The 72,089-nt window shown below is 36.6% G+C and overlaps 1 protein-coding gene across 4 annotated transcripts; it reads left to right on the forward strand.

The window, feature by feature from the left end:
* The first annotated feature begins 11,592 nt into the window (after positions 1-11,592).
* Positions 11,593-36,814, forward strand: Pwwp3b (PWWP domain containing 3B). Of its 4 annotated transcripts, none has more exons than XM_052736556.1 (5): positions 11,593-11,773; positions 16,656-16,736; positions 29,672-29,800; positions 32,192-32,279; positions 32,935-36,814. In XM_052736556.1, exon 5 carries the CDS (start codon positions 33,137-33,139, stop codon positions 35,180-35,182), a length of 2,046 nt encoding a protein of 681 aa, XP_052592516.1. In that variant the 5' UTR covers positions 11,593-11,773; positions 16,656-16,736; positions 29,672-29,800; positions 32,192-32,279; positions 32,935-33,136; the 3' UTR covers positions 35,183-36,814. The 4 variants fall into 4 exon arrangements, with proteins under 4 accessions (XP_052592516.1, XP_052592510.1, XP_052592521.1 ...); XM_052736550.1 differs by lacking the exon at positions 11,593-11,773 and adding an exon at positions 15,791-15,920; XM_052736561.1 differs by lacking the exon at positions 11,593-11,773 and adding an exon at positions 15,834-15,888.
* The last annotated feature ends 35,275 nt before the right edge of the window (positions 36,815-72,089 follow it).

Raw genomic sequence — 72,089 nt, forward strand, 5'->3', positions numbered from 1 at the left:
CCTTTTATTGAAAAGAGATTCTTATCTCATATACTATATCCTGATTATGATTTCTCCTCTCTCTACTCCTTCCAGTTCCTCCCCACTCCCCTCCCATCAGGATCTACCCTCTTTGTATCTTTTGTTAGAAAACAAACAGGCTTCTAAGGGATTATAATATATAATATAATATAATATAATATAATATAATATAATATAATATAATATAATATAATATAATAATATAATAATATATCCTGATTAAGGTTTATCCTCCCTCTACTCCTCCCAGTTTTGCCCCACCTCTCCTCCCACTTTGATCCATCCCCTTTCTGTCCCTCAATAGAAAACAAATAGGCATGACTGGTCCAGCCTGAGACCCATGCCACAAGAGGGAGCCCACCCCTGACATTGCCTGGTGTGCCAGGACCCAGAGAGGATGGATGGCCCAGAGACCTAGGATAGAACCAAACATGATTATAGAAAACAAAAGTCAATGTAATGATGCCTAACGACATTCTGCTATACTTATAGACTGATGCCTACCTCAATTGTCATCAGAGAGGATTCATCCAGCAACTGATGGAAACAGATACAGAGAGCCACAGCCAAACATTAGTTGGAGCTCGGGGAATCGTGCTGAAGAGAGGGAGGAAGGATTGTAGGAGCCAGAGGGATCAAGGACATCACAAGAAAACCCACAGAATCAACTAACCTGGGCTCTTAGGGGTTCACAGAGACTGAACTGACAACCAGGGAGCCTTCATGGGAGTGACCTAGACCCTCTGCATATATGTGACAGTTGTATAGCTTGGTCTACTTGCAGGACTCCTAATAATGGGAGCAGGGGCTGTCATTAATGCTTTGGCGGGTTTTTGGGAACCTTCTCCTCATACTGGGTCGCCTTGCCCAGTCTTAATCCAAGGGGGAGGTGCTTAGTCTTACTGCAACTTGATATACCATGTTTATTGATATACATGGGAGGCCTGTCCCTTTCTGAACAGAAATGGAAGAGAAGTAGATTGGGGGGTGGGCAAAGAGGAGGTGGAGGGAGGGAATGGGAGGAGAGGAGGGAGGGGAAACTGTGGTCAGGAAGTAAAATAAATAAATAAATTTAATTAATAAAAAAGAAAGAAAACAAACAGGTTTTTAAGAAATAATAATAAAATATATAATACAATAATATAAAGCAAGAAAGTAACACATCAGAATAGGATAATACAAACATACAAAAGGAAAAGAGACCAAGGAAAGGCATAAGAAACAGATATAGATGTAGAGACCCACATATGTAGTCTTTCTAAGCCAGGTTATTGGTTTGTATCGGTAATCTCAGCATTTGAGAAGCTGAGTTAGGAGGATGGCTGTGACTTCTAATCTAGCCTGTGATTCATAGTATGTTCCAGGACAGCCTGTGTTACAAAGAGAGAAATATATAGGTATTGATATGGTTACAGAAAATAATTCTGATTTCAGGTATTGTTTTAAATGTTTTTAACGCTTAAGGTAGGTATTACATCTGCACATATTTTATTTTTTTTTCCGGTTTTTCGAGACAGGGTTTCTCTGTGTAGCTTTACGCCTCTCCTGGAACTCACTTGGTAGCCCAGGCTGGCCTCGAACTCACAGAGATCCGCCTGGCTCTGCCTCCCGAGTGCTGGGAGTAAAGGCGTGCGCCACCACCGCCCGGCCTGCACATATTTTATTAATGAATGAACTAAGGTACATGACAGTTAACTAAATCACTTAAAACTGTACAATTAAGTGGCAGAGCTGAGAAACAAATCTGTATTGGTTAGAATGTCTGTCATATTTAAAATAATAAAATAAAATATGTAAACTTCCTCTCATGTGAATCACTGGTAACATAAAAGCAAAGTCAAGCAATGGGCCTAATGGATAGGCTCCTGTGTACCTAGTCATCATTATTAAGTTTTCTATTCTCCTGAAAATTTAAATTTAAAATTATTTCTTACATTAAAAGTTATTAATGTAAGAAAATTTTGGTTCTGGATTCTGATGGGCTGATGATAGCATAATATCTGAGGGTTTTAATCTGGTATATCTTGATATTTGCTAACATGAGACATACAGTATTTTTTCCATAGATTTTTGGGTAATGACTTGAATTTCGGACAACTTAAGGAGTGAGATGTTTCTGTTCTCTATGATTATTGAGAGCTAGCATAAAAAGAAAAATGGGAGAGGGGACGTTTTTAAGATAAGAACTTGTACATGAACATCAGAATAAGATATCAAGTACAAAATGTAAAACATCCCAGGATGACTGATCAGAATTACAATTTTATCATTCCTTTCATTCGACTCTCCCTTAGTCTCAAGTAACTAATTCTTGTTCTATTTGTCTTGAATTTAACAACTGACTCCTTTGCAATAGTCTGGGAAAATCTGGACCACAGATACTTTGTTTAGTCTCTTTCATTGCAATTCTAAGACTTTTTTATGTCTTTTTTTTCCATGATGCCAGCCCTTGTCTTACAGATTGTGACAGGTAGCCCAAAACTATATAGGTAGATGCAAGACAGACAGGCACAGATTCACTTATTAAAGTGATTAAGTATGTGAAAATAGAGAATTGCCTTTCTTGTTAGATATAAGACATAAACATATGGGCCTAGCTATGACGTTTTATTAAGGAACTAGGCAATAATTGTCATAATTAAACATCAGAATGTTTTATAGATTCAGGTAACAAATCGCTAAGAAGTTTTTCAATCTTCCTATAAGGTATAATCATAATTATAATTGACAATCAAAGAATAATGTTCCTTTGAAATGAAACTGAATATATTTGCAAAACATTACTGTACCTTTCTGTGTACATGAATAAGAACATGTTTTTGGTTTTGGGTTTTTTTTTTTTTGATCTTCACAAATACAGGCACCGAAGCTTTTGTATACCAATAACCCTTCAGCTATACAAAATTAATCTAGGACAAATTGATTTTCTCCTTTTGATTTGATATTTTTCCACAACATATAAAAAAGAGATAATACTATTTTTATACTTTCAATGTAATTACAAATGTGGAAGACACAAAGTATGCTGAAGTATATTTTTCATCTTTCTTTTTATAAGGTAAGAAAGAGACTTTTGTATTAATTTCTAGCCATCTGGAAACTGAAAAAGATGATTCGGATGTAAGAAACACCTTGACAGTTTTATTATCTAAATTTAGGATCAGATGCAGAGGAAGAAAATAGAGGAGACTATTAGGGGAATGGCTGCTCAAATAAAATTGGAACATAGACACCATAGAGAACGTGCCTGACCCTGGAGCTAAGCAGTGTTGGCCCTGGTTAATAATTAGATGGAAGAAAGAACAGTTTTAGCCATGAACTGCAGTGACAATATGATATTTTAGTTAAACTGGGCAGAATGAAGTGCAAAAAAAATTTATCTTTTTGTGAAATGAAGAATCTATTTACATGAGTCAGCATTAAAGGATATAAATTAATTTGGTACACTGAAAATTTTTTCTTTTATTTTTGTGATTTTTTGAGACAAGGTTTCTCTCTGTAACAGCCCTGCTTGTACTGGAACTTGCTTTGTAGACTAGGATGGCCTCAAACTCACAGAGATCAGCCAACTTCTGCCCCCCAAGTGCTGGGACTAAAGGTATTCACTACCACAACCTGCAAGGCACACTGAAAATTTAAACACATGTAAGATGTCTAATATTTCACTATTATGATGAAAAAAATAAAAAATAAATTTATTTTCATTATGAGAATAAATAGTATATTCTAAGATTATTTTTCACTTTAATTTTATCCCCTTTATTCCATTGTTTTTGAAACATATTGTACATTAATACATTATATGCATGTATTAAAACATAGATACATATAAGAAAAAGTTTAAGTATAATTTTTTAATTAAGTTATTTTTATGTGTATGGGCGTTTTGCCTGCATGTATGTCTGTTCATTACATGTACATCTGGTACCTGTGGAGGCCAGAAGAGAGTATTGGATCTCCTGTGACTGGAGTTACAGATGGTTGTGCGCCACCATGTCGGTGTTGGGAACTGAACCCAGGTCCTCTGGAGGAACAAGTGCTCTCAACTGCCAAACCATCTCTCTAGCCCCTAAATATAAAATTTAAGCTATTATTTTAGAAGATGATTCATATACAATATTGATTTTATCATTGTAACTTCAGCTTCCAAAAAGAAATGCTGTTAATAAGAATGTAGAGACGATTGCTTTTATGAAACTTGATATGCTTGATGTTATGTGTTTTTAACGGTTTCTACACTCTTTAGAATTTTCTAGATAAAAAACTATCACTTTACATTCAAAGCCTCAAATTTGTTTGAAGAAGTCAGAAATTAAATTTAGTTTGTCATGAAAGAAAAACAGAATCAGCAATAAAACCTGGACTTTATATTACAGTACAAACAGAATAACTTTATAGCTATATACCTTCATGTATTGTTTGAAATTTTTAAGAAACAATCTTTGTCAAGACTTAGCATATTGTGGTTCAATTTATCCTTACCTTGAATAATGGGATATGTTAGCCTTTCTGAGAAGTGGGCTCAGTATATAGGAAATTTAGATTATTCTTTTTGTGATAATAATTCTTGAAAATCTAGGAGAAGACAATTTCACAAGACTATGTGGACTGTAAGGCCTCTGTTTCCACAGATTTACTTTGCACCACTCTAAAGAATTTGACACTCATCCTCAAATAATTTGACTTCTATCAAATATATAATTTTATAAAAATAGTAGTAATATTTTATTATATACATTTAAACATTTATACATTGAAGTTTATAAAACAAATAAAAATTAAAAGAAAATAAACTCAAAATGTTTACTTCCTATGCTCTATGGAATGGTCTTATGTTCTCTCTACAACCATAAGAGCTTTAATGGAGGCCATTTCTTCACTATCATGTACAAATGTCCTTTTTCAGCCGGGCGGCGGTGGCGCACACCTTTAATCCCAGGACTCGGGAGGCAGAGCCAGGCGGGTCTCTGTGAGTTCGAGGCCAGCCTGGGCTACCAAGTGAGTTCCAGGAGAGGCACAAAGCTACACAGAGAAACCCTGTCTCGAAAAACAAAACAAAAAAAAATGTCCTTTTTCTTTTTCTTTTTTTGGTTTTTCGAGACAGGGTTTCTCTGTGTAGCTTTGGTGCCTGTCCTGGATCTCGCTCTGTAGACCAGGCTGGCCTCGAACTCACAGAGATCCACCTGCCTCTGCCTCCCGAGTGCTGGGATTAAAGGCGTGCGCCACCGCTGCATGTTGTTTTAAAAGAAAATATTTTCTTCCTTTTTTAAAAAGTGAGTTCCAGGACAGGCGCAAAGCTACACAGGGAAACCCTGTCTCGAAAAACCAAAAAAAAAAAAAAAAAGATGAACTGCCTTGCCAAATGTCCTTTTTCTTCTGAAAGCTTTAACCTATTTTAGTTTACCTCTCTGTTGTTTTGTTTTTGGCAATGATGTCCAAACATTTTTCAGAAATGTTGGTCACAACTTAGGTGACTTCTGTGTGAACCTGACCTTTTTTTTTTCCTTACCAATATTTGTATTTACATTATTATATATTTTGTCATATTTATATTCACTTACTTTTAAAAACACTTTTAATTTAAAAGAAAAAAAGTAATTTCAACAAAAGCTTTAAAACAAGGCAACTCTTTAGAAAATAACCTTTTTGTTCTAAATAGCAGCACTCTTCAAGGTCTTGTGATTTTCAAAAACAAAGTTTATCAGGTTTGTCTTCGTTCTTAGTCAACAATGTTTCTTAGCATTATGTCCTTGATACGCATTAGGAAAAGTGCTTTGACAATTTTTCAAATTCCCAAGCACAGAAACTATTTCTTAAACTTGGTTTATTATACTTTCATTTACTTATTTGGGGCTTGGGGAAGGATGCCACTTTCTGCACATGGAGGTCAGAGGATAACTCACAAGACTCAGTGCTCTTCTTCTACCCTGTGGGTCTTGGGACTAGAACTCAGGAGGACAGGCCTGGTGGACAGGCCTGGTGTACAGGCCGTTAGCCACTGAGCCACCTTACCAGCCCGAATGTCAGCTACCTTATTGAACTGAAGTACTAGGAAGCTTACATTATATGAGTGTTCTTTAGAGAACTCTCCATTGGAAATCATATGAATGCACAAGAAGAACTCAATTTAAAAAGTTCAATGGATGTAGATATACATTTTCCCTCAAGGAATGAATGTAAATGACCAATGGATAGACGAACAGGCACTTAACAGCACTAATAATCAATAAGAAAATGTAAGGTTAAAAACACTGATCCATCACCCTTTACCTGTTGAGATGTTCATTACCTAAAATTCAAAATTTAACAAATGTTGATGACTCAGGAAAGGGGGGTAATTGCTATAAATGATTGCTAGAAATGTAAATTAGTATATTCAATTTAGAAAAAAAAGTTCCTCAAAAAAATTAAATAGTAATACCATATGATCTAGCAAACTCACTTCTGAGTATATATTCAAAGGAAACAATATCGTTTCAAAGAAATTTATGTATGCATAACTATTCAACAATATACAGGATACAGAAGTAACTTGTGCTCATGGATGGATAAATATATATATATACACAATATTAAGTCTTTTAAAACAGATATCACACTATCTGTAAAAGCATAAATAAATGTGAAGAACATGTTAACAGAAATAAGCCAGACACAGACATGATCTCACATACGGAATCTTAAAAGGTCAAATTTGTGGGCTAGAGAGTTGGTTCACTAGTTAACCCTACTTACTGTACCAAGTGGGTTTGATTCCCAACACCCACAAAGACATCTCACAATTTTTCGTAACTCCAGTTCTGGGGAATCTGTTGCCCTCTTTTGATTTCTGCAGGCACCAGACACACATATGGTGCAAATATATATATATATATATATATATATATATATATATATATATATATATATATATATATGCAGGAGAAACACTCATACTCATAAAATAATTTTAAAAAGTCTAAAAAATTAAAATGTCAGAACTATAAAAGAAAGGGATAGAAGGATGGTTACCAGGGATGGGGCTTACTCCATGGAGAAACTGGAAGATGTTAGTCAACAGTGCACATTTTCACTTATAAGATGAAAACACTCTAGTGACTTAATATACAGTATACTTACTGTAGTGTAATGTATATTTGAAACTTACTATGCTAATGGATCTTAAGTGTCTCACCATACACAAAATGTTAGTTTGTGGTTGGCAAGATATCTGATAAAGGTGCTTGCTTAAAAATTAAATCTGAGAATTGAAATGGATTTACTCGTGATAAAGGGCATCTATGGAAAATCCATAGCTAACATTATACACACTGGTAGAAGACTGAAATCTTCCCAAGGTCACAAATCAGACAAGAGCCAACAGAGGTCCAGTGGGTAAAAGTGCTTCCTGCTGGAGCCTGTTGACCTGAGTTCAATCTCTAGATCCGACGGTGGGGGGAGAAAACTCCCTAAAGTTGTCTGCATGTGAGCCAGGAAAAGGACAAACACACACACACGCACACACACACACACACACACACACACACACACACACACACTAATGTTAAAAATAATTGAAAACATTTATTATTTGTGTGTGTGTCACTAGTGCCACAGCCTATGTATGGGATCAGATGACAGCTTTGTGAAGCCAGTTCTCTTCTGCCTTTATGTGGCTTCTTATGGTCTTACTACATTTGTCTGCTCTTTTAAAAGTGTTTCACTGTGTAGCCCTGGTGGGCTTCCCTAGTGAAATGACTGATTACAAAATATATATGCCTCAGCGAGTCTTATTATTAATTTTATATTTTATTGAAAATGAATTTTTCATACAATATAGTCTGATCATGGTTTCTTCTCCCTCAACTCCTCCCAGATCCTCCCCATCTCCCCACCCACCCAACTTCATGGCCTTTCTTTCACTCTCTTATTGTTGATACGCATATTTCTTTCTAATTTCAGTATAATCAGATATGGAGTTTTTTTCTAGAAATTACCTAATTAGCTGATGCAATTGAGTCACCTATAGCCACACTGGCGAGACTGAGGCAGGGAGATAATGGGTTTAAGATCGGCGTGTGCAGCACTGAGAGTTGCAAACTCTTACAAGAGAAAAATAGGAAGGAAGGAACGAACGAGAGGGAGAGAGGAAGAGGGAGAAGGTGAAGAGAAGCAAGTACAAGAAATGGCCACCAAAAAAGAAAAAAAATCCCAAACAAAACAAACAAGCAAAAACACCCTGAGGACTATTTTAACCACCCTCTGTATTATCTGAAAAAGAACAGCTGCTTCTTAATCTTTTCTTTTCCTTCAGGAGTCACTCATGTGTTTGAATAGAAATTGAAGGGATGTCCCTGGCCCACACACTTCAAAGTTCTGTTAAAGATTTTCTTCTCTTGAGCTGTGCCTTGGTTTTACTTGTGTACTTTTTCCTTCCAGAGCTCGGAGAGACCTCGCGGGTTGTTTTTTTTTTCCCAACCCCTCCATCACGGTAGGGGGCGGAGCATCCTTGGGCGGAGGGGAAGGCGGGTAAGCCCCGAGTCGGGGGGAGGAGCTGCTCTTATACGGGCTTGCGAGGCTTGGGCCCACCACTCGCTGGCTGCCTGCAGGGGAGAGACTGCAGAGTGCCTGAGTGGCGGCGGCGGCGGCGGCGGCGGCAGCGGCGGCGGCGGCGGCGGCAGCGGCGGCGGCGGCGGCGGCGGCTGAGCATTCAGGCCCTGGCCTCAGCGGTCCGGGAAGTAGATGTTTTCCAAGATCTGTGGAAGATTTGAGTGTTAAAGGTGAGAAAAGTCGGGGCCGCCGGTTCAAGGTATTAGAAAAGGAATGGCGCTGTGTGCTAGTCATTTCTATGAGAGAAATGATAACTGAGCTTTGTATTCCAGATTTTTTTAAAAGTCCAACGGGAGAGAGGTGGCGATCATATTACACCTGTGGAAAAGAATTCTTCATGAGGTTGCAAACAATAACTTTTGAATGGATCATTTGGTATTTCAGGCAAAAAGCTGTGGTGGCTGTGGTAAATGTTTAGAAAACTCCTGGCAAATTAATCTTCTATTTTGAAAAAAGTTTTGATGTCGTAAATGAGAATTTAAAGTGTTCAGGATGCTGGCTTTCATTTTACTTTCTCTGTGTCGATTGTATTTCCCACAGATACTAATATTTTGGTGAATTTTGTATAATAGTATACAGCAAAATATAATTTGCAGATTCAAGTGCCTCCGTGAGCTGGAAATTTGGTCATTTGTCAACTCAGTGCTTTTTTAAAAAATCAGTTTTTAAATAATTGCAAATAAATACAAATATGATCTTTTTCTACATCTCTACTTACATATGAAGAGATGAGTCTTGAATGGTATTAAAATATAAACAGTAAGCATGAGAGGCTGGCTTGGGGGTGGTAAAAGCCTGGAATCTCAGTGCTTGGGAGGAGGGGGCAGGATGATCAGGAGTTAAAAGCCAGCTTCCAATAGTTAGTCTAGGCTACACTAGGCCTTGTCTCAAAATCAAAACCTGAGAGATCATAAAAACAATGAACATATATCATTATACTAAACAGAATAAACAATTCCACTAATAACAAAGGACATCTCATATTAAAGAACATCGGAGGGATTGTTCAATGTTTTGCCATGTTTCACTGAGCATGTAGTACCTACATTGGCATAAATTAACTGAGATGTGAACTATATATGAGGATTGAATAAATGTCATTTCAAGAAGTGCATTCAAGTGTACATGTGATGGACTAATAAAATCAAAGCAGTAATAAAGAGCTCAGGCAACGCGCACTGGGGATGTGTGGTTTTTGCTTTAGACTTTTTGGACTTTTACACTCAGAAATAAAAATGGAGCTGAAAAAGGAATAATTTGTTTTGTTACAGGTGCTTGAGCAGATGCCCACACACATTCCATTGTCTTAAGCTGCAGCTGGATTTTCCTGTGGATCTGAGAAGGCTGGTTATCCAATTACTTGTGTTTGCTTAAAATTCAGATAGTTAGGCTATAGTCCAGACTCTGGTTCAAACAGACGATATTTATATACTCTTGAGAAAGAATGTAGAAAATGTTCAAACACATATTGTGGAGCAGTATGTAGGAGATAATGTGCAGGCTAGCAAAACTGTATCATTGAACACTATTTAGTTGTAAAAAGAATGCTATGGGTTGGCCTGGTGGCTCAGAAATGTGCTTGTTATGCAAGGCTGGAGATCTGAGTTCCAGCTCCAGAAACCATGTAAAGGTGAAAGGAGAGAACTGATTTTACAGAATTCCTTTGACCTCCATATACATGCCACGGCATGCATATCCAGCCACCTCCCCACACACACACTCACACACACTCAATTAATAAAAGAAATTAAAGAATTAAATAACTCTAAATGCTACAATAAGAGAATAGGCTTAAGGTGTATTCTAAAATTAAGCAACTTCCAGAAACTTCTGCATAATATAATATCAAATTTTTTACAAAAATGAGTGTTGTACATTAATAGAATGAGTGTAAGAGAAAAATGAATACATAAATGGAAATTTGAAAATGGGAATGTAAGTAAAGTTGGAGAGAAAAAATATTTCAACTTACATTGCATCTCTTCAGTTTAAAAATAGCATATTTGAGTTGTTTTCATTAGAAGAAAATTTAAAATTTAGAGATATAGAAAAAATCTTTAAAATGATTCACAAAATAATAATGTGGAAATTGTTGATATAAAAATACCAAATATATCATTGAGGAGATAAACCATCTAATTTCAGATCATTCAGATTATAAGCACACAAATGTACAGCAATATATGAAGAAAACTCATATTTTGATCACCATTGTATTTGGAATCCAAACCTGAATAGAAGATAAACATAAGATATTTTATAGTCCAAACCCTAAAATGAGTTTACTATCCTGTTTTTTTCATAAGAGAGAGAGAGAGAGACAGACAGACAGACAGACAGACAGGAGAAACTGTTAAGCTGAGAATGAACAACTCTGGAAACTTGAGAAAAGTACTCTTTACATGGTTATTGCTCCCACTACCCCCTCCCAACTGATTGTCTGCAGTTCTGGTTTTGGTCAAAAGATGGCGCTTACCAGGTTTACTAAATGTTTTCCAGGCAATTATTTTTTTAAAGTAAAGAAACAAATAATATATTCTGTTTTAGCAAGCTGTGAGCATTCACATGGGGTGTAATTGAAAATATCTGTTGTATATAACTGGAAAAGTCCACACAAAGAGAGTGAGTGATATGAGAATTTATAAACAAAGTACAAAAAAAAAAAAACAAACAAAAAAACAAGGTAGTTTGCCAGAATTTGGCTGATAGAGCATACAAGGCAATTATCAGTTCCCTTCTCTTATGGCTCTACCTCTTAATTTTCTGAATGGAGATTATTTCAGAATGAAACAAATAGAGTTGTCCTAAAAAGCATTTCAACGTATATGAATAAGAAGGAAAATCAGCATATCATGAGATTATCAGGGATGTGATTTCCCCTCATTTCTGTGCCTCCCAACAGCTAGAGTTTGGGTAGGCAGTTTTTCCACATTTCTTTTCATTTTATTGATTTGATTTTCTGTCTTCCTTTTACCCAGCATCAGTTGATATCAGACTTGCAAGTGACGTGGGCAAATCAGCCTGTGACACCACTTGTGCCCAGAAAGGCAGTGCAGCCATAAAAGTACCCAGGAGAGTGAACGCTCTGCTGGGCAAACAGCTGGAGTGTGAATCGAAACAGCTGGATCATAGTGTCAGACTACCACAGTCCATGTGACAGAGGGTAAGGCTCTTCCGATTTCATCAAATTTCTTACATTTAAAAACATTTTGAGATGGCAAAAGTTACTTTATTTTGCATCTGTGGCATTTTAAATTTAAAACTACCTTTTGTAGTAAAGCTGTTTTCAGTTGAAAATTTGGAGGTATGGATTATTTAGCTCCCTGTTCTGAAACCAGAAGTGCAATTAAATGTCATAGTTTTGAGAAAGACTGCCTTGTTTTAAACAGAAGTTATGCTAGTGGCTATCCAGAGCTGGCCTGTGAACCGGACTGTCAAGTCCTTGAGAATTGCTCTGGGTTGTCATCACATAGCACAGTCACTAAGGTTTCTCAAGATCTGCTTAAAGGCCCCAAGGCTTTCCTTAGAAGGAAATCTGCATGCTTTCTTGAATAGTATTCATAGTTGTTTAACCCATTTACCTCTTCTCTGGCAACCATCACAAATCTCTGACTCCAAAGTCTGTGCTGCGTTGTTGAAGTTGAGCCCTCTGTCTTTTGTCCATGAGATTTTCTTCAATTTTAGTGGATAAACAGGGCAGCAGTAGCAGCTCAGAAAACATTAAAACCCAGCACTCCCCAGTATAACCAGAGAAGCCCAAAAGTCTCCAGTCATTCAGGAACACAAATAATGTCCCTGATACTGCCAAAGACCCTCCTACATAAATACGTTCCTTGCTTCTTTTACAACAGGAAAAAAAAAAAAAGATAAGGTATCCGGTTTGTGTTATCTTAGTTATCTGGTTTTGTCCACCCTGCCTTTGTTTTTCTGACCTGGACTTTGTCTCCACTCTCATTGTCCCGCTACCTTTCCACTTGGCAAAGTAAACTCTTTATCTAGTCCCTTTTCTTTGGGGGCTATGTTTTAATCTACCCCAGTTATCACTCATTGAAAATACATTTTTTTCAAGCTACCCTGTGAATTTTCAGGGGAATGAAAAGAGGCTAATGGGAAGTAAGAACCATTTAGTATCTCACCTAGCATAAGGCTTCTTGGAAAACACTGCAGGGGTCTGCATTTTTTTATTATCACACCATGAAATGTAGTTACTATTTGATATTGAACACCTCAGTTAACATTAGAGGTTCGTGTGACTCATTAATCTTTAGTAAATAAGCTTTCTGGGATGTGGAGATGACAACCTAAATTTGTGTGAAGAATTGGAAATTTTGTTTCCATAAAGGTAATAAAGGTTTCAAACCCACAACAGTCTGACTTTCTATTTGAAAAATAGAAGCATAATGCCTCTACTGCTGCACTGTAAATTCTGACGTTGGATCCTATCAATAGAGACCCACATCTCACCAATAAACCCTGGATGCTCCTTCCAGAATGGGTACAGAACCATTTTGACCTTGTCTGACCCTTCTGCTTAGGATCACCGGAAGAACTCTTCTTTCTGTAGAGTTCCCAGTGCAAGCAGGTTTCTTCCCGCCCCCCCCTTCCTATTTATTACAGGAAGAGCTTTGTTAACAGTCCATCTCTGTTTCTCTATTCTTGGTTGTTAAAATGAGCAAGAGATTCATGTTACTTGTTCACTGTGTTAATTGATGGGGTTGTTTAATGTTTTAGAATTTTTTTTTGGTTTTAAACTTAGCATAACATTATCTCAAGAGATGTAAACCTCAGAATTGTTATCCACAGGTGGTGTGTAAGATATAGCTCCCCCTAGGAAGCAACAAGTCAGGCTTAAAGGAAAAGAAAATTCTAAATTTTAGTCTTAATTTCTTGGGTGCTTTTGAATTTAAAAAAAAAAAGTGTAATGAAGGATGCCAGCAACACTGTCATGACAGTTTTCCCATATGGGTCTAGCTGTTAAAAACAAAGCACAGGAACAAAGAATGGCTAATCATTAATAAACTGGAGTGAAATGAGCACTTCACTGCAGAAGATCACGACATTCAGTGCCATTACCGAAGCAGGCGGATCTGAAAGGGAACCGACCACTAGGCTTCAGCAGCAGGGAAAGATGTGCCATAATGACTCTAAGGTCAAGGGGATTTAACCATGCTGATTATGGTCAGCCCAAAGGCATAGCGCACCAAAACCTGTACGAGGGAGAGAGTATGTGGAGAAGTATAGGGATTACTGAGCATGACAGCAGCTTACCATGTCTTCACCAGCAGGAATGTGAATGGTGAACTGCACTCAGGTTTGTATTACAGCCACTGATTTCCTCCTAGTCCCAGAGTAAATGACATCATCCTGCATTCTAGCAAACAGGCAGAATTCTAAGCCCCGGAGGTAATGAATGCACTGGGGAGAGGCTCTAAAGGAGTCAGACTGAATGACTTTGGCTTTTTTCTTGTCGTCCCTTACCTGGCTTTGTAGCAGGCATGAGTTTCTGCTTCCTTGTAATCCTGCCAATTATTGCTTTCATAATCTCTTTGCTGTGTTTTAGTCAAACTGGGCTTTAAAAAATGGGAAGTCTTAGTGTTAGTTACATTCGCATTATTTTGATTATTAAAGTGGGTGGATATCTTTCATGTGTTGCTCAGTTTTCATTTTGAATATCTGGGTTTTAAGGAGCTCCAATAAAAATGATCTGCCTTTCTCCACTGAATAAGTTGATATAAAATGGAGTTTTCACAGGAAGGCGAAAGTGTAAGCTTTAGTACAATGGTAAGTTGCAGAACACTGATAATTGTAAAAGTCAAGCGGGCCTTAATTAAGATGGAGCACCAAATTTAAGTAAACACTGCCAAACAGGTTTGAGGCTTGTAGCAGTACAGAAACAGAGATATTTAGATTTGCTCTGCATGAGGCTGCTTACAAGGAAGCAGAGTGTTCCCTTAGAATTTCATGAACTATTCATGTCCTCTTGTCCTTTGTCCATTTATTTTTATTTTGCTGTTTATTTCTAGTTAACATGTAAGAGCTACTTTAGGCTGCCCTCAACATTTTATTGGGTATTTTTGGTGTGTGTGTGGGGGGCATTAGTTTAGTTTTTGAGATAGGTTCTCACCCTTTAGCCCAAGCTCCTTTCAACACCCCCAGCTTCCTGCCTCAGTTTCCCCAGTGCTTGGATTACAGGTGTAAGGCCCCACATCCACTTAAGAGCTACTTTAGAACACAGATGGTTTTGCACTGAAAACAAGTTGTGCCAAGTTTGTTGAGTTTTCCACTTTAGCTTACAGTATTTTTTTTAACGAGGCTTCCCTTGCTAATTTCAGTATTAATACACATTTCTTTAAAGAATTTTAATTCATGTTACATATTTAGAAATGACTAAAATGTGTGAAAGTTCCTGAAGGATGAATAAGAAGACCTGATTAAAACACACACACACACACACACACACACACACACACACACACACACACACACACACACACAGAGAGGGGGAGGGGAGGAGTAGGGGAGGAGAGAGAAGGCAAGTAGGGGTAAGCACATATCTCAGGACGAGGAAAATTAAGCTTGCAAAGACTTAATTCTCCCCCAAATAAGGTATTATTAATTCACCTCAATTACAAACAAGGATCTGGCAGATTTATTTTAAATATTTTAAGCAGCTGGACCTTAATATAGTTTGCAGAAATAATATGGCAGGATAGGCGAGAGAGAGAGAGAGAGAGAGAGAGAGAGAGAGAGAGAGAGAGAGAGAGAGAGAGAGAGAGAGAGAGAGAACAAAACAACTATGTATGTTGCTTGTCTAGGTCTTTAACATACAGAGAGAGAGAGAGAGAGAGAGAGAGAGAGAGAGAGAGAGAGAGAGAGAGAGAGAGAGAGAGAGAACGAGAGAGAACGAGAGAGAACAAAACAACTATGTATGTTGCTTGTCTAGGTCTTTAACATATGATAAAGGCATTTCTGCATTTTTTTTCGGGGGAGACCATCCACCCTGGTGCTTTGAATGCAAAGTAAAGGACACATGTTGCCTTTCTGCTTTCGAGTTTTTGGGTTTTTTTTTTTTTTTTAAACGGCTTTTTTTCTCCAGCCTGAAACCAGTCTGGGTTGGAGTTGGAGGCTCTGGTCCCTCCCAGAGGGGCGCTCCCCCTGCAGCCCCCAGCACGAGAAGGGGCGGAGCTTCAGCCAGCTCGTGGGAAGCGCGCAGCGGCGCCTGTCCTGGGGGAGGGGCCGCACTTCTCCCAGCGGCGGCAGCAGACTAGGAGGCTCGCGGTAATGGCTGTCTTTTAGCCCGTTATTTTCTGGTAATTTCTTCGCGCTTTGGGGGAAAGGTGGAAAAAGAAGAGAGAAATTAGTGCCTGGGAGAGGTGGGGATGGAATAATGTTTTCATAGATTTGTCGTTTCTCTGGTGGAATCAATCCTCTGGCATTTGGGGTTTTCGGATAATTTGAAAGTCCGTAGTGTGGGGAGAGGTGATCAGATTGCAGCTTCTAAATTAAGACTTCAGTGAGGCATGCCGTTCATGTTCATTTTCATACGTGGCATTCCATGTTTTTGTCTCTGGTACAGTTTTGTTTTGGGTTTTTTTTTTTAAAATGAGATTTTGTTTTAAATGTTTGTAGTCTGCCAAAAAATAACTGGCAGAAAATGAATGACACAGAAAGGTGCCTGGGCTTGGAACGAGATTTAGATACGCTGTTGAGTGATATCACTTCTAAAAAAAAAAAAAAATGCGCGTTTTCCTGACTGGGGGCGGGGGCGGGAAACTAGACTCCTTGTGTCTCTGAGTGTTTTGGGTATGTTGGTGGCGAGGTGAGGCGTGATCTATTTTTTTAAAAAACTGCTTTCAGCATTTTCAGATTTGCTTTATTCCCAGATAATTTTCATAATTAGAAAAAGCAAAATGATGCTGAGACAGCATACCTATTTTGTTTCAAACACGCATGCACGCACGCGAACACACACAAGTACAGAGGTAAATGCTCTCATAACCTATTTCTTTTGCTGAGAGAGATTTTTTTTTTTCTTTTCTTTCTAGACGCAGTCAAGCAAGGAACCAAGTTGTGTACGCTAGAGTCCTGTGTGTATCCTGCTTGTGAGCGCTCCTGTCAGGCCACAGGTATAGCAGTGATCAGCAAGAACCATTTTTTTTTTTCTGTATTATCTCAGTTTAAACGTGAGATAGGGGACTGGGTTTATTTCTCTAAGCAGTTTTAAAAGTATTATGTGGCATGATACTTCAATCCCATGGAGTGTTATATATAGCTGGCAAATAAAAGTATGAAGCGCAAGTGATTTGAAAAGCAGTTTGCAAAGTAGAAGTTGGTGAAAAAGAAAGTGTTTAGAATGGCAGGCAGCGTTTTTAAGTTGTTGAAGGAGAAAAATACGATTAACAAAACATGTGCCATCAAATAAGGAAAAGGGGATCAGCCTACTAATGGAATTGTTATGTGGTCTTACTATCTCTGTTTTAAAATAGCCTCTTTGCTGCTGCTGCTGCTGCTGCTGCTGCTGCTGTTGTTGTTTGAGACAGACTTTATAGACCAGGCTCACCTGGAACTATGTAGTCCCAGGCTGACTTTGCGGCCATCCTCGTGCCTCAGCCCATTGAATGATGGGGATATAGGCATAAGGAAACATGCTGGGTTTCAAATCATCTTTAATCTATAGTCATTTTCTAATGACTTCAGAAAATAAACCTTAAAATAAAATGCTTCTGAGTTCGGGGAAAATAGAATTTGAAGCAATGCATTAATGAACTGAACTGGCTACAAGGCATGGTGTTTTATGTCTGTAATCTGAGCATTCAAGAGTCTGAGGCAGGAGAATGGCCTTGAGTTTCCAAGTTAGCTTGAGACTGCATAGTGATTTCCATGTCAGCCTGGGTTGCAGAGCACTCCCTTGATTCAAAGAACCAAAACCAAATTAAAACAAACAAAAAAGATGATTTGTAATAGTATGAATTCATGTGTATATGTAAAAATATATAAGTTATACAGGTAATTATTAGTAGAGTTTTCTTTCCAAAATTATAATTTTTGTAGCTTCCTCATATTTTATATTTTCAGTAAACATGAAGTTTATTTTACAGTCAAGAACTTTGGAGGTGAGGACATTTGGATTCCACCTTTTGTGCAGTGCGTAACAAAGCTCTGATTTTCAGTCTGGCATATTCTAGAAGCCTGAGAAAGCTACTGGCTGGCAAGATATAGTTCCCACCTTTCCCCAAGGACGTGGTAGTGACAGTTCTGCTTCTGGACACAAGATGGCGCTTGCCAGATAGTCTAATTTTTCTCCAGACAAGTGTTTTTATAAAGTGAGCAAACAAAACAGTGAAACATATTTTGTATTAGGAAAGTGTAAGACAGCATGTAGCATATAATTGAAATTTATTTGAAAAACTGTTGTGTAAGGAAGACAAAGAAGCCCCATTCAAGACTGATGTGAGGACTCTAAACATTTAAAACATACAGTTTGGCCCATAGTAAAAAGCTACTGTTACTTCCATTCTCTTCCGTCTCTGTTACCAAAATGGCATGCCTACGAGAGTTTTGTTAGGGAAATTTATTTACACTTTTAAAAAACCCATTTTATTGCTTTGATTCTCTGTTCCTTTTTTGCACAGCTTCAGTTAATATCACATTTGCAAGTGACATGGGCACTGTGACTGGGATCCATTTGCATCCTAGAAAGGCAATGCAACTGTAGAAGTGTCCAGCCCAGTAAAGGCTTTGCTGGGAACATAGCTGGAGTGAGAGTCAAGGCAGCTTTTAGTCAGTCATGTGGTAACACCAGGAAACAAATAAAACCATGTGGCTGCTCAGTTTCAAGCTCATATCCTCTGAAAGACAAGCCAGTGCTCTTAACACTAAGCCATCCCTTCAGCCCCCTGTGGTTTGTTTTCTTGAGATAAGGTCTCACTCTACAGTATAGGCTGGCCTGATACTGGCTATGTAGACCAGATTGGCCTAGAATTTGCAGCTATCTTCTTGTCTCTGCCTCCATAGTGCTGGAATTATAGGTATTAACTAGCATAGCCATCTCTACCAGTGATTCTGGAATGTGTGTCTGTGTGTCTGTGTCTGTCTGTGTATCTCAGTGTGTCCACAGAACACCACAAACACAGTTTAATATTTTCAAGCTATGATGAGTTTATTTGAGTATGACTCTATTATGATTTGAGGAAAACGTGTATGTTAAAGCTCTATAATGAAATAAGGCAAATGGTCACAATGATAGCTACTTTTGGAAGACTGCCACGTCCAAGCCAACTATATGACTTGCAAAAGACCCTTGGAAAGAATCCTGACAATAAATGACCATGTCAGGCATTCCAAACCTCTGACTGACGTCCTCTTAATGATAGGTTATTACATTTTCTGGGCCAGCATAGAAGACGCAGATTCTGAATTCTGTCTAGCTGATATGGGTAGGTAAAACAGCACTGACAACTTAGGTAAGTTAAAAGAAGAGTCTTTAGAATAAACTTTGAAAGATCACAGAGGACACAGATGGAAACGGTACCCCTGGTATTCTTCGTGCTGTCCTTGCTCAGCTCTCATTTGTCACCAGCACACATACTAATTCCTTTTCTACAGTGGCTACAATAAGGACTGTGTACTGGAACATTATAAAAGTACCAATTTAAAGTAATTTAAATAATTTCCTAACCACAGTCTTATGTCTTGACCTGGTACCAAGTAATTTTGTCTTTTTTTTTTCAGTTCTCTCTCTCTCTCTCTCTCTCTCTCTCTCTCTCTCTCTCTCTCTCTCTCTCTCTCTGTGTGTGTGTGTGTGTGTGTGTGTGTGTGTGTGTGTGTGTGTGCGCACCTCTCTGTGCAGGTACCTGTGGAGGCCCAAAAAAGGGTGTTGGATCTCCTGGAGCTGGAATTACAGGCAGTTTAGAGCCACCTGGTATGTGTGCTAGGAACTGAACTCAAGTCTTCTTGAAAGAGCAGCAAACACTATAAACTACTGGACCATTCCACCAGCCCTCATCCATCTTTTTTTAAATGAATTATCTGCCGGGCGGTGGTGGTGCACGCCTTTAATCCCAGCACTTGGGAGGCAGAGCCAGGCGGATCTCTGTGAGTTCGAGGCCAGCCTGGACTACCAAGTGAGTTCCAGGAAAGGCGCAAAGCTACACAGAGAAACCCTGCCTCGAAAAACCAAAAAAAAAAAAAAAAAAAAAAAAAAAGAATTATCTTCTAGTGTCATGCATTTAAATTATTTGTTCAAGCTTTTTTTCTCTTATTGAATTGTGTATATGTTCATGGTGGGGATGGCACATGCTTGTGTGTGCATTTATGTATGTGGAGGCCAGAGGTCTTCACTGGGTGTCTTCCTCAATCACTTCACATTTTTTTGAGACAAAATATCTACTGAGCCTGCAGTTCCCTTGACTTGGCTAGACTGACTGGCCAGCAAGCGCTAGGGATCCTCTTGTCTGTCCCCCCCAGACAGGGATGGTAGGCACAAGCCATTGTATCTGGCTTTTACATAGGTACTTGGGATAAACTCAGGTCTTCACAAGTGTGGCAAGCACATTACTGAGATAGTTCCCCAGCACTTTATTCAACTTCATTTATAAATTTTCAGAAACACTTGAATTGAGTAAGCTTCAGGAGAAAAAAAAACTGTTAAGTAGCCCTAAATAGAGGCCTCTAAAATGACTGTTTTTCTAGTTAAGCCAGATAGTCAAACATAAAGCACTGTGACCTAAGGACTTTTCTGGATGACTAAAAGCTCACTGATTGATTTCTTGCCCAAATCTAGATGTACTAATGAATCCTTTCCATATTTAGACCATCTCCAGTTGATACTGAGCTTCTACTTTACCATCTTCCCTGTCAATGTCTACCTGGTGTCACTCACTTAGTCTGCTACTGATGCTCAAAAGACATTTACCCTTTGGAATATGTTTTGATAGCGGGTGGTACAAGTTGCCCATTCAGTATTCCAGTACAGTTAGAACTGGGTTCCAAAACCCATGTCTGTATACATTATATCAGAGGACCTTGACTTAACACCTGCCTGAGAAAATTGATATTTAAGTATTTGATCTTTGACAGTCTCTCTTATGGCCTCACTAAAAAAATACTAGGTAAGTACAATGGACTTGGGTGATAAGAATAAGTTTGGTCATGCCTAGATCTTTTCCTATGGATATCCCAGAGAATGGCAGGCATTGTGAGGAATGTTTCTTTTTCTTTAAATTTCCAGAAGTGGGTCCTAGACAGATCTTTCTGTCCTTTACTTCAGTGAAGAACAGCACAGCTTAATTGTCTGGGCATATAATAGAGGTTTATGTATGTGTTGTGATAATGTGTTGTGAGGCCCTAGTTTCCTTTTCTTTGATTTTGTTCTTTAGAAAATGTTTCCCATTACACAATCTGCAGCCTTAACTCTCAGTAGTCATATCTATTGGCATTCTATAGATTTTAATAGCAATGGAAAAATACAGAACTGTTGTTTTCTTTTTTGCTGTTCTCTTTTGTAAAGCTTTTGTGTCATGAAACATACTTATATTTGGCCAAAGATTATGAAAGTTTTTTCTCCTTGCCAGTGACATACTGCAACTTGCCTTTTACTCCATTTGAAATATTCTTGTTTACTGTCAAGTTCCTTTGTTATTTATGTGTACCTCTGTCTTAAGGATAACTGAATAGTTTGCATGTCCATAAAATGTCTAAGATTACTTTTTTTTCTATTTATTTATTACTTTTTTCCCAATCCAATCACAGTTTCTCCTCCCTCCCTCCTCTCCTCTCAGTCCTTCCCCCCAACCTTCCCTTTTCCTTCCCTCATCCATCCTAACAGTGGGAGCAGGGGCTGTCTCTGACTCTGTTATCTGCTTTTGGGACCATTTCCTCCTACTGGGTTGCCTCTTCCAGCCTCAGGAGAGGAGTGCCTAGTCTTACTGCAACTTGATATGCCATGGCTAGCTGATATACATAGGAGGCCTGTCCTTTTCTAAAATTAATTTTTAATCATGTCTATGGACACCCCCAATGATCTTTGGGAAGATTTTTACTAGATAACTCTGATTCTCCTTTAACCTAATGCACAAAAATATTGCTATTCATTCTGTAGCCAATCTATATCTTCTGTGTTATTAAGGTTCTACTTTTCAGTGGAAGCACACTAGTAACCAGCTCTCCCATCTTGGGATTTAGAAACTATTTTTTTCAAAAGCTGTATGTCTTAGAAGCCTCCCAAGTGCTTTAAAAGAAATTAACAAGTTAATAAATATATTACAGAGGATTAAAATAATTTAATTTCTAATAGATTTTTTTTGGTATTTAAAATGATATTTTATATGTACTTCTGGTACACACAACCTTCTTTGGTAGTCAGTTAATCCAAAGAAAAACTCAAATTCTGTGTATTCCCATTATTCTCAGAGTAAAATACAAATGTCTTTTATGGGTTATATTCTGGGAGATTGATGCTCTCTTTTTTTGAAGGCTCACATTTATTGAGAAATAATTTGCATAGAGTTAAATTCACTCTTTTTTAAACTTTTATTCTTCTCTCATACATTACATCCCGACCATAGTTTCCCCTCCCTCCACTCCTCCCAAACTTTCCCCCCACCTCCCATCTCTCACAGATCAACTCCTCTTCTGTTTTCCTTTAAAAAAAAAAAAGAGCAGACCTCTCAAGATTATTCACCAAATATGGTCTAACAAGATGCAATAAGACTGAGCACATCCCCTCACATTAAGGTGGGACAAGAAACACAGTAGGAGAAAAGGGGTCCCAAGAGCAGGCAAAAGAGTCAGAGACACCCCTCACTCCCTCTTTTGGGAGTCCCACAAGAACACCAAGCTACACAACCATAATGTATATGCAGAGGACCTAGCACAGACCTATACAGTGTCCAGAATTTTTGCTTCAGTCTCTATGAGCCCCTATGAGCCTTGCTTAGTTCAAGTTTGTGAGCTGTGCTCCCTTGATGTCCTCATCCCCTCTGGTTCCTGCAATCCTTTCCCTTCTATGGCGTTCCCTGGCTCTGCCTAGTATTTGGATGAATTCATTCTTTTTTTAACTGTACATCATGATGAGTTTTGACAAACTTAGTCACAAAACAACACAGTTGGACTATGGAATGTTTTCTTATCTCCAAAATATGGCATTCAGACCTCACTGTATTTAGTACAATGTCTCAATTTCACTTCCTGACAAACAGCAAGCTTATTTCTGTCCCTATGGATTTTCTTTACCCAGGATGCCACTTACGTGGAATCAAAAAGTAGCCCTTTAAATCCAGCAATTTCACTAAATTGATCATTAGACAGGTATTCACAAATATTGTTGCATGTATAAGTAGTTTATTCCTTAACATAGCTGAGGAGTATTATATGATATGACTGTTCTATGATTTGTGTAACCACTCCTCAGTAGATTTATAGGTTTTGATGATTGTGGTTAAAGTAGCTAAACACACACACACACACACACACACACACACACACACACACAACACACACACACACATATATGTATTATATAAGTTTTTACTTCTCTTGAGTAAATATCTCAGAGTACAATTTCTGGCTTTGAATGATTAAGAATGCTTAACTACATTAACAACCACTAGGCTGTTTTTAAAGTGTGTTTGATATTTTTGCAATATATGATAGTTATTCTGCATCATTTTCTGAAGTTTATCTTGTCACTGTTTTTTTCTTTAATGCCAGCCATATTATAAAGGTGTTAATGATGCCTCATTCTGCTTTTACTTGCATACACTTAATTACTAATGGTGTTGAACATATTTTTATGCCTTCAACTGTAATTTGTGTATCTATTTTAATTAAGATGTTGATATTACTAAATTTTAAGAGTTCCTTATATATTCTGGATACAAACTCTATAAGAGGTATGTATATATTTTGTACATATTTTCTCCAACTCTGATTTTTTTTTATTTTAGTTTTGAGAAAAATTTCAGGCCCAATTTTACGATTCATGGCTTGTTTTTCTGGATTTGTATTTTAAAAAACATTTGGCTCATCCTCAGTCTCAAAGACATTCTACTAATATTTTATAGATTTTTCACTTTACATATAAGCTCATGGCCCATTTTTAATGATTTTTCTTCATAGTCTTAGCTAAGGTGTCACAATGAATAATCATTCTTAAAATGTTCCAGTATGATTTATCAAAAAGAACTTTTCAGAAACCAGTAGGCATTATTTGCTAGTTTATTTGTGATCTATTGGCCTATGTCAGTCTTATGTCAGTATACATAATGTGAGTCTTCTACCTTTTATATTTCCTTTTCACTATCATTCTGGCTCCTCTACTTCGTGTGCTTTTCCAACATATTTTAGAGTTCTTATTTCAACTTCCACAAAAAGCCTGCTGGGATTTTATTGAAATTACAGTGATTATAGATATCTATGGAGAGTTGTTTTACCCTAAAATCAGTGTTTCCGTCAATTCACATAGTATATATCCCTATTTATTTAGATCTTTAATTATTTGCATCTGCATATTAAAGTTTCCAAAATATTAATCTTGCATTTAGTTTAGTTTTGTTTTTGTTTTTGTTTTGTTTTGTTTGAAATGGAGTCTCTCCTTGACCCAAAACTTGCCAAGTAGGTAAACTTGGCTGGCCAGCAAGCCCTGGGGAGTCTATCTGTCTCTACCATCCAAGAACTGGATTACAAGCACAAACCACAACACCTGGCTTTATAAATATAGGTCATAGGGATCCAATTCAGATCTTTGTACTTGCAATGCAAACACGTCACCAATTGAGCTGTCTCCCAGCCATGTTTCTTGTATTTTTAAAAAATAAAATTATACATGGAGTTTAAAAACTTTTACCTTAAATTTTTCTTGTATAGAAACACAGTCAACTGTAGACTGGTTGATTCATTAAGGTTATCTTTATAGATCATTCATGTTATCTACAAATGCAGTTTTCCTTTTCCTTTCCAGGGCATACATGCGTACATAATTAATCTATTTTTCAGTACTCATTTTATTCACTGGGGCTCCAACCCAATGTTGACTAGAAATGTTCAAAGCAGATTTCTGCTTTTAGCAGAAAGACATTCCATGTATTACCACTACGTATAATGGTAACTGTAGGGTTTTTATAGATACTGGTGATCTGATTGAGGAAGATTCATTTGTTTTATAATGTGCTCAGTGTTGTTATCCTAAATGTTTGTGGAATGTTGTTAGATGCTTTGTCTGCCTCAGTTACTATGATTTTTTCATCATTTTTAGTCTTCTAGTATGGTAAGTTGAATTGATAGATTTGGGAATGTTGAACAATTCTTATATTACCAAGTATGAATTTCAATTGGTCATGATATGTCTTTTATCTATGCCATTGCTTTGAGCAATAGCATTTGGTGAGGATTTCTACTTTTATGTTTATAAGAGATATTCGTCTGTAGTTTTCTGTACTTTTTATTGTGTTGTTGGTATCCGGCAAATGTTGGTGTCATAAAACTGTGTTTGATGTTGTTTCTTATGTTTTATCATCTTATCCTTACTGGCTTGCATTATCAGTTTTTCAAGTAGAGACTGGTGCACTACAAGATTTTGGTCCTCTATTCCTAACCCTAAATATTTGTCAGTCCCTATATACCTGTACTACCAGAAGGTAATCTGTCTGTCTTCATGCTCTTCCATTTTGCCCCTGTTAGTATTAGGTACTAGGCTCCCAATGAGGCAGGAAGTATTGCCCAGGAAGCAATGTTTAGGGGTGCCTTTGGGCTTGGACCTTGAAAGTTAAAGCTTTCTCAGTAGTCTTCCCTCTCCCAGTGGCAGGGAACCTCCCATTAGAATCTCTGAGTGATCTTTGGAAGGCAGTGATAGCTTACTGTATAACACACACACACATAGAGGGAGAGGGTGCACGAGTGAGAGCGAGCGCGAGTGAGAGCGAGCGCGAGTGAGAGCGAGCGCGAGTGAGAGCGAGCGCGCCAGCGCAGATGGGCGCGAAAGCACTTTAAAGCCCATCCCCAGGGAAACAGGTCCTCCAACAAAGCCATACCTCCTAATCCTTCCCAAGCAGTTCTACTCCCTGGTGACTAAGCATTCATATATATGAGCCTATGGGGGCCATTCTGATTCATACTACGACAGAGTTCATCAACCTTTAATACTTAATTTAACATAGTTCTATGATAAACTGAGGGAAAGCTAGGACCTTTTAAGATATCTAGAGATTTGTCATTGTTGTTTTTTAAATTGTTAATGACATTCTCTTAAGTCTTTTTATATTTTAAGAGACAGTACTTTTGGTGCCCTTTAGTAATGTATGCATGTGTTATTCTTGTTATTTATGTTAAACACACCCTAGGAACAAGTGGTTCCTAAAGTGTTAATAGAGTTGATTTTTGTATAACAGTTATTATATGTTGTGTTTACATTTTTATTCTTTGTATTATAGATTAAAATTGTGTTTTAAAGCAGAATACATTATACTTGAACTGTATGTATTTCTCCATGGTTTAACATATATTCAGGTTCTTACAACCACCACTACAGCTGGAAGTCGATATTGCATCATCCTCATGATTTCCTTGTGCTGTCCCTTTAACGCTACACCCTTTCTCATCTGGAACACCAGCAGTGCTGATCTTTTCACTGTTATTACCCTTCTATTATTTTGAAAATGTCATATAAAATCAGACAGTGTTGTGGTGGACAGGTTCTAAGTGACCCACTCCATTGCAAAGTATCCTCCTGTTGTGTGCTGGCTACACCTTGTATGCATTTAGCATAATTTGGCAAAGATGCTGGGATGTCACTCACTACAATGATTATGTGAGACTGTCATAGCCAAATGGAGGAGACATAGGAGAGGAGCAAGGAGGGAGGCAAGCTAAATGCAGAATCAGGTACAATATTCTCTTTTATGTTTCAGTGACTCAGCACATAATGCTTTAAGATTAATTATTTTGCTCAGCTGTTTATCCCACGCACAGGTATAGAACATTTATTATTTGTAACGGGATTTTCAATGTGTCTTAGTGATTACAAATGTTAACTCTGGAGTCAGAGTACCTAGGTCCAAATGTCCTGTGCCAAATACACTGTGGACATTCTTGTAAACATTCCTTAATCTCTCTAATGCCTCATTTGCAAAATGAGAATGCTGAAAATGCTCACTGCTTTAGTCCATTTGTGCTGTTATAACAGAGTACTTGAGACCAAGAAATTTCTTCACAATGGGCAAATATTAGGCTCACAGTTGTGCAGGCTGAAATATCCATGAACTGAGAGGCCATATCTGCCAGGGGCCTTATTATGTATTGTAAGGTCACAAAAAGTAGCATATAGTGAAGGAGCAAACAAGAGAAAAAGGAAGAGGGGCCTGAGTTCATCTTTTTAACTGGAACCCACTCCTACAAGGAATAAACCACTGCTGCAGTGTGGCAGTAATGGGTTCACTGACATTCTAATCAACACATAAGTTCTCTCACCTCTCAACACAGCACTGAGGATTTAAATTTCCTTTACATGAACTTTGAGGGATATGTTCAAACTTGAGAGCCTTTCTAACAGTATTTTATAATGTATGTAGATAATTTAACAGACTGCCTGGCATGTGGTAATAAATCACTGGCATCTATCCTCAATACTAATACTAATAATGTTTATATGGAATGAAGCAAGTTATTATCTGGCTTTTAGTGAGTTACCAGTCAAATACTAATACTATTGCCTGGCATATAAAAATTATAGCAAATATATTTGATTTTTATATCATCTACTTCATAATAATATCACTAGTATAATTTTAGCATTCATTAGTAGTTATCACTCTTCACATCATTCTACAAAACAGTAAAATAAAAAGTATATCCATGGAATTGGCATAATATTGACTGATTTGTGCACACTATAGGAAATAGACAAGAAAGTATAGTTTTAAAGTATAATAACTATATTTTATGTGCACTTGGCATGTAAATGAGTAGGTAGAAAAATATTATAAAGTATATAATCAGATAACACTCTTCATTTAAATAAAGTCATATATATAATACACCAGCCCAGTAATCCTATTTAGGTTAAATAATAATACTTAGTATTCTGCAAGAATGATTCACTTTTGTTGGTTCGTATAAGATCAGCTATTTTTGTTCTGTTATTCAAAAGACAGACTGGGAAATACAAGGATCGAGCTAAGATACAAGTTCACAGTTCCATAAGTTGATATCAGAATGTTGTAGTCCTGTTAGGGGCTTGAGATCATCCATCTCTAATGAGTTACATCATTTTTCTAATTCACTTCTTAGTTCAGAATAGCTTTCCAAAGTGTATCTATCTATTGTGGTCAATTTCTAGTGAACATAAAAAGTAGTGAAAGCCCAGACTAGCAGTTCATCTACTTGTGGTGGTATTGTCTTTAGAATCTTCACAGCTACGCAGTTAGACAAATAAAAGACATCAGTAAAAATTAAAAGAAAAAAACTTCAAGTGGCAGAGAGAGTGCTACATGTTGACCAAACTCTATTTTCCTCCTGAATAACAAGGAAACTACATTCCTCGGGCTCTATGGCAGTCTGCCCTCTCTACCTGAGTTGTGGTTAGAGGACAGAGGCCAGCAGTGATATTTGCCAGACACAGCCCTTAAAACTGTCCACAAGACTGTCCATCTTCACTCTTTCTTAGATCCCTAGCCCAACACAAATTATGTACCAAAGGATTTCAAGGCCCAAGAAGATGGTAAAGCCATAGGATGGAAGAAGTTTGTGTCCTTTGGACTGTTTAAAACAGAGCACCCTCCCCTTTCTGGAGACTTGATGACCTACATTAAAATTTGACATCAGCAAATCAAACATTTGGGGAGTGAATGTGTGAGATTTGTGGATATTTATGCCACAAACATTGCATAATTTATCTATTAGAGCCAACAACATACCAGCCTAGAGATGGACTTTATTGGTTTATTAGTATTTATTATTCTGATACTAAAGTTTATATAAATGTGATTTTTAAAAAATATACATTTAAAAATTATACCACCTAAGTAATGTCATATCATGTGTTGTACTGATGCAAATAAAACACTGCATTTTTCAAGTTATCAATTATAATTTAAGTATAATTGTACTTAAACTGGCCTTTTAGTTTAAAATTACCATAGGGATATTCTGATGAACAAAAGGCATGTAATTTAGAAACAAATTCTCCCTGCACTGAATTTCCCAAGTGTGAAACACAACAGCAAAATATTAGAAAACACAGCTTCCTGTTATAGAGTAGGATACACAGAAATGGATCATTTCTTCCCAAACACGATTTTCACTTTCTAGTAAAAAATAACCATTTTATAGGCAGCAATCTCTGAGGCTTTCCTGAAGAATGTAAGAGAAGAACTGAGTCAAAGGAGAGACATACCATGTTTTGCACACAGAAGTCAGTTTTATCTAAAACAATGTAAAGTTTTTACGTAATCCTAATCAACATCTTTCTCATTCTACTTTAGAAGATGTTGGTCAGCCTGGTTTTCAGGTCACCTTTAAATATATTTTGTTTACAAGTATTTTATTGAGAAATTCTGCATCTATGTTCATCTGGGAATTTGGCATATAGTTTTCTTCTTTTGTTGTGTTCTTATTCCAAGTGGGGTGAGGGGGTGTGGGTGTATTGTGTATGCATGGGGGGGTGCGCCAGAGGGAAGAGGAAAGGGGCCATTCAGAGTGGGAAGTGGGAACAAGAAAAGGCAGAGGAATAAATAAAGAACAAAGCACATGATAATCATATATGAAAAAGTTTTAATCCAAGCCCAGCATTTTGCAATGAAGACATACTAATAAAAAAAGAAAATAATCACCTATAGACATAGGATGCCAGAGAAGGCTAGTTAAAATATGTAAGAAATAGTTAAACTGTGGTTTTCTTATTATGAGATAGTGTTTTTCGACCTCCTCAAGAAATCATCCACTCTCAATTGAGTTTGGATGGAAATTAGACCCTTGTCGCTATTATACTGTGAAGTTCTGTAAAGGGGAACGTTTCCACGTCTCAACACTTAAGCGGTTTTTCTTGGCAATTGTCTCTCCTGTAATTCAGGGAGTGGCCTTGTGCTCTGCATCACTGCGGGGGCGGAGCCTTCTCTGAGCAGTGCCTGTGAGTTCTGCCCTGCCAGTCTTGGGGGAGGAGCTGAATTTTAGCAGACTGCAGCTGACAAGAAGCTTCAAGGTAATGTCTGACTTAAATTTACTTTCTAGTGACTTCTAGGAGCTCTGGGATAAAAAATGAGAAAATAGGAAGGATGATCTTAGAGTTGAAGGAACGTTGTGTGATTTTTAAAGAATTGCTGGCATTTTGAGGGCATTAATCCTCTGGAACTTTTGTATCTCCCAAGGTTTTTTTAAGTCCACAGAGGGGAAAGGGGTGATCAGATTACAGCCTCTAAATTAAGGCTTCAGTGCAGCATGGCCGTTCATGCTAATTTCCTAACTTGGCAGACCTTGTTGATATTACAAGGCGTTCTGTTATTCTATGAAATTTCAAACATTTTTTCATTTACACAGAAATAAAACTGACAGAAGTATTCAACAGCACTGTATTCATACATCTGCTAATTGGGATACACAGAAAAGTATATATATATATATATATATATATATATATATATATATATATATATATATATATATATGTTACATGCATATGAGTATAGGAAGAGGATCAGATGTGCAGTTGAGTGAAGACACGCACGCATAATATATACATGTATATGTATGTGGTTAGAAAAAAAAGTGACAGAAACTCCTATGTTAGCATTCAGCATTTCTGGGTAGTCAAAGTGCTATTTTTAATACGTTTAACCCATTTTAATACCATTAAAGTGTAGATTGCCTCATGATTATTTGTTTAACTGTGAAAGAAAAATGAAGCTCAAACAGCATACTCATTTTGTTTCAGACACACCAACATTCATAAACATACATATATGCTTCTACAACCATACTTAATTGTTTTCCCAATAGTGGAAATGTTCCTGCATCTGGTCAGATGAGTGGCTTAGCTGCTGTTCTGATTATAACTCTGTGTGTGCCCTCCTTGTGGTTCATTATTTCAGGTCCCATGTAAGTGGATGGATAAAACAAAGTATTTGGTTTTTTCCTGTGAGCCATTTAAGGAATATTATATAGTATAGGGTATGCATACTCTGTAGTATTACATAGCTGGTGAGGGGAGAACATGAGCCTCCACATGAAGTCATTGGAAAGTTTTTGAGAGATAGCACCTAAGAAAGAGAGAAAACTATGGAGCACTCACTAATCACATGTGTTACCTCAATAGATGCATATTACTATAGTGTATGCAATTAAATCTGAAAATACATCTCTAACAAAATAAACATTATCTGTATAGTTAGAGCCTTTACCATTCTTTATTTTTAAAATTGTAATTCATGTTTACTTGGGCTTTTTTTTACATCTTTAGGGAAATATTGAGATAAAATATTAAAGACTTGGGGCAAACCTCATTTAATAAGTTATATAAAATCATGTGTATAACACTTATTTATGTAGAATTGTGTTCAAACCATACTCTTGAGAGGGGTTCCTAAATCTGGTTTGAAATGGGCATTCATTCTTCTTTGTAAAAATTTTCTAAAAGGAAAATATTCAGGGCAGATATTTGTGTCATGTACTTGCCTTTTATGTGTATATGTATTTTGTATCATTTCCATTTGTATGAGCTTCTAGATCACCAGAACTACTGTGGTGAAAACATTACCCTATTTCTATCCTGTACTACAAACCCTTAAATGTACTTTATTTAATGTTTTTAAATGTGGTACTGGGAACTGAACCCAGGATCTTATACACGCCAGGCAAACACTCTAACAGTGAACCACATCCCCAGCCCTTAAAACCTTACACTTAGCCTAAACAATTCTAAAATTCTAACCTTCTCCCATGAGACGGATCTTGTGTTAAGGCCTTGCCTATATCACCAACAGGCTGCATTTCTGGTTCTAGTCATAAGATGGCATATGTACCAGAAAGCCTGAATTTTCTTCAGGCAATCATTGTTATGAAGCAGGGAAACAAAACATAAAACAAAAAATAGTGAAACTATTTTTTTGATTAGACTAGGAGACAGAGTGTGCCATATAACTGTGACTCCATTGAAAACCACTGCAACTTTAAATAAGAAATCCCTGTGATAACTGATGTGAATATTCAATCAGAAAATCTAAACTGTGATTCATAGTAGACACAAGATAATTTGTTACCTCCCTTTCCTCATGTCTCACCTCATATTTTCCTAGAGTGAGATCATTTCAGCATGAATGGTAAGGAACATTTCATCTTGTAAGAACACAAGGGAAAACAAACATGCCATCTACATTAATGATGAGATTTTATCTCATACCTGTGTTTCACAGTGGCATGCCAGGAAGTTTGGGTAGGCAGGTTGTTGTTTTAACACTTCCCTTTTATTGATTTGATTCCTTGTCTTCCTTTTGTACACCTCGGTTAATATCAGAGGTGCATGTGATGTGGGAACTCTGCATGTGATTTGACTTGCACCCAGAAAGGCAGAGTAACTAACTATATACACGCTCCATAGGGTGAAAGACTTGCCTGGAAATCAACTGGCTTGAGAATCAAGATAGTTGGATCACATTGCAAGACTGTCACCATCCACGTGACAGAGGGTAAGATTAATTCCATTTCAGGAGAAAATTCATATTTGAAAGTTTGCTGATGTCTTAAAGGATACTTGATTTTGCTTCCTGCTTTCCATATGTAGCATTTTCAATTTAAAAGCAACTTTTGTATTAGCATAATTCAGTTGAAAGTTTGAGGCAAAGCCATGTACTCAACTAATACACTGCCTTTTAGTGTCAATGAAGGTTTGGAATCATTTGAGAACTTAGTAGAATTACAATTTTTTTTTAGCTCATTCTCGAACTTCTGAATAAGACTTTGAGAATGGAGCCTAACATTCTCTGAAGCTCTCCATATGATCCTCCTGATTGCTAAATTGGAAAATTCACTACCACAGATGTAATACTAGGAATACAAAAGAATCAAAGTATTAGATGACAAGAATAGGTTCCGTAACATACAATTACAAGTACTTCTAGCAATAATGATGCATATTCTTTAGCAAAAAAAGTAGGGGTTCTTGAATTGGAGTTATCATACAAGTTTATTTCCAGTTGTTACTTCCCTATCCATTAGGCTGCTTTTTAGTCTATCTGTTCTGTCATTGAACACAGCTTTTAGTTTATCTCTTTTGTTTGCATTTGTTCGCCTTCTACTTTGGCAAGATCATTTTATTTATTAATAGTGTGTTCCCTATTTCAGTATCTTCCAGAGTTCTCATTCAAACAACATGTTCAAGTATCCTGGGGACATCTGAGGAAGAAAACAGTGCACATAAACTATAAACTTTTTGTGGTTCTAAGTCAAAAGGAACTTTACTAAGACTGTTGTTTTGGTAGCACTTGTATTTGCAGCCAATCTTTGTCTGTAATCCTAACTACTTGTCACACTAATCTAAATCATAATGGATGGCGAATATGTCCTGTGTAATTGGAAAGAACAGTTATGGCCAGCAATAGTCTTATATAGGTCTGAAACTTCATCCAACAGTAAAAGGAAAAAGACCTTTTCCCTGGAAGTGCAAATACTTTCGCTTGATGAGAAAATTACTGTGGACAGCAAAGACACAAAAGTCCTCAGTAAATCCGAGGTTGAAGCCATTATGTCCTCACTAGCAGGACAGTCAGAGGTGAGAGTTCCACCGAGGGAAGAGACAGCCTATGAAAGATCGCTGAAAATGGCACTGGAAATCGTGAAAGAGAGAACAAATCAGAGCCAGGAAAGCATGCCAGATGAAGAAGACACCACTACAGCATCTGAAAGTGTGCCGCAACAGCTGTCTGATTCACCTCCTCCTAAAAAGTATCGGAAACTTGAAAGCAACCTCCAAGAAGACTCAGCATCTATGTTACTGTGCTCAGAGAGTGATGATTCCCTATCTGATGATAAGTTGCAGGTGCACACAACCAGTGATAGTATTCCAAGTGAAGTGGAAACAAAGTCATCACAGAACTTCAGCTGGTGCCAAACTTATACTTCATTTCCAGATGATGATGATGATAAAAAAGAAGAAAAGAAAAAGATTGACATCTCAGCAATCATGTCCGTGAATTTATCACTCAAAGAGGAATGTGAAGACATTAAAGAAGAAAAGTTTGTCCCATCATCAGATGATCTTGCTGTACCCAAAGAGGAGTCTCAAGACATCTACTCAGAGGTCCCAGCAGTTTCCTCTGAATGTTCCACCTTCCCAGAGAATAATATGGAAGATCCTGGAGAGGGCCCATCGAATCAGAATCCATGCTTCTATGGTAGCCAAAATCAGTCTTCTGTGGAATCAGAAGTAGGTGCTGAGACCTCCCCTGCAGGGTGCTCAGGGGATTATCAGGTTTCACTTCCTGCCTGTAATCCAGTCAATAGTGATCTACTGCTTCAGAGACTGGATTTAGAAGATCTTGAGGAAGAAGCCCGAGCTTCTGGCAAGCTATTGTCTCTGAATCCTGCTAGTGCAGCTGCATTAGATAATGATGACGACGACGATGATGAAGACCTTCCTCGCTTCATTCTCTGCTATGAGACACGTGCATTTGAAACCGGAATGATAGTGTGGTTTAAATATCAAAAATACCCATTTTGGCCAGCAGTGATAAAAAGCATTAGGCGAAAAGAGAGGAAAGCGAGTGTGCTTTTTGTTGAGGCAAACATGAATCCTCAAAAGAAAGGTGTTAGAGTATCTTTCAGAAGATTAAAAAAATATGACTGTAAAGAGAAGCAGGCACTAGTGGAGAAAGCTAGGGAGGAGTATAGTGAAAGTATCGATTGGTGCGTGTCACTCATTTGTGACTACAGAGTTAGACTAGGTTGTGGTTCTTTTACAGGCTCCTTCTTTGAGTATTATGCTGCTGACATCAGTTACCCAGTCAGGAAAATAATCAAACAAGACACCTTCAGAAATATATTTCCAAAGCTACACAATGAAGACACAGGGGAACAAATGGCTGTGACATCCCACGCCAAGAGAATATCTTTCCAGAAAATTCTCCCTGACCGGATGAAGCCTGCTCGGGATCGAGCTAACAAGAACCTGGTAGATTTCATTGTCAATGCAAAAGGAACAGAGGATCATCTCCTGGGCATTTTAAAGGGCACAAAAAAATCCAAATGGCTGAAATCATTTTTGAATGCAAAGAGTTTCACACCATGTATTGAAACATACTTTGAAGATGAAGATCAACTGGATGAGGTGGTGAAATATCTACAAGAAATCTATAAACAAATAGATCAGAAGATGCTAACTCTGATAAAAGATGACAAAATCAAGTTTATCTTGGAAGTTCTTCTACCAGAAGCAATTATTTGCTCAATTTCTGCTGTTGATGGCTTAGATTATGAGGCAGCTGAGGCAAAGTATCTAAAGGGGCCATCCCTTGGCTATAGGGAGAGAGAATTATATGATTCCAAAATCATATTTGAAAAGAGACGGAGGTCGCTAGCAAATGAAGCTCATTAATTGTGCCAAGAGTTGAAACCATAATGGAAGCTAGATGAAACTTTGGAAAAGTAATCATTCAAAATTCCCAACATGTAAATATTTGCTGAAATGTTTGCAGGAGAGAGTTTTTGAATCATAAGTTCTTTTATTTTTTGAAGATCTGTGTGATCTGCAGATACCACTACATCCATCTTTATTTTCTTGCGCTTTTTCAGAGTCAGCTTTGCCAATATATTTTTAGCAGTTTAATTTTCTAATACATGTTAGAAAGCATAATTCTTAAGATATTTTAAGGGAATCTATTTTGTTCTATGATATTTTTGTGTCTTTGCTGTATAGGTAAATACAGTATGCACATTCAGTTTAATAAAGTTGCACTGGTGTTAGATTTTAAGCAAGAGAATTAGAAAAGATGTCTAAAACAAATATCAGCTCTATATTTTTTGCTCAATTTTTTTTATAAAATACTGAGTTTTCTCTTAAGATAGCTGAATTATTTTTCCTGCCATGCCTATTTATTTTTGGGAAAAATATCTAAATCATAGAACCAAAGATAGACTAAATGTTGCTATATATTATAACTAACCACAATTGCTTTGCAAGAAAACAATCTAAAATTAAAAAGTAAATGGGTTATCTGCATGTAATCTCTCTATGTGTGTGTACGTGTGTATGTGTGTGTATAACATCTCAGCATGCAGAAAATGATTTTCGGCATCCGTGAACAGAATTGTTCATTCTGCACTTCTCTGAAATTCCAGTTTGAGGAGTGTCTGTCTTTCGATGCTGAATCACTTTTTAAAACAGATTAGCTTCTGGCTATCTTCATAATCGTGAGTAGGTCTTATTTTTGTAGCTATCTGAGCACATGTAGAAGACAGTTGTTACAATCAGCATATCAACAGTCCTGCCACTCTACAGTCCAGGGTTGCTGCTTCAAAGTCTATCTAGTTCAATATAAACTAGAAAAAGCAAGCACTGTGTTCAGAATCCTGTCTCCAAATATAAATTCATTTGTCTCAAACCAAGCAAGCTTTAGCATCTAGCTTATTTATAGAATGGTTCCAATTGGTTCCAATAACATAAATGCCAACTGGTAAATCATTCCAGCCTACAAGATGGACCAGAATCTGCAAATTGGGGAAAATGTTACAGCAAAAGTTCTTTCCTTGCTACATGTGGCAGTTATTCTGTATATGGTTACGTATACAAGATTAGTTGTTCTTGTAACTTGAAACAAGATTTTTTTGTAAGACGAAATGTTAGAAAAGCTAGTATATTTAAAAAACTTGATGTGAAAAGATGTATTAAGGGCTTAACACAAACCTATCTACATTTTTACCTCATAGAGTGAGACAACCTTCACTCTTGGGCTCTTTTGTGTTCATTTCACATGGCTATATGTTTATGTACAATTTGCAAAACTTTGGTATTTGATTTATAATAAAACGATTATATCCTTCACCTTAGATGTTCATTTTGCTTTAGTTGTATAGCAACATTGTGGTGTTCGTGTAAATTAATATATGTACACACGTATATATATATATATATGCACACACACAATTTGTTTAAAACTTTTGCTCATTGTTATCATTTAATTCTTGTTATAAATTGTCATTCTAAATAAATGCCCACTTTAATGATCAATTTTGTATTGTTTTAAAAGAAAACCTTCCCAATTGTTTATGCTTTGTATCTAACAAAACCACTTTTGGATCCTGCCTAAAATTTACCAACATTCCTTTTATATACATAATGTGTCAATGCCCACAATTTCCACATAGCTTTGAGAAATTTGTTAGGACACAACACACCATACAGTATGTAGATCTATATTCTAGGAAAATGCATTATATTTACACGATAATACTGTGTCCATCTGGTTCCAACATATTGCCCCCTTTAGTATCTCCAGGAAACTATCTCTGTATCCTGGTTCTAAAACATTTTTATTACTCTACTTATTATTGTGAATTAGAAGATCAACTATATGGGGTTTTAATCTTAGTTCTGAGGATAGATTGTGGGTGCCATAGAAATGAGATCAAGGTGACAATTTTTAACATGACTGTTGTGTTACATCACACTGAGAAATATTAAACTTATAGATTACCTGTATTTGAAAATTAGAGCCTCAGATTTCCTCATATTAGGGAATGCCTGGGCATTCTGTTTGAGGTAAAGAATGGGGCACCTGATCCCTTTAGAAATGTCATCTGAGATCTCCTGGGTAATCTGGGGGCAGGGGGTGTAGGGGGAGGGGATGGGGGACAGGAACATGAAGGATTGGAATGATTGAGTTGGGGGAGGGGCAGAGAGGGAGAGCAATGAAAGAGATATCTTAACAGAGGGTGCCATGATGGGGTTAGGGAGAAACCTGGTGGTAGGGAAACTCCCAGGAATCCACAAGGATGACCACAGCTAAGACTCCTAGCAATAGTGGAGAGGGTGCCGGAACTGGCCGCCTCATGTAATCAGATTGATGACTACCCTAATTGTCATCATAGAACCTTTATCCAGTGACTGATGGGAGCAGATGCAGAGATCCACAGCCAAGCACGGGGCCAAGTTCCGAGAGTTCAGTTGAAGAGAGAGAGGAGGGATTATATACGCAAGGGCATCTAGATCATGTTGGAGAAACCCACAGAGACAGCTGACCTGAGCTCAGGGGGCGCTCACGGACTCTAGACCAACAGCTAGGGAGCCTGCATGGGACTGACCTAGGCCCTCTGCACGTGAGTGACAGTTGTGTAGCTTGGTCTGTTTGTGGGGACCCTAGCAGTGGGACCAGGACCTGTCCCTGGAGTGTGAGCTGGCTTTCTGGAACCTATTCCTATGGTGGGATGCCTTGTTCAGCTTTGATGCAGCAGGGAGGAGCTTAGTCCTGCCTCGATTTGATATGCCCTGTTTTCTTGACTCATGGGAGGCCTTACCCTTTCTGAGGAGTGGATGTAGAAAGGAGGTGGGGGGAGGGGATGGGAGGAGAGGAGGGAGGGGAAACTGGTGGGTATTTAAATAAAAAAATTAATAAAAAAATGTAATGTCATCTATCTTTTGGCATATGCTGAACTGAGATGTCTGTGCCCTTTGAATAGGTCATCAAATGGTATTTGGGCTGTAGAAAAGAATGAGCTTAGTTAGCTTCCTCACATTGCTTTCAGACTGTGGCTGTTAAGGCAGGCTATAAGTTTGTTCCAAGCTTGATCCTTAGCATACATTTTTAGCCTGAGGGAAATGCCTGTTTTGCCATCTGCCCTAGACACTGGGTAAAGGGGACCCTCATTTCTAGTTAAAAGAAGACTGTTCAGTTTCAAAACCAGAATTTACTTGGGGATCTGCCAAACTGCATGGAGACCATGCACAGTATTCGAAGGGTTAACCATCTATGTATCTGTATCCAAACAAGGAAAGAATGGAATTCTGAGACATAGAATAAAGAGGGAAATGATAAACTTTTTGAGACAGGATTTCACATAGCCCACACTGGCCTGGAACTCAAAATGTATTTAAGTCTCACTATGAACTTCTGATCCTCATGTCCCTCCTGCCCAGCAAAAATGAGAATCTTGAATCCCTAAAATCATCTGAACCTTTAGCCTGACAATAGCAGTTAATTTGAAATTGTTAAAAGCACATGTGTAAGCATCTGGGAATTTAGGAATGAATCAGAGAAAGATTCTCCTTTAGGCTAAATAAAAATGTATGGTTAAATATATACAATGCAAAGTTAAAATCCAAAGTCAGTGAATTGATAACCCTAAATTGCTTTCATAAAAATTAATGTTAGCAAAGCTAATGTTCATGTAAAAACAAATGCTTACATCTAACCACATTTGTACTGCTTTGTGTGGTTTATCTGAACCTCATTTGTGATGCCATACATAGTCAGTGTAACAACTATATCAACTCAAAAGTATATTTTTATCGAGAGAAGGGAATAGTTTCCCTTTTCCCCCTTCATATTACAGAAGCTCCCTTTAATGAAAATTAAGTTGTATTTCTTATTGAATGGGTGACCCCCCCCCATTTTCCTTTTATTTAATACACTTTTGTTTAAAGAGGGAGACAGAGTCAGCCAGTATAAATGGACATTAAAATACAATACATTATCACATTTATGATGTCGATTTTCAGGAATAATGCAGATAAAATGTACTTATTTGAGTAGGCCCTCTGAAGTTTGAGTAAGGAACCCCAATGACAAGGCAGTTCATGAAGCAACAAATATGGTGTCAAAAACTTGTCAGTGTTCATACTTTCAGCACACTCATTTTAATGAAAAAAAAGACAGTAGCAACCATGATGGTGAAAGTTGGATGAGTGGATTTTAAAAATGTGATACATGAATCATTTGACTATGATATCAGAAGCTTTCATTATTGTGAAAACAACAGCATGGGCTTCCACAAACCTAGATGGTCTAGGTCTGCTACATACCAAGGCTGCATGATGTATCTATCCTATTGCCCACAGGCCATAGATTTCTAAAGCATGCTACTTTACTGAATACAGTAGGAAACTGTAATACAGTGGTAAGTATTCACTCCTAAACATAGAAAAGATAGACCAAAACCAAAACATGGGTGATTAAAAAGTGGCATGTCTGTAAATCATACCAAGAGCGAAGCTTTGGGGACTAGAAGTTGCCCTGGATGAGGGAATGAGGCAGTGGAGAGGGAATGGAGGGCCTCAAATATTGTAGTGCACTTGTGTAAGATTTATACATGCTATACACTAAGGCTACACTTACGTTCACATACCCTTAAGCAGACACACAAACCACATAATTAATAAAAATAAAATTGAAATAAATAATTTTTTAAGAAACCCATAAGCATCTTTATCACACTACTCTCCCCAAGGCTCATAGATCATCTTAGAAGAGGAGGTGGAAAGATTGTAAGAGACGAGAGGTGATTGATGACTCCAAGGAAACACTGTGTGCAGACACATAAGAGATGTTGCACATATATAAATACATATTATTGTGGGATCACAATAGGACTTTCACAAGCTCAAAACAGACAAAACCCCATCATGGAATGGGAGTGGGTAGGCACGAATTCCCACCTCTACTTAAAGAGCTCTTGGCATAGCTGCCAATAGCTGCCAGGAAAGGAAAAATGAGTTCTCCTGTAGGTCAAACACACTCCAGAGCCAGCCCCATACCCAAGAGTACTTGAGCTGCTCTAGGAGTTAACAAACCAAAACAAAAAACCAAACCCAAAACCCAAAAGGAGGGTGTGTGAGTAGGGAGGTGATGGGGAGAGCTGAGAGGAGTTGCGGGATAGATGTGATTATGACCAAAATATATTGCATGAAATTCTGAAAGAAACCATAAAAATATTTAAAACCAGAAATAAAACATTCACAATTTTAAAGGTACCAACACTTTCAATCTCATAATTATTCATATAACCATAAAAAATTCAATTAAAAGACGACAGTAATGAATCACATTTTAATACAAAAGATCTGCAAGTTTCAGGATACCAAAGAGTTATTAGTGTAGAATACCCAAGGAATTCTACTATGCCTGGGTAAAAACTTAAAAACATCAAAACTATAGAAGACTCACCAAAATTTTATCCTGGCAGTCATTCCTACATAATAGCTATCTAACCTACGCACAATGAAGTATAGTATTTCTCTCCAGTAAGCTAACACTTAGTCTGAATTCTTTTAGCTGATCTGACACTTAAATGGATCAGAGGCCACCCAGGACACCCTTCATTTGTAATGGACAACTGGCTTTATCTTTTATGTCCCTATTGTTATCATTCTTACACAACTCACATGCCTATTTGAAAATAATCTTGTCAAATGAAGAGTACTTGTAACTAATACTTGGATCTTATAAATGAAAAGAATGGAGAAATGATCTACATAGGAGTCAAAGACACTTAAAACTTCAGCAGCAGCATCTAAAAGCTGAAAGTATGCTTAAACTATTACCTGATTCTTCTGTCTGAAGCACACAAATGGTCTTAAGTACTAAGTATTAAGAAATTATAATTTAAGCCTACGTATATTGTGAATTATGTGCCTCTCCTGGAAATCACTCTGTAGCCCAGGCTGGCCTCGAACTCACAGAGATCTGCCTGTCTCTGCCTCTCAAGTGCTGGGATTAAAGGCATGTGCCACCACCGTCCGGCAAGAGGGCACCAGATCTCATTATTGATGGTTGTGAGCCACCATGTAGTTTCTGGGAATTGAACTCAGGACCTCAGGAAGAACAGCCAGTGCTCTTAACCTCTGAGCCATCTCTCCCAGCCCGCCCTTAACTTCTTAATAATGAACTAGTAATCCAAGTATGGTGTTACAAGCCCATAATCCTAACATTTCAGAGACTGAGGGAAAGATGACCATGAATTCAAGTCTTGACTGCACTACATAGTAAGTTCTAAGCTAACCTATACTGCATAGTAAAACATTAGTATTATAATGCTTAACCATATATCACACATGTTTAACTAGGCATTAAAATTTTGTCCCTGGAGCTGCAGAGATGGCTCAGTAGTTAAGAACACTTGCTGCTTTCCCAGGGGACCCAAGTTCAATTCCCAGCACCCTTTTGGGGCAGCTCACAGCCACCTATAACTCCAGATGCAAAGTATCTAATGCACGCTTCTGGCCTCCACAGGTACCCAAACAAGCATGACATACACACATACACATGACTTAAAAATAAAATAAAAATGTACTTCTCCTCCATCAAAGCATATACATAAACCTATGTAAAGGACAAAATTCACTAAATTTTTCAATCTCATAGGATCCTTTTCTACATGAACATTAATCAGTCGTTTTTAGTTAATTAATAAGACATAATTATTATTGATTGTACATGGTACATTAAACCAAAACAATTCTTGTAAATAAGCTTATCATCTCAAATGGAAATTTTCACAATTTACCAACCAGTGTGAAATCAGAAACTCCTTTTAGGGTTTCTATACTGAAATTATAAATGGATATTTTCAGGACCATTTTATTAAAACTTGTAAAATGTTCCCCTTAAACATAAACAACCAATTATCCCATGATCACACACTGGTGTCATGCATTTGCTGTTTGTATCCTTTTGTTTTCTTTTTTTGATTGAAAGGATTATGAAATCCAGCAAAGCCATAAAACCTTTAGCTGAACGTCAAACAAATATTCCATATAAATCATTGGGTGCTAACTCTTTATATTTAACAAAAATATAGCTTTACAGTCCACACTTACACAAGAGCACTTCAAATGCAAACATATATAACACATACTGGCTAATTTTTGTCAACTTGACACCCAGGAAGAGGGAATCCCCACTGAAGAAATTGTCTCCATCAGAATGACCTGTAGGCATGTCTGTTGGGCATCTTTTATAACTAATTGATTTGGAAAGGCTCATCCCATTATGGGTGGTGCCACCTCTGGGCAGGTAGTTCTGGAGTATATAGGAAAGCAGGCTGAGCAAGCCGTGGGGACCAAACCATGTAAGCAGCATCTCTCCACGGTTCCTGCCACTGCTCCAACTTGGGTTGCTGCCCTGTCTTCCCTCAATGATGAACTGTGACATGGAAATATAAACCAAGTTGCTTTTGGTCATGATGTTTAATCACAGAAACAGAAAGCAAAATAGGAGACAGGACTACATAAACTCACAGGCCACATATACATACCACATACATAGAGAATTAATCTTGTTACCCTTCAGTCCCATTCCCTCAAATCTCTAGATTAATGAATGCATTCTTCTATTAACATTATATAAACTTTTATGTTGATCAGCCATTAAAATAAGAAACTGCTGAAACATAGTTCAAGAACGGAGTCATGCAAGGAGAATTCTGAGTGCTTGTGAAAAAATACCAAGAAAACAAGAGTCTTATGACCTCAGTTTCTTCAAAACATCAAATTGTTCTTGGAACGTGTTTTCATACTCCTCCCAGGTGTGGCAAATAGGAGTGTGTTGACTTCAGCTGTTGTTATTCATATGCTCTATGGCAAAACATGTTTTTGCCATATGTGGCTTGTCCTTGTGATTGAACACCTTACTCATGTGACTCATCTTAACCCTCAGAGTATAAATTGTCTGATGCTCTGATTATAGTTGGCTATTGCATGAGATTTTAGACTGCCTCATTTTTAGGACCCACTCTCCCAGGTTGACACTGCTAACTAGAATGATGAACAAGAGAAATCATTAAAAATCATTAATTGAGGATAATCCTATAATTACCACCCTTAATTATGACATCAATAAAAATTAAGATTTAACCCAATTCTTATAAATGTTTTGTTTGTTGTTTGTTTGTTTTTGAGCCAGGGTCTAGTTCTTGCTATTTTGGAACTCAAACTAACCTCTGCCTGATGAGTGCTGGGATTAATGGCATGTGCCACCAAAACTGGTTTATAAAATATTTTAACTTTCTCCAGACAATGAACATAGCTAAATATATAAAGCAAAGCACTGAAAATACCCACATGCATTCTAGCTCCATAAACATACAGGATTATTCTTGTCTTTTTTATTAGTTCCTAGTGAAATTACACATGGAAGCAGCCACTTCAAGTGAGAATTCCTTCTAGACCATATTATTCAAAAGGAACAGACATCAAGCCCATGATGCAGTAGCTCACAGTTTCTTGCTCAACCACATCCCCACAGAAGAAAGCAGTGATAAAAATTAAACAGTACAGATTAGATTGATAATAAGCAGCAAAGATTGATAATACTATGATTGGGGTTGATAAAATGTGTGCCAACCACCACAGCCATTATGATGAACCCAAATTAATAAAATCTGGCAAAAAAGTATGTTTTAGAATGTATTAGTAAGTTTGACTAAAGTATAAAAAACTACCTATAAATTAAAAGTAAATTACGGTGACTTCAATATGCCTGAATATACAATGGTCAAAATCCAAACTACTTTATTCAATACACAAATACATACTATACATCTTCTCTCTGTGTTCCTATTCAATTAGATGTTTTCCAATCTAAATGTTTATTTTTTTACTTTTAATTTTTTCATAAGACATAAGGCACAAACACACACGCACACACACACACACACACACACACACACACACACACACACACACACACACATTAGCCTTGGTCTACACAGAGTAAGGATCATCAATTTCAGTTTTCCACCTCCACTTGTCTCAGGAAGTTCCTAGGAAATAGTACAGTGCAAGGACTTGCTTACGGTGGTAATGACTTCTGAAGTATCTCCTGAAGTACTAGTCTGAAACTATTCAGCAGTTAACTTTATTTTTAATAAGTATCAGGAATACACTCTAAAATAATGAGGAAAATTATTACATATGTACAATATAACATTATTCAACCTTAAAAAGGACTGTCACATGCTAAAAAAAATGAATGATGGATTTCAAGATGAAATAAACCAGATGAATGATTCCATTCATACATATAATCTAAAATATTCATTCATATAAGTAAAGAATAGAGTGATGTTGATCAGAGGATGAGATGGGGAATGAGGTAGTTGTTTTGTTTCTTGCATTTATTTATTTATTTTGTCTTGGGGGCCAGTGCCTAGGTGCAACAGCATGTGTGTGGAAGTCTGAAGACAATGTGCTGATTTAGTTCACTCCTTCTGCTATGTGGGTGTGGTGATATTTTATTTGTGCTGAAATGTGGTGATATTTCATTTGTGCATTAATAAATAAAGCTTGCCTGGAGATCAGGGGGAAAAGGTCAGTCATTTTTAGTAAACAAGAAGTCAGGCAGCACACCCTTAATCCCTTAGCAGGCAGGATCTCTGTGTGTTCAAGCCCACACTAGGGAACAGAGCCAAGCATGGTGGCATACACCTTTAATCCCAACACCAACCATAGAGACCTGGAGGTCTATACAGACAGACAGAACGTGACAGAGTTGTGTAGGAAGAGGAAGTGAGGTAGCTGGGCTAAGATAGCCAATGAAAGGGCAGAACAGCAAGGCAATGAAGACATGGGTAGACAGGAATTAACTCGCATTTGGAAGCTGCAGAGTTGGTGAGGTAAGGTTGGCTGGTGGCTTTCCTTATTTCCCTGATCTAAGGCTTTCACCCCTATATTTGGCTCCGTGATTTTTATTTAATAAGACCATTTAGAAATTCGTCTACATGTGGGTCCCTGGAATGCAACACAGGTTACCAGGCTTACTTACAGTAAGTACCTTTAATTGGCTGACCCAAGCATTATTTATTAATAGGTACAGACTTACAGTTTAGCCAGATTAAAATTTTCTGGAGATGTACTTCACAGCATGAATATACTTCACAATAATGAAATGTACATTTGGGTATGCTTAAGTGGTCATTTTGTGGATTTTCTTAACTATAATAGATATTTAGTGTCTACATATTACCACCAAGGGAGTCCATAAGGGAAAAAAAGGAGACTGCTACATCATGGCAGATCACTGAAGCATTATTACTTATTTGCTTAGCATCCTTTACTCCCCAGGGTAGAGCTAATTTTGAGATGTCAGTTCAAATGTCTGATAATACTAGAAGGATTACACTAACCATGTTTTTTTTTCTTTAAAAAAATAGAGAAAAGAAAAGAAAGGCAGAGAGAGAGAGAGGGAGAGAGAGAGAGAGAGAGAGAGAGAGAGAGAGAGAGAGAACGAGAGAGAGAGAGGTGGATAATAAATGTGGTTGCATATTGCTTTGAGTCCCTCCTTTAGAAATTCCTTTAGAAATTAAGGATTCAATAGCCCCCTTGGTGACATTTGCCAGCAGCATTAAACACATAAACAAGCCACTGATCATTGAAAGAAATAATAGAGGTTAGAGAGAGAGGTAAATGTTAAGAGCAGCTGCTGCACTTGCCAAGGACTCAGGATTTGGTTCTTAGCAGACATGATGACTTACAACCATGTGTAACTACTGTTTCAGGGGATCTGGTGCCTTCCTCTGGCTTTTGTGTGTACTTCACACATGTGGTGCCTAGACATATGTGCAGACAAAACACCCATACACATAAAAAATCATTATTAAAAAAAAAAAACAACAGATTAAGTCTCAGACAAACCAAAAAAGAGGAAGGGGGTGGGGTGGAAAGAAAGGAGGCAGAGACTAGCACCTGGGGAATCAGAACAGTAAAGTGCTTTTGCTTGTTATACCTGAGAGCTGCATGAAGCTAGAGTCATAACACACGCACACGCACACACACGCACGCACGCACACGCACACACACACACACGCACGCACGCGTGTTCACAAGCATGTGCACACACACACAGCAGACTCAAGTCTTCAATTCCGCCTGATCATAAGGTTGCAGGTATTGAAGTAGTAAAACCTAAGGCTGAGTTATTGATAACTCAACTGAATGGAAGAGCAGAACAACTTAGACCCAGTGTGTAAAAAGACCAAGACAAGTATTCTTACACTCCTTTTCTTTTTCCCTTTTTCTTTTCTAACTTTTCATTGGCTTTAGATAATTTAAAATTATTGTCAAATCACAAGCCTTTCTTTAAAAGCTTGTAGGAAAGACTTCAACGACATTATAACAAAGAATGTAACTCATTAACCTTTTTAAAAATAAACAATAAAAAGTCACTAAACAGGCCGGGTGGTGGTGGCGGCGGCGGCGGCAGTGGCGCATGCCTTTTATCTTAGCACTTGTGAGGCAGAGCCAGGTAGATCTCTGTGAGTTTGAGGACAGTCTGGTCTACAAAATGAGTTCCAAGACAGGCTCCAAAGCTATACAGAGAAATCCTGTCTTGAAAAACCAAAAAAAATTCTATCATCTGATACTTCTGAATTATATGGAATAAAATGTGTTTTTAAAATACAGTAAAATTTATGTTTTAAAAATTACTGGTTTTATAGATATAAATCAAGAAGATAATTCTTTTTTATACATGTAATGTATAATGAGGTCATTGCAACTGTAATCGTAAAGCCAGAAAAAATAAAAAAAAATGCAAAGAAAACTATATGCCAGTCTTTTATGAATATAGATGTGAAAATTCTTAAGGTACTAAGAAACCGAATAAAATGGGAAATTTAAAGCATTATATATCATGACTGCTACAGCTTGAATTTGTAATGTTTTCTTAAACTCCGTATATTAAAGACATAGGCCCTGTCTTAGGATTGTTTGGAGGTGGAAAACTAGGAATAGTGTACCTAGTGGGAGGTACTGGAGTCATTGGACACATCCTCGAAGGCTATAATAGGACCCAACCCATCCTCTTCCTCTATTTTTTTATGCCTTGGCAATGAGGGAAACAGGTTTGCTCCACTATGCCCTTCCTACTATGAGGTATAATGCATGAGAAATGCAAATCGCAAATCAAAACAGTCTCTGTCTCTTTAACTCTCAATACCATGACCAAGTGGACTTCTCCCAGGAATTCACGGTGGTTCAACAAGGGAATTTTCAAAAGTCAATGTAATATACCTATTAGCAGAATAAAAAGGAAAAAACACATGTGATAGTGATTATTGATGTAGAAAACCTCATTTGATAATTTCCAATACCATTTTGCGATTAAGATCAAATACTCCACAATCCAAGAATACACACCAATGGAAATAATCAACAAAGACCAGAATCCATGGAAAAATATTTGTAAACTATCCATCCTCTAAGGGTTAATATCCAAAGCATAAAAAGAGCTAAAGGAACTTGGTCAGACAACCTGTATATGCATTTCTCAAAAGAAGACACAAAAATGGCCAACTGGTATATGAAAAGACACTCAACATCACTCATCATCAAATCAATAAAAATTAAAACCACAAATTTAGCATCATGTGACATCTGTTAGTTACAACCCAAAAGACAGGAGATAATATGTGCTGGTGAGGTTGTGAAGGGAAGAAAACCTTTAGCATGGCCACTTAGAAAAATGCTATGAGGATCCAAAATAATTGAAAACAGATTATTATATGATCAAGCAAGCCTACATCTGGATATATAACCAAGGAAAGCAAAATCGTTGTCTTCAAAAGATATCTACACTTCTAGATTCACTGAAGTATATATTATAGCAAACAATAGAAACAACTTAAGAGTCTCTCAAAGGAGGCTAAAAGAATGGCTTGTTGCTTTTGGAGATGACCTAGATTTGATTCCCAGCACCTAAATGGTGGTTTACAACTGCCCATAATTCCAGTTCCAGGGGATTGGAAGCCCTCCACTGACCTCTGAGGGCACCAGGCACCAGGGATGCAGATGACCTAGATTTGATTCCCAGCACCTAAATGGTGGTTTACAACTGCCCATAATTCCAGTTCCAGGGGATTGGAAGCCCTCCACTGACCTCTGAGGGCACCAGGCACCAGGGATGCTCATGGTGCACATACATACATGCAAGTAAAACATTCATAAAATAAATGATTAATCTAAATATATTTTTAATAAAGGAGTTTCTCAAAGAATAAATGGATAGTGAAAGTGTGTGTGTGTGTGTGTGTGTGTGTGTGTGTGTGTGTGTGTGTGTGTGTGTATCCACTGGCCATAAGTCATAACAAAGAATAAAAGTACTATTCATCTTTTTAAAAAAGGAAGAAAATATTTTCTTTTAAAACAACATGCAGTGGTGGCGCATGCCTTTAATCCCAGCACTTGGGAGGCAGAGCCAGGCGGATCTCTGTGAGTTCAAGGCCAGCCTGGGCTACAGAGTGAGTTCCAGGAAAGGCGCAAAGCTACACAGAGAACCCCTGTCTCAAAAAAACAAAAAAACAAAAAACAAACAAACAAACAAAAAACATGGATGAACCTGTTGGCCATTACACTAAGTAAAATAAGCTAGGCATGGCAAAATAAATACTGCATGATCTTAGTTGTAAATGCAGTGAGAATTTTTTTAAGTTGAACAAATAGTAAAAGAGAATGGGGGTTATCAAGGCTGGGGGCAAGGCTTGCACCAGGTTTAAGCTTTTTGTCAAAGGTCACAAAGTTTCAGATATGCTGGATGAATGCATTCAGGAGATTCACTGTATAACATGGTAACCATAGTTATATCATGTATTCTATACTTGAAAACTGCTAAATGCCTAGATCTTAATGTTCTTATCAGAAAGATTAATAAATATTAGATGTCATGAAGAGGTGAATATTCATTTAATAATTTATACATATATATTACTTTATACTGGAAATATGTACAATTTCTACTTCCCCACTGGATCTTAATAAAACTGAGGTGAATTAGTAACAGAGACCAAGGAGGAGATTAGAGTTATAAAATGTAAGAAAGACTCCACCTGTGTTATTGCTGGCTTGAAAATGGAGGAAGGGGAAGCTAAATAATATAAGAATTCAGGAAATGACAGGAAACTGATTTTCCATAGAGTCTACAGAATAAAATAAAATACTGAAATACCTTAACTTAGTACAGTAAGACACATGTCATACTTCTGAGATATAGAACTGTAATATGATTAACTCATTTTGCTTTAAAAAGGAATATGGGTGTTGAAAATAATTTCCTCACTATGATAATTTGAGGAAAATCTATAAATAACATTACAACATCACACACACAGTGATAAAAGACTGAAATCTAAAATCAGAAATCAGTCAGGGGTAGATAAGATGGCTCACTAGGTAAAAACAGTTACTGTGACGGCCTTATGAACTGAGTTCTGTCCCCAGAGCCCACTGTGGAAAGAGATAAAGGACTTGTGCAAGTTATCTTCTGACCTCTATAGGGATACCATGGTACACACATGCCCCCCTCCACATTCACACAATAACAAACAGAATAACAGAACTGACCTGCCTTCACTGATTGTACAAAATATTTTATTGAAATGTTTCCCCAGAGATATTAGGAAAGAAAAACAAGGTAATGCATTCCTAAATAGGTCTTCCCAACTAATCCACAAACATTTGCATAATATGGCTCCATAACAGATCCCCTACAATGAAATTTCATGAGTAGGCACTACATCATTGGTAATAGTAAAGCTAAAATTGTGTTCCTTCGAAACTATATGTTGCTCTGATAAAAATTCCCGAGAAAAGCAATAGGAGGAACCGTTTAATTTTGCTCTCACTTTAAGGGTACAGTCTGTCTTGGCCGAGAAGTTAGAGCAACAGGGGCTTGAGCAGCTAGTCACATTGTGTCTACAGTGAAGAAGAAAAGAGAGAGGAATTCTGATACTCAGATCACACTGTCCTTGTTATCCAATCTGGACTCCAGATTCAATCTGGACTGGTGCTACCCATAGTCAGGGTGGGGCTTCAAATATCAGTTAACTTAATAGAGACACTCGCTCCCAGGAATGCCCACAGGTTGGTTTCCTAAGTGACTCTTGTCTGACCAAGTTGAGCATCAATATTAAGCATAACATCTCCTTTCAGCAAATCTCATACAACCGCTGATTTAGGCTTTGCCAGCACTTTCTACTGTGTTCTGAGACACAAAACTATTATCTTAAAATCTGTAAATGAATTTTCTAAAATGTACCCAGTAGACATTTGTGAAATAAATTGAATAAAGGAGTACTAGCCAAACCAAATCTCTTAAGTCCTGCTCTTTATTTGCCTTCAAGAAAGATGGGCTCGTGAGAAAGTTGTCATTTGATGCCTAGGATTTCTCAGGCCTTGAAATCATTCACCAACTCTAGTAAAATCTTTTCCAGAATGTAATGCCTGAATTAAGTTGATAGAATCCAAAAATTTGGAGCACATTGACAACACTATGGAAAACAAGTAAACATGATGCATGATTTTATGCTGGGGTTTTAATTAAATTTGGCATAAGAGTAAAATTGGTTCTTATTAATTTTCTTGGAATTTATAAAGAGAAAGGAAATTTCATATCTGGAGCATGTCTACATTGATCCCATTTCATGTGTCTCATATTTTTGGAATCTTTGGCACATTAAATTGAATAATATAGATAGACATTAAACGATGAGAAAACACTGAGTAAACACATGGTACAATACTAGAACTAGAAACAGCAAAGCTGTGTTTGTAAATGAACATTTGGCTGACATGTGTGTGGGACATCTAGCTTAGGAGAAAGCATGGAAGCCAAACAGTTCATTGACAATTCATGACTTTACTGACAGAAAAAGGACGCAAAACACAAGGTAAAAAGTTGAAATATGCTGGAAAAAAGCTATATCCAATGAAATCCAGTGACAGAATATAACTATACTCTTGGTTACGTCGTGTGTGTTAAAAGAACAAGGGGCCTGGAGGAGCACTGGAATGCAAAGTCTTGGAGATCAAGTATTTTTCTAACTCCTTGTTTATGGAAGGAAAGTCTGATTTGAGAGTAATACCCTTGATCTCTCCCCATAGCCTGCCCTTTCCTCTGGAGAATGATTGGTAAGCTTTGTAAATTTAGGGGAAAATTAAGTATGACTTTATCAGCTCCTTTTTTTAGATGTGGTTGTGCACAGTGAAGACTCATTCTGGCTTCCTCTAGGCCATAAATTAACATAGACCCTCCTTGTGCCAGAAGTTGGTGAGGGCATTGATTTTCTAGCAGACCCGGAGGCTGTCTTAGTAAATCTGTCTAGTTCAAGAGGAAAGTACTTTAAGTATTTTGGCTATAGATTACCAGGGATAAAACCAATTGATCTCACTGTCACTTACATCTTATTTTTCAGTTAGTTCTGATAAAAAAAAAATACAAGTAAATACTTAACACATTTTACTAACCTCACAAAAAGAAAAAAGTTAAAATTAAACATTATATGAACAAATAAAAATTTTATGAGAAATGGAGGAAATAATTTGGTGGGTTATTCCATTTCTGAAACGTTTGCTTATAATTCACATTTTGAAAAGTAAAAATTACTTTAAGCTGGTAATGGTGGGGAACCCTAGAACTCAAGAAGCTGAAGCAGGAGGATGATGAGTTTAAGATCAGCCTGGGCTGCATAGCAAAATTTTGCCCCCCCCAAAAAAAATAACATTTTTAACCCTAATCGACATTCAATTGAGGGTCCCTCCTCCCAGGTGCCTCTAGTTTGTAGAAAGCTGACAAAACTAACCAGCACAAGCACAAAGAGATACTTTACAAAATAATGTTTCTAAACTCTCTTTTAAAATTAGAACTTAAAATAGTTATTTGCATAGAAATTCACATGAAATAAAAAATAATGTGCTTATCGGGATTGAGAGTCCAGCTGACAAATACAGGATGAAACAATGCAGTATAATAAATGTGAGGGCATTTAGTTGTAAACAAATGAGAATTTGGCATGGCAAGTTTGTGAGAAGCTGAATTCTTCTATTGTATTACTACACAATTATGAACTTGGACTGTCCCCTGAATAATGAATAATATTTTATACATCTTTACTTATCACAGTTTCTGGCATCCAGTGGCAGTCTTGACCATTGGCTTCCAGGCATGAACACAGAAACTCAGTTCCAGGAAAAGCGGAGTTTGTGGGGTATGTTTATGTTTGCTAGGTAAAAGTAGAGGTCCAAACATATGGAAATGAGAAGGTCAGTTCTGCTTCTAGGAGTAAGCACATATTCCCAACTCTGACACTGACAGTGAAAGCTGAGAAAAATTCATAGACAGTGGCATAAGGCCTGGGGTTTAACTTGTGGGCAAACTGAGAAATTTTATGTCTTATACCAGGGGTATGACTTCAAAAATATTTTTTCTCTGTCACTTGTTTTCTTTTTCATTCTTTCAATAGTGCCTCTTGAGATTTAATTTTGATAATGTGAAGTTTATCTATTTCTTCTGTTATGACTCATGCTTTTATTAGCACATCTAAGAAAACTTGGTTACAAAGATGGTCTCCAATGTTTTCCTGTAGGAGTTGTATAATTTTAGGGCCAACATTTAATTTCATTATGCTTTTTAATAAAATGGTTGTATGTGATATGAAGTATATCAATAAGAAAAAGAGAAATGTCCATGCTCTCAGAATGCTGGGCATTCCTTACTCCTTGAGCCAGAACTTGAGGGCTTTCATTTCAAACTCTAAATATGTAATCTTGTATTTATTTATTTATTTATTTTACTTTTTAAGTGTCTCATGAAAGCTCCACATTGTGATGATACATTGTGTACCCCAAGAAACTTGCCTGAGGATCAGAGGACAGAGGCAGCCACTACATTAGACTTAGAGGTCAGGCAGTGGTGGCACTACAAATCCAGCCCCAAAGAAGGCACTAGAAAGAAAACTGCAACCTAAAGAAGTTAATCACACCCAAGAAAACACAAAAAATAAATAATCTCATATCAGCACATCAAAAAAGGGAAACCCACATCACAACAACAAACTAATAGGAATCAATAAACACTGCTTATTGATACCTCTCAACATCAGTTGTCTCAATTTCACAAAGAAAAAGACACAGACTAACATAATGGATGCAAAAAAAAAAAACAGAATCTGTCCTTCTGCTGCATATGAGAAATACACCTCAATATTAAAAATAGAAATTTACTCAGAGTAAAGACTTGGGAAAAGATTTTCTAAGCAAACGGTCCCAAGAAGCAAGCTGGTGTCGCTCTTCTAGTAGTCAACAAAATAGACCTCAAACCAAAATTAATCAAAAGAGATGGATGATCAAAGGAAAAATTTACCAGAAGACATTTCAATCCTCAACATCAATGCCTCCAAACACAAGGGCATCCCTACATTTATAAAACAAACATTACTAAAGCTTAAATCATAGCAGAACCTCACACATTGATTTTGGGAGACTTTAATAACCCACTCTCACCAATGGACAATTCATCCAGACAAAAACTAAATAGATAAGTAATGGAGCTCACAGATGTTATAAACCAAATCGATGTAACAAATATCTATAGAACATTTCATCCAACTACAAAAGAATACACCTTCTTGTCAGCACCTCATGGAACCTTCTCCAAAATTGACCATTTACTCGGCCTCATAGCAAGTCTTAACACAGACAAGAAAACTGAAATAATAAACCCCTGCATGCTATCAGACCACGCCAGATTAAAGCTGGGTTACAACGGCAACAGAAACAACAAAAAGCCTGCAAACTCATAGAAACTGAACAACTCTCTACTGAATGACTACTGTGTAAAGGCAGAAACAAAGAGAGAATTAAAGACTTTCTAGATTTGAATGAAAATGAATGCATACCAAACTCAAACTTATGGGACACAATGAAGGCGGTTCTAAGAGGCAAGTTCATAGCACTAAGTGCCTACATTAAAGACAACTGGGGAGGTCTCCTAAGGGCAACTTAACAGCACACCTGACAGCTCGGGAACAAAAAGAAAACACTAATGCCCCAAAGGAGCAAATGGCAAGAAACACTGCAACCCAAGGCTGCAACAAATATGACACACACACACACAAAATTACGAAGAATTAATGAAATAAAGAGTTGGTTCTTTGAGAAAATCACTAGGATTCACACACCATTAGTGAAATTAACGAAAGGCTGAGCAACAAGATCTAAACAAAATTAAAGATGAAAAGGAGGGATATAACAGCAGACACCAAGGAAATCAAGAGAATCATAAGGAAATCCAGAGAATTATAAAAAAAATACACTTCAGGAAATTCAAAGAATCATAAAAACCTGTATATTTCAAGAAATCCAGAGAATCATAAAAATCTATACCTCAGGAAAACCCGAGAATCATAAAAACCTATAAACTTCAGGAAATCCAGAAAACATAAAAACATACACAAGTTAGGAAATTCAGACAATCACAAAAACCTGTATGCCTCAGGTATAGAAGAGAATCATGAAAGCACAAAAACCTGAGGAAAGGCGGCAGAGAATCATCAAAACCTGTATATCACAGGAAATCCAAAGAATCATCAAAATATGAACACATCAAAAAATGCAGAGAACAACGAAATCCTGTATACCACAGGAAATCCTCACTGTCATAAAAACCTGTATAATGCAAGAAATCCAGAAAAACATAAAAATCTGAACATCTCAAGAAATCCACTTAAAAAAATTGTTGAACTCAGAAAATCCAAAGAATCATAAAACTATGTACACCTAGGGAAATCCACAGAAGAATAAAAACCTGAATACCTCAGGAAATACACAGAATCTTAAAAATGTCTCTATATAAGGAAATACAGAGAATTATAAAAAAAATATATCTCAAGAAATTCCGAGAATGATAAAAAGCTGAAAACCTCAGGAAATCTAGAGAACCATAAAAAACGATACACTTCAGAAAATCCAGAGAATCATAAAAAGTTTACATCTCATGAAATCCAGAGAACCATAAAAACATGGACACCTGAGGAAATCCCGAGAATCACAAAAAAATGGCATACCTCAGAAACCAGAGAATCCTAAAAACGTGCATATCTCAGGAAAAGCAGAGAATCATAAAATTCAGTTTACCTCAGGAAATCCAGAATATCATAAAAACATACATACCTCAGGAAATCCAGAGAATCAAAAAAAAAAAATTGTACTCCTCAGGAAAGCTATAGAATGAAAAAAAAAAGCTGTACTCCTCAGGAAATCCAGAAAATAATATAAAGCTGTACTACTCATGAAATATAGGGAATCATAAAAACCTGTACACTTCATGAAATCCAAAGAATCATACAAACCTGTATATATCATGAAATGCAGAAAATCATAAAAACCTGAACACCTCAAGAAATCCAGAGAATCACAAAAATGTGCAAACTTAGATAATCCAGAGAATCAAAAAAAACCTGTATATCTCATGAAATCCAGAGAATCATAAAAACCTGTAGATCTCAGGAAATGCAGAGAATCATAAAAACAAGTTTAGCTCAAGAAATCCAGAGTATCAAAAAAACATATCTCAGGAAATCCAGAGAATCATAAAAATCTGTACACCTCAGGAAATCCATAGAATCATAAAAACTTGTATATCTCAGGAAATCCAGAGAATCATAAAAACTGTACACCTCAGGAAGTCCAGAGATACATAAAAGCCTGTAGTCCTCAGGAAATCCAGATCATAAAAACATTCATATCTCAGTATATCCAGAGAATCCTCAAAACATGCATACCACAGGAAATCCAGAGTATCATAAAAACATACATACCTCATTAAGTCCAGAGAGTCATAAAAACTTGTACTCCTCAGGAAATCCAGAGAATAATATAAGCCTGTACTCCTCAGGAAATCTGGAGAAACATAAAAAACTGTACACCTCATGAAAAGCAGAGAATCATAAAAACTTGTATATCCCAGGAAATGCAGAAAATCATAAAAACCTGTACACCTCAGGAATTCCACAGACACATAAAAGCCTGTGCTCCTCAGGAAATCCACATCATAAAAAACTGCATAACTCAGGGATTAGAGAGATACATAAAAACCCGAATATTTCAGGAAATCCAGAGAATCATTAAGGCCAGTTTACCTAAGGAAATCCAGAGTATCAAAAAAAAAGCATGCTTACCTCAAGAAATTCATAGAATCATAAAAACTTGTACTCCTCAGAATATCGAGATTAATAAAAAGCTGTACTCCTCAGGAAAACCAGGGAATCATCAAAACCTCTACACCTCTTGATATCCAGAGAATCATAAAACATGTACACTTCATGAAATCCAGAGAATCATTAAATCTGTACACCTCAGGAAATCCAGAGAATCACAAAAACCTGCATACCAGAGAAAATCCAGAGAATACAAAAACCTGTATACCTCAGGAAATCCAGAGTCATAAAAATCTGTACACCTCAGGAAATCCAGAGAATCATAAAAAACCTGAATACCTCAGGAAATCCAGAGAATACTAAAAACATGAATACCTCAGGAAATCTGGAGAATCATAAAAACGAGTACACATTGGGAAATCCAGAGAATCATAAAAACCTGTATATCTAAAGAAATCCAGAGAATCATAAAAAGCTGTAGACCTCAGGAAATGCAGAAATCATTAAATCTATACACCTCAGGAAATCCAGAGAATCACAAAAACCTGCATACCTCAAAAAATCCAGAGAATCCTAAAAACCAGAATACCACAGGAAATCCAGAGAATCATTGAATCTGTACACCTCAGGATATCCAGAGAATCACAAATACCTGCATACCTCAGAAAATCCAAGGAATTCTAAAAACATGCATACCTCAGGAAATCCAGACAATCATAAAAACCTAAACACCTCAGGAAATCCAGACAATCATCAAAATCTGAATACCTCAGGAAATTCAGAGAATACTGAAAACATGATTACCTCAGGAAATCCAGAAATCATAAAAAAACTGTACACCTCAGGAAATCCAGAGAATCATAAATATCTGTAGACCTCAGGAAATCCAGAGAATCACAAAAACATGCCTACCTCAGATAATCTAGAGAATCATAAAACCCTGAACATCACTGGAAATCCAGATAATCATAAATTCTGGTTTACCTCAGGAAATCCAGAGAATCATAAAAACTTGTACTCCTCATGAAATCTAGAGAAAAAAGAAAAGCGGTGCTCCTCAGGAAATATAGAGAAACATAAACACCTGTATATCCCATGAAATCCAGAGAATCATAAAAAAAGTTTACCTCAGGAGTCCAGAGTATCATATAAACATTTATGCTTCAGGAAATCCAGAGAACCATCCAAACCTGTACACCTCAGGAAATTCAGAGACTCATATAAACCTGTACTACTCAGGAAATCCAATGTATGGTAAAATCTTGCACATCTCAGGAAACCCAAAGAATCAAAAAACTTGTAAGACTTAGGAAATACAGGAAATTATAAAAAAAACCTTTATATTTCAGGAAATCCAGAGAATCATAAAACTTGGACATCTCAGAAAATCTAGAGAATCCTAAAAAAAAAAACTAATTACCTCAGGAAATCCAGAGAATCATAAAAATCAGTACAATTTATGAAATCCAGAGAATAATAAAAACATGTACACATCAGGAAATCCAGAGAATCATAAAAACATGCATACCTCAGAAAATCTACAGAAACCTAAAAACCTGATTACCTCAGGAAATCCAGTGAATCATCAAAACCTGTCCAACTCTGAAAATCCAGAGAATCATAAAAACCTGTACTCCTCAGGAAATCTAGAGAATCATAAAAACTTGTACTCCTTAGAAAATCCAGAGAATCCTAAATAATATATGTCTCAAGAAATCCAGAGAATACTAAAAATCTGATTACCTCAGGAAATCCAGCGAATGACAAAAAAAGTGTACACCTCATGAAATCCAGAGAAAAATAAATACCCATATCTCAAGAAATCCAGAGAATCAAAAAAAACCTGTAGACCTCAGGAAATCCAGAGAATCACAAAAACCTGCCTACCTCAGATAATCTAGAGAATCATAAAAAGCTGGACACCACTGGGAATCCAGAGAATCATAAAATCCAGTTTACCTCAGGAAATCCAGAGTATCATAAAAACATACATACCTCGGGAAATCCAGAGAATCCTGAAAAGCTGATTACCTCAGGAAATCCAGAAAATCATAAAATCCAGTTTACCTAAGGAAATCCAGAGTATCATAAAAACACACATACCTCAGGAAATCCAGACAATCATAAAAACTTGTACTCCTCAGGAAATCCAGAGAATAATACAAAGCTGTACTTCTCAGGAAATCTAGAGAAACATAAAAACCTGTACACCTCAGGAAATCAAGAAAATCATAAAAACTTGTACTCCTCAGAAAATCCAGAGAATAATAAAAAACTGTACTCCTCAAGAAATCTAGAGAAACGTATAAACCTGTACACATCATAAAATCCACAGAATCATCAAAACCTGTATATATCATGAAATGCAGATATTCATAAAAACCTGTACGACTCAGGAAATCCAGAGAATCACAAAAACATGCATACCTCAAATAATCCAGAGAATCATAAAAACCTGATTATCTCAGGAAATCCAGATAATGTTAAAAATCTGGACACTTCATGAACTTGAGAGAATCATAAAAATCTGTACACCTCAGGAGATCCAGAGAATCACAAAAACTTGCAACCTCAGAAAATCCAGAGAATCACAAAAACCTGTATACCTCAGAAAATCCAGAGCATCATAGAAACATTTATGCTTCAGGAAATCCAAAGAACCATCAAAACCTGTTCACCTCAGGAAATTCAGAGATTCATAAAACCTGGATATCTCAGAAAATCCAGAGAGTCATAAAAACTTGTACACCTCAGGAAATCCAGACAATCATAAAAACATGCATACCTCAGAAAATCCACAGAATACTTAAAACCTGATTACCTCAGGAAATCCAGAGAATGATAAAAATCTCTCCATTTCAGGAAATCCAGAGAATCATAAAAACCTGTCAAACTCAGAAAATCTAGAGAATCATAAAATCCTGTACTCCTCACGAAATCTAGAGAATCATAAAAATTTATACACCTTAGGAAATCCAGAGAATCCTAAATATCTGTATGTCTCAAGAAATCCAGAAAATTATAAAAACAAGTTTACCTTGGGAAACCCAGAGTATCATAAAAATATTTATGATTCAGGAAATCCAGAGAACCATCAAAAATTATACACCTCAGGAAATTCAGAGATTAATATAAATGTGCAATCTTCAGAAAATACACTATATCATAAAAAACCTGCACACCTCAGGAAATCCAAAAAAATCATAACATTTTCTCCTCAGGAAATCAGGAGAATCATAAAAACCTGTATATCTCAAGAAATCCAGAGAATCATATAAACCTGTAGACCTCAGGAAACCCAGTTTCATTAAATCTGTACATCTCAAGAACACCAGAGAATTACAAATACCTGCATACCTGAGAAAATTCAGAGAATTCTTAAAACCTGCAAAACTCAAGAAATCCAGGGAATCATATAAACCTATATACCCCAGGAAATCCAGACAATCATAAAAACCTAAATACCTCAGGAAATCCAGAGAATACTAAAAACCTGATTCTCTCAGGAAATCCAGAAATCATAAAAAACTGTATATACCTCAGGAAATCCAGAGAATCATAAAAATCTGTACTATTCACGAAATCCAGATCATAATAAAAAGCTGTACTCCTCAGGAAATCCAGAGAAACATAAATACCAGTATATCTCAAGAAATCCAGAGAATCATAAAAACCAGTAGACCTTAGGAAATGCAGAGAATCACAAAAAGCTGCATACCTCAGATAATCTACAGAATCAAAAAAAAAAAAAAAACCTGATCACCACTGGAAATCCAGAGAATCATAAAATCCAGTATACCTCAGGAAATCCAGACAATCATAAAAACTTGTACTCCTCATGAAATCCAGTGAATAATAAAAAGCTGTACTCCTCAGTAAATGTAGAGAAACATAAAAACCTGTACACTTCAGAAAATCCACAGAATCATTAAAACCTGTATATCCCATGACATCCAGAGAAGCATAAAAGCAAGTTAACATCAGGAAATCAGAAGTATCATATAAACATTTATGCTTCAGGAAATCCAGAGAACCATCAAAACCTGTATACATCAGGAAATTCAGAGATTCATATAAACATATAACACGCAGGAAATCCACGGTATGGTAAAATTCTGCACACCTAAGGAAACACAAAGAATCAAAAAAATTGTAAGACTTAGGAAATCGAGAATCATAAAAAACTTTATATCTCAGAAAATCCAGAGAATCATAAAATCTGGACATCTCAGAAAATCCAGAGAATCCTAAAAAACTGATCACCTCAGGAAATCCAGACAATCATAAAAACATGCATACCTCAGAAAATGCACAGAAACCTAAAAACCTGATTACCTCAGGAAATCCAGAAATTTTAAAAATCTGTCCATCTCAGGAAATCCAGAGAATCATAAAAACCTGTCAAACTCTGAAAATCTAGAGAATCATAAAATCCTGTACTCCTCAGGAAATCTAGAGAATCATAAAAACTTGTACTCCTTAGGAAATCCAGAGAATCCTAAATACCTGTATATCTCAAGAAATCCAGAGAATCATAAAAAGTGTACCTTAGGAAACCCAGAGTATCATAAAAATATTTATGCTTTAGAAAATCCAGAAACCATCAAAAATTATACATCTCAGGAAATTCAGAGATTCATATAAACGTGCAATCCTCAGAAAATCCAATATATCATTAAAAAACCAGCACACCTTAGTAAATCCAAAAAATCATAAAAACATTTTCTCCTCAGGAAATCAGGAGAATCATAAAAACCTGTATATCTCATGGAATCCAGAGAATCATAAAAACCTGTACACCTAAGGAGATCCAGGAAATCATAAAAATGTGTAGACCTCATGAAATCCAGAGAATCATAAAAACAAGTTTACCTCAAAAAATCCAGAGCATCATATAAATTTATGCTTCAGGAAACTCAGAGAACCATCAAAACATGTACACCTCAGGAAATTCAGAACTCATATACACCTGTACTATTCAAGAAATCCACTGTATGGTAGAATCCTGCACATCTCAGGAAATGCAAAGAATCAAAAACTTGTAAGACTTAGGAAATACAGAAAATCATAAAAAATTTATATCTCAGGAAATCCAGAGAATCATAAAACCTGGACATCTCAGAAAATCCAGAGAATCCTAAAAAACTGATCACTTCAGGAAATCCAGAGAATTATAAAAATCTGTACACTTCATGAAATCCAGAGAATCATAAAAACATGTACACCTCAGAAAATCCAGTGGACAAAAAATACCTGCGTACCTCAGAAAATCCAGACAATTCTAAAAACCTGAATACGTCAGGAAATACAGAGAATACTAAAAACCTGATTACCTCAGGAAATTCAGAGTCATAAAACCTGTACACCTCAGGAAATCTAGACAATCATAAAAATCTGTATATCTCAAGAAATCCAGATAATCATATAAACCTGTAGACCTCATAAAAACCTATACACCTCAGAAAATCCAGAGAATCATAAATATCTGTAGACTTAAGAAAAACCAGAAAATCACCAAAACTTGCGTACCTCAGATAATCTAGAGAATCATAAAAACCTGGACACCACTGGAAATCCAGAGAATAATAAAATCCAGTTTACCTCTAGAAATCCAGAGAATCATAAAAACATACATACCTCAGAAAATACAAACAATCATATAAATGTGTACTCCTCAGTAAATCCAGAGAATAATAAAAAGCTGTACTCCTCAGGAAATCTAGAGAAACATAAAAACATGTAAACTTCATGAAATCCAGAGAATCATAAAAATCTGTACACCTCAGGAAAACCACAGAACCATAAACTATATACTTCAGGAAATCCAGAGAAGCATAAAAACCTGTACACCTCATGAAATTCAGAGAATCATAAAAACCTGTAAACCTCAGGAAATACAGAGAATTACAAAAACCTGCACACCACAGATAATCTAGAGAATCATAAAAACCTGGACACCATTGAAAATCCAGACAATCATAAAAACAAGTTTACCTCAGAATATCCAGACAATCCTAAAAACCTGTACTCTTTAGGAAATCCAAAGAATCATAAAAACTTGTACTCCTCAGGAAATCCAGAGAATCATAAAAACCTGGACACCTCAGGATATCCAGAGACTCAGAAAAACCTGAATACCTTAGAAAATCCACAGACTCAAAAAAAATTTGCATACCTCAGAAAATCCAGAGATTCATAAAAACCTGTACACCTCATGATCCAGAGAATCATAAAAACCTGTACACTTCAGGAAACCCAGAGAATCATAAAAAAATAAAACTGCACACCTCAGGAAGTCCAGAGACACATAAAAGACTGTAGTCCTCAGGAAATCCAGATCATAAAAATATGCATATCTCAGTAAATCCAGAGGATACTCAAAACATGCATACCTCAGGAAATCCAGAGTATCATAAAAACATACATAACTCATGAAGTCCAGAGAATCATAAAAGCTTGTACTACTCAGGAAATCCAGAGAATAATAAAAAGCTGTACTCCTCAGGAAATCTGGAGAAACATAAAAAACTGTACACCTCATGAAATCCAGAGAATCATAAAAAAATTGTATATCCCAGGAAATGCAGAAAATCATAAAAACCTGTATACCTCAGGAACTCCACAGACACATAAAAGCCTGTGCTCCTCAGGAAATCCACATCATAAAAACCTGCATAACTCAGGGATTCCAGAGATTCATAAAAACCTGAGTATTTCAGGAAATCCAGAGAATCATAAAAGTCACTTTACCTAAGGAAATCCAGAGTATCAAAAAAACATGCTTACCTCAGAAATTCCATAGAATCATAAAAACTTGTACTCCTCAGGAAATTGAGATTAATAAAAAGCTGGACTCCTCAGGAAATCTAGGGAATCATCAAAACCTCTACACCTCATGAAATCCAGAGAATCATAAACCTGGACATCTCAGAAAATCCAGAGAATCCTAAAAAAATGATCACCTCAGGAAATCCAGAGAGTCATAAAAATCTGTACACTTCATGAAATCCAGAGAATCATAAAAACCTGTACCCCTCAGGAAATCTAGGGAATCATAAAAACCTGTATTCATCAGGAAATCGAGAGAATCATAAAAACTTGTACACATCAGGAAATCTAGAGAATCCTAAATACCTGTATGTCTCAAGAAATCCAGAGAATCATAAAAACAAGTTTACATCAGGAAACCCAGTGTATCACAAAAATGTTTATGCTTCAGGAAATACAGGGAACCACCAAAGCCTGTACACCTCAGGAAATTCAGAGATTCATATAAACCTATAATCCTCAGAAAATACACTATATAATAAAAAAAAAAACCTGTACACCTTAGGAAATCCAGAGAAACATAAAAACCTGTATATCTCAGCAAATCCAGAGCATCATAACCTCTATATCTCCAGAAATGCAGAGAATCATAAAAACTGGTATACCTCAAGTATTCCAGAGACTCACAAACACCTGCATACCTAAAAATTCCTGAGTATTAAAAAACAAACAAACAAACATGAATAGCTCAGGAAAACCAGAGAAGCAAAAAAAATCTACTCCTGAAAACATTAACAGAATCATAAAACCGTACCTCAGGAAATCCAAAGAATCACAAAAACCTGCCTACCAGAGGTAATCTACAGAATCATAAAAACCTGTAGACCTCAGGAAATCCAGAGAATCTCAGAAACCTTGCATACCTCAGATAATCTACAGAATCAAAAAAAACCTGATCACCACTGGAAATCCAGAGAATCATAAAATCCAGTATACCTCAGGAAATCCAGACAATCATAAAAACTTGTACTCCTCATGAAATCCAGTGAATAATAAAAAGCTGTACTCCTCAGAAAATCTAAGGAAACATAAAAAACCTGTGCACCTCAGGAAATCCAGACATTCATAAAAACCTGTATATCCCATGAAATCCAGAGAAACATAAAAAAAGTTTGCCTCAGGAAATCCAGAGTGTCATATAAACATTTATGCTTCAGGAAATCCAGAGAACCATCAAAACCTGTACACCTCAAGAAATTCATCGACTCATGTAAAATTGTACTACTCAGGAAATCCACTGTATGGTAAAATCCCACATACCTCAAGAAACCCAAAGAATCAAAAACTTGTAAGACTTAGGAAATCCAGAGAATCATAAAAGCCTGTAGACCTCAGGAAATCCAGAGAATCACAAAAACCTGCCTACCTCAGATAATCTAGAGAATCATAAAAAGATGGACACCACTGGAAATCCAGAGAATCATAAAATCCAGTTTACCTCAGGAAATCCAGACAATCATAAATACTTGTACTCCTTAGGAATCCAGAGAATAATAAAAACCTGTATTCCTCAGGAAATCTAGAGAAACATATAAACCTGTACACTTTATGAAATCTGCAGAATCATAAAAAACCTGTATATATCATGAAATGCAGGGATTCATAAAAACCTGTATATCTCAGGCACTCCAGGGAATCACAAACACCTGCATATCTCAGAAAATCCCGAGTATCAAAAACAAACAAACAAACAAACAAACATGAATAGCTCAGTAAACCCAGAGAGTCATCAAAACTTCTACTCCTGAAGACATCAAGAGAATCATAAAAACTGGTATACCTCAGGAAATCCAAAGAATCACAAAACATGCATACTTCAAAAAATCCAGACTATTAAATACATGAATACCTCAAGAAATTCAAAGAATCATAAAACCTTGTACTCCCCAGGAAATCAATAGATTCATAAAAACCTATATACCACTGGAAATCATAAAAAAGAGTACACCTCATGAAATCCAGAGAACCATAAAAGCCTGTATATCTGAAGTAATAAAGACAATCATATAAACCTGTAGACCTCAGAAAATTCAGAGAATCATTAAACCTGTATACCCCAGGAAATCCAGACAATCATAAAAACCTGAATACCTCAGGAAATCCAGAGAATCACAAATACCTGCCTACCTCAGATAATCTAGAGAGTCATAAAAACATGGATATCACTGGAATCCAGAGAATCATCAAATAAAGTTTACCTCAGGAAATCCAGAGAATCATAAAAACCTGTAGACCTCATGAAATCCAGAGAATCACAAAAACCTGCCTACCTCAGATAACCCAGAGAATCATAAAAAGATGGACACCACTGGAAATCCAGAGAATCATAAAATCCAGTTAACCTCAGGAAATCCAGAGTATCATAAAAACATACATATCTCAGGAAATCCAGATAATCATAAAAACTTCTACTACTCAAGAAATCCAGAGAATAATAAAAAACTGTAGTCCTATGGAAATCTAGAGAAACATAAAAACCTATACACCTCATGAAATCCACAGAATCATAAAAACATGTATATATCATGAAATGCAGAGATTCATAAAAACCTGAATGACTCAGGAAATCCAGAGAATTACAAAAACCTGCATACCTCAGATAATCCAGAGAATCATAAAAGCCTGATTATCTCAGGAAATCCAGATAATCATAAAAATCTTTACACTTCATGAACTCGAGAGAATCATAAAAATCTGTATACTTCAGGAAATCCAGAGAATCATAAAAACCTGTACACCTCATGAAAACCAGAGAATCATAAAAACCTGTATATCTCATGGAATACAGAGAATCATAAAAACCTGGACACCTCAGGAGATCCAGAGAATCATAAAAATGTGTACACATCATGAAATCTAGAGAATCATTAAACCTGTATACATCAGAAAATCCAGAGAATGATAAAAAACCTGCATATCTCAGGAAATGAAGAGAATCATAAAAAATATATGCTTCAGGAGATCAAGAGCACCATCAAAACCTTTAGACCTCAGGAAATTCAGATATTCATATAAAGCTATACTGCTCAGGAAAAAACACTGTATCATAAAAGACCTGTACACCTCAGGAAACAAAGAATCAACAAATTTGTAAACCTTAGGAAATCAAGAGAATCATATGAATTCTGTATCTCAGGAAATCCAGAGAATCTTATAAAACTGATTACCTCAGGAAAAAAGAGAATCATTAAAATCTATACACCTCAAGAAATCTAGAGAATCACAAAACCTGCACACCTCAGATAATGCAAAGAATCATAAAAAACTGATTACAACTGGAAATTCTGATAATCATAAAATTTTGTACACCTTATGAAATCGAGATAACCATAACAATCTGTATAATTCAGGAAATCCAGAGAATCACAAAAACCTGCATACCTCAGAAAACCCAGAGAATCATAAAAACCTGTCAAACTGAAAATCCAGAGAATCATAAAAACCTGTACTCCTCAGGAAATCTAGAGAATCATAAAAATTTGTACACCTCAGGAAATCCAGAAAAATCATGAAATCTAGTTTACCTCAGGAAACCCAGAGTATCATAAAAAACATTCATACCTCAGGAAATTCAGAGAATCATAAAAACCTGTACACCACTGGAAATCCAGAGAATCATAAAAACATACATACCTCAGAAAATCCAGACAATCTAAAAACTTGTACTCCTCAATAATCCAGAGAATAATAAAAAGCTGTACTCCTCAGGAAATCTAGAGAAACATAAAAACCTGCAGACCTCATGAAATCCAGAGAATCATAAAAATCTATACGACTCAGGAAATCCAGAGAATTATAAAAACCTGCATACCTCAGACAATCTAGAGAATCATAAAAGCATGGACAATACTGGAAATCCAGAGAATCATAAAAACAAGTTTACCTCAGAAAACCCAGAGACTCATAAAAAACCTGTAGACTTAAAGAAATCGAAAGAATCATCAAAACTTGTACTCCTCAGGAAATCCAGAGAATCATATAAACCTGTATATCTCATGAAATCCAGAGAAGCATAAAAATCTGGACACCTCAGGATATCCAGAGACTCAGAAAAGGCTGAATATCCCAGAAAATCCAGAGAATCAAAGAAACCTGCATAGCTCAGCAAATCCAGAATATCATAAAAACCTGTGTAGCTGGAGAGCTTCTCTCCAGGTTCCACCAAGCCCCGCAGTCTCACAACCCACGTATAAAATAATCACTCAGACACTTATATTACTTATAAACTGTATGGCCGTGGCAGGCTTCTTGTTATCTACTTCTTCTATCTTGAATTATCCCATTTCCATTAATCTATAAGTTGCCACGTGGCTGGGGGCTTACCGGTACTTTACATCTTACTTCTCATGACGGTGGCTGGCAGGTCTCTCTCCTCAGCCTTCCACTTCCCAGAATTCTCCTCTCTTCTTGTCCCGCCTATACTTCCTGCCTGGCCACTGGCCAATCAATGTTTTATTTATACAGAATGATATCCACAACACTCCCCCTTTTCTTTTTTTTTTCAAAAAGGAAGGTTTTAACTTTCATAGTAAAATTACATATAACAAAACAATTATCGAGCAAGAATTACAGTTACAATATTAAAAAAGATATCCTACCTATCTTATATTTGTGAGTTTAAGGTTTTATATCTAACTTATCTTTTATCATAACTAAGGAAAATTGTAAGTATCTAGTCTTCAACCACATCAAAGACCTCAGAAGGATATAATACTACCTGAGAAATGGGAGAAGGATGTAAGCAACTTTCGGGAGTCTTGCAGGGTAGACAGAGAAGCTGGCAGCCTGGACAGTCATCCAAAGTTACTCTGTAAAGTTGGGGCATCTGTCTTCAGCCCACAGGCCTAGAGTCTCTAAGTCACTTCTCTCTGTGTCCTGTAGAATGTCTGGCAGTTTCCTCTGCAAAGCAGGAACCTGAAGGCCATTTTGTCAAGCAAAGTTTAGTGGTCACCTTCCTATGGGTCCTGCATGTCCAGTCGATCAAGCAGTCCAGGCAAGAACAGTTTCTTGCCCAAATGGCTATTTTTGCCAAGGTGAAGATAAACTCCATATGGAATGTCTTCAATGCCCATCCTCCTCTCTGAAGTAAATTGGTGCTGCTATGAGCAGACATGTCTCATTGTCCAGAAAGTCTAAATTTTTAAAACATTTTAAATGCCATATTCTGTAGGTCTTTGAAGTATTTGAAGATTACCTATCTATCTGAAATATATCTATGCATACCTAGAAGACTTAACTAACATGGCTACAAATATGATTATCATAGATGACTAATTATTAATCTATTTTCTTAATTATCCATTACAATTTTAAATGAGTTACATAAACATAATACCTCAAACAAGAGTAGAAATATACACACAGTATAACAAAATCAACTTTAAGTCTGTATCCAGCAGTGTTTTCTGGAGCTGTGTTCGGTCAACCTCCACCATCCAGGGTCCAGGAACAGAGCTGGACTGCAATACACCTTCCCCAGACCCTGCGACCTACCTATCCCTTCATTTGTAAGTTATGCCACTAATAAACTTTCCTTTTAACTACATGGAGTGGCCTTAATAATTTCACCAATAAACTTGTACACCTCATGATCCAGAGAATCATAAAAATCTTTATACCTGATGAAATTCAGAGAAACATAAAAACATGTACACATCCTGAAAACCAGAGAATAATAAAAACCTGTATATCTCACGAAATCCAGAGAATCATGAAAACTGGTAAACCTATGGAAATCCAGAGAACCATAAAAACCAGTTTACCTCAGGAAATCCAGAGTTTCATAAAAAAAATACATACATCGGGAAATCCAGAGAATCATAAAAATCTTTATACCTGATGAAATTCAGAGAAACATAAAAACATGTATACATCCTGAAAACCAGAGAATAATAAAAACATGTATATCTCACGAAATCCAGAGAATCATGAAAACTGGTAAACCTATGGAAATCCAGAGAACCATAAAAACCAGTTTACCTCAGGAAATCCAGAGTTTCATAAAAAAAATACATATATCAGGAAATCCAGAAAATCATAAAAACTTGTAATGTTCAGGAAATCCAGAGAAAAATAAAAAAAGATGTACTCCTTATGAAATCAGAAGAATCATAAAAATCTTTACACCTGAAGAAATTCAGACATTCATACAAACCTGCACAACTCAGGAAATCCAGAAAATCACAAAAATCCAAATACTACAGGTTTCTGAAATCAAGAGAACCCTAAAAACCTGCACACCTCAGGAAGTCCAGAGACACATAAAAGCCTGTACTCCTCAGGAAATCCAGATCATAAAAACCTTCATACCCCAGGATATCCAAGGAATCCTTAAAACATGCATACCTCAGGAAATACAGAAAGTCATAAAAACCTAGAAACCTCAAGAAATCCAGATAATCACTAAAACAGACATACCTCATAAAATCCAGGGTATCAAAAACACATGCACAGCTTAGGAAATTCAGAGAATCATAAAAATTGTACTCCTCAGGAAATCCAAAGAACAATAAAATCCTATACAACTCAGGAAATCCAGACCATCACAAAAACCTGCACACCTCAGGAAATCCAGAGATCATAAAAACCTGGACACCTCAGGAAATCCAGAGAATCCTAAAAACATTACTACCTCAAGAAACCCAGAGAATCATAAAAATCAATACACCACAGGAAATCAAGAGAATCATAAAAATCTGTATACTTCAGAAAATCCAGACAATCATAAAAAAATGTATACCTCAGGAAATCCAGAGAATCACAAAAACATGCATACTTCAAAAAATCAAAAGAATCCTAAAAACCTGCATAACTCAGTAAATCCAGAGAATCACAAAAATCTGTATATCTCATGAAATCCAGAGATCCATAAAAACCTGTAGACCTCAAGAAATCTAGAGAATCACAGAAACCTGCATACCTCAGATATCCCAGAGTATCATAAAAAGCTGGACACTCCTGGAAATCCAGAGAATCATACAATCCAGTTTACCTCAGGAAACCCAGAGTATCATAAAAACATATATACCTCAGGAAGTTCAGAGAATCCTAAAAAACTTGATTACCTCAGGAAATCCAGAAAATCTTAAAATCTAGTTTACCTCAGGAAACTCAGAGTATCATAAAAATATACATACCACAGGAAATCCAGACAATCCTATAAACTTGTACTCATCAGGAAATCCAGAGAATAAAAAAAAAGCTGTACTTCTCAGGAAATCTAGAGAAACATAAAATTCTGTACACCTCATGAATCATAAAAACCTGTATACCTCAGGAAATCCACAGAATCATACCCTATATACTTCCGGAAGCCCAGAGAATCCAAAAAACCCTGTATATCTCATGAAATCCAGAGAATCATAAAAACCTGTACACCTCAGGAAATCCACAGAATCACAAACACCTGCATACCTCAGATAATCCAGGGAAACATAAAAAAAAACTGATTATAATAGGAAATCCACATAATCATAAAAATTTGTACACCTCATGAAATTGAGATAACCATAAAAATCTGTATAATTCAGAAAATCAAGAGAATGACAAAAACCTGCATAACTCAGAAAATTATAAAAACCTGTCAAACTCTGAAAATCATAAAAACCTGTACTCCTCTGGAAATCCAGAGAATCATAAAAATCTTTACACCTGATGAAATCCAGAGAAACATAAAAACATGTACACACCTCATGAAAACAAGATAATCATAAAAGCCAATATATCTCATGAAATCCAGTACACCTATGAAAATCCAGAGAACCATAAAAACCAGTTTACCTCGGGAAATCCAGAGTTTCATAAAAACATACACACATCAGGAAATCCAGAGAATCATAAAAACTTGTACTCTTCAGGAAATCAAGAAAATCATAAAACTTGTAATCCTCAGGAAATCAAGAGAAACATAAAATCCTGCACATCACAGGAAATCGTGTATCATAAAAACATACATATCTCAGGAAATCCAGATAATCATGTAAACTTGTACTCATCCGGAAATCCAGAGAATAATAAAAACCTGTACTTCTCAGGAAATCTAGAGAAACATAAAAACCTGTACAACTCAGGAAATCCACAGAATCATAAATTATATACTACAGGAAATCTAGAGAATCATAAAAACCTGTATATCTAATGAAATCCAGAGATCCATAAAAACCTGTTAGACCTCAAGAAATCCAGAGAATCACATAAAACCCGCATACCTCAGACAACCTCGAGTATCATAAAAACATACATACGGAAGGAATTCCAGAGGATCCTAAAAGCCTGATTACCTCAGGAAATCCAGAAAATCATAAAATCTAGTTTACCTCAGTAAATCCAGAGTATCATAAAAATATACAAACGTCAGGAAATCCAGACAATCATATAAACTTGTACTCCTCAGGAAATCCAGAGAATAATAAAAAGCTGTATTCCTCAGCAAATCTAGAGAAACATAAAAATCTGTACACCTCAAGAAATCCAGAGAATCATAAAATACTGTATACCTCAGGAAATCCACAGAATTATAACCTATATACTTTAGGAAATCTAGAGAATTATAAAAACCGGTACACCTCACAAAATCCAGAGAATTATAAAAACCTGTAGACCTCAGGAAACCCAGAGAATTACAAACACCTGCATAACTCAGATAATTAGAGAATCATAAAAACATGGACACCACTGCATATCCAGAGAATCATAAAAACAAGTTTACCTCAGAAAATCCAGAGAATCCTAAAAACCTGTACACCTCAGGAAATCAAGAG

This window comes from Peromyscus californicus, unplaced genomic scaffold, assembly GCF_007827085.1.
Source record: "Peromyscus californicus insignis strain IS unplaced genomic scaffold, ASM782708v3 Scaffold_10__1_contigs__length_136768540, whole genome shotgun sequence".
NCBI lineage: Eukaryota > Metazoa > Chordata > Mammalia > Rodentia > Cricetidae > Peromyscus > Peromyscus californicus.

Excerpts from the sequence above, each read along its gene's own strand:
- Pwwp3b (XM_052736556.1), top strand. The coding sequence starts at position 33,137 with ATGGATGGCGAATATGTCCTGTGTAATTGGAAAGAACAGTTATGGCCA.